We start from the raw sequence: 68,644 nt of genomic DNA, 5'->3' as shown, positions 1-68,644 counted from the left end.
ATGAAGAAAAACAAACAATATTTTTTCAATTACTTTTGTTTTAATCTCTAATATGACGTAATCAGTGTATTTTGTCTTAGGGTACAGTACAGCAAAGCGAGAATCATTTTACATTATATCTCTACACATTAGTACAGAAGCTTACTGCTTCAAGATTGATTTTTTTCATTTTTGTGGTGTTTTTTGTAACTATGTACTTACTGTGACTATCTTTATCTAAACATGAAACATTAACTGCAATAACATGTTTACTTACTATAGCAAGATGTTTCAAGTTAAATCATAAGAAGCTATGCAATTTTTTCAGCAATAATCAGAGAATGACTAAAAATATGACTCAAGTCTTAAAGCCTGCATTAGTTGAGTTTCACATAAAAAATGTTGTGTTCCTTTTTGGCCCCATGATTACAACAATGTCAATGTAATGTCTAGAAAAGCAATGAGGGAAGTATAGTTATGGCATGTACTTTATTCCCTTCATTCTGGGAATGATAACTATATCCCTGATGTCATCATGCTGAAGCAGCCAACACAAGTAGCGTTCTGTTCCCATGCCCCATCCGCTGGTCTGGAGGGGTTTTACTTTTCGCATATCAATGTACCACCTGTAGGAATCCACTGGCACTTCATGCTGCTGAAGAGCCTCGACTACCATTTCAGGAGTGGAATGTCGTTCGCCTAGACCCACAGTCTCACCCAACCCAAAAAGAAGATCAGCCGCTTTCGCTTTTCTCCGCTCAGTACCCTCCACATAGGCCTGGTAGAATGGAACTCCTAAGTGATCCATCTCAGTCAGCCACACCAAACCACCACATTTCTCAATCAAGAACCGTTCTCCTTTGCGTGTTAACTTTCTACCAAACTGGGGTCGACCAGCCTCAACCCATTCAAAGCAATCATCAGATGGCATCATCAGAATCGCCTGGTCGAGGGGGATTCTTGGGATTGCTTTCTTTCCATTTAACAGACTAAGCATGCTTGTGACATGTGCAAGGGTTCCTGCAGTGCTCAGGATAATGGCAGAGTGTTTTTTCAACATTGCTGTTGTAAGCTGAGCCAAGTATCCCTCTGCTATTGACATAGCAACGTCCATGCCACCTAAGACCTCACACTCCACGTGATAGAACTGGTTTAAGTGTGTAGAATCAGGATCCTCCCCTCGAAAGCTGGGAGATATGTAGTACACCCCTGGGAGGTTGTCTTGGAAGCGAAGAAAATATTCAAGAACAAATTGCATGGAGTCTGCCAAGTAGACGTCCTGGCCCAGCAAGTTAACAGAAACTGGTTCTGAGTCTGATCCCAGACCCATTGGTGAGGATATAGTGTCTGTTGTGAGAGGGGTGAGGGCATATGAGTATTGACAGGAAGAGTGGAAATATTCCACTGTGTTGTGAAAAAGAGTGTTTTGAATCTGGAAGAGGTTCCTATACCACGTGTTTTTGATGGCAAGAGTGGCATGAGATTGAGGGTCTTCCCATGAACGAGGTGGCCTAGAATGGGTGATTTTTGAGTGGATTTCTTTGATATCCTCAGGGTTTGCAAGTGGGCCATCAACTGAAGACACATATCCAGGGTAGGTATGGAAGTATTCTGGTTGCAGCTGAGCAGGATCAATACCACTTGGTAAAGGTAAGAGTGGGATCAGCTTGGCATGGGCATAGTCAATCTCAAAGCCCTCAAAGATCAGTGCAACACCTTGAGCTCTCATTCCATTTTTCAGTAGCTGGGCAACTTCATAAGTTGCTTGTATTAGTGCTTTGTAGTCAGCTTCCTCTAGTTTAAAGATGTCACTGGAGAGCATTTTGCGTGGCACCACCACAGTGAGTCCGGGAGAGTTAGGGTAAGGTGTCAAGAATGCAACATGCCCACTGTCCTCCCATACTCTCCATTGCTCTACTTCTCCACGCACAATCCCACTGAACAGATTATCATCTGCAGAATCTCCAAAATAGTCAAAGCAAGATGGTGCATTTGGGATTGGGAGGCTGTCTCTAATTTTGGCTTGAATCTTAGCCATTGCCTCAGCATCCCACTGTGGTCCACTTTTTGAAGTACAGTAGCCAGGATTGTAAGTGTTGAATTCTTCCTCTTTGGAAAGCTGTTGCTGCCACTTGGATTTAAGACCACACAGGGGGAGCAGTTTGATTTGTGCTGACTCTTCAAGTGTTGGAAAGAAAACCAATGCGCAGCGCTGTACCTCCAACCGTTCACATAGTAGACCTGACACAGCTCTTGCACCTTCGAGCATGCTCAGAAAATCTGGCAAGTTGAGCTGAAAAATGTTGCTTGCCCCACTTAATGTCTTTTTTGTCAAAATAGTTGACCCAGGAGTCCAGGGTTTTGGGTCAAGGTATGCCACAAGCTCATCTGTTTCCCAGATCACATCATTGAAGCTCTTCATTGGTCTAAGAACCTCTGCTCGCGAAATGCCATTCACCACTGAGGCCACAAACACTGCATCATTGGCTTCAATAATGGCATCACCTTTTCGGTCCACAGCAATAATTCCTGCAGAAGTACCATTCAGACTGTCTGTCATTACTTCTCTGCATGCCTCTCGAAGACTAATGCCTTTGTGATGGTATAGACTTGCTATTTTCTGTGCAACTGTATGTCTAAGAAATACATCTCCATCTCCAGAGCATGTAATTGCTACTTTTTCGTCAGCATATATTCCTGCCCCTACTACTGCTGTATCGCCAACTCTGCCTTTCAGCTTTCCAACTACACCTCCAGTTGAAGATGCTGCAGCCAATTTGCCCCCACGATCCAAGGCCAGCGCTCCAACAGTCTGAGGATGATTGTTTTTTGACTTTGTTGGTTGGCTAAGCCTTGCCTTGAGCTCCTTGTACCTTATGTCAGTGAAGAAATACTCAGGCCCTACAGGCTCCTCTTTCTCCTCTAACCCTTGCAGAAATTCCTCAGCTCCATCTCCCACAATGAGTGAATGCTGGCTTTTCTCCATGACGCATCTGGCTGCTTTAATTGGGTTTTTAACACTCTGCAAACAAGCAACTGATCCCGTGGTATTTGCATAGCCATCTACAATGGTTGCTTCCATTTCATGTTTGCCCTCTTTGTTGAATACAGAACCTTTGCCTGCATTGAAAAGGAAACAATTCTCCATAGCTTCCACGGACCTTTGAACAGCATCAAGGCTGCTACCATCTTTTTCAAGCACCTGAGATCCAACAGACAAGGCCATCTGTAGAGCAAACTCTACAAGTCTAGTCTCTTCAGTATTCAGCTGCATATCCTCTCCAGCACCTCCATGGATGATGAGAGTGTAGTCTGTGCTGATTCCAGAGGTGGAGTCATTGTGTTGTTTTTCTGGGCAATGATCTGACATGCTGTTTACCTTGTTTGTTTGACTCTGTTTTAAAACACACTCGAGGGCTCCCATTTCGTAAGCAATGATATAGCGAACAGCTAGAAGCATAACCAACATCAAGTTTTTCTTTAGGCTCTGCTGAAGCTTTTCCAGTGTCAAAAGAAAGGTCCCATTTCCGTTGAGCATAATGCAGACCCTGTCTTTCTTCCAAAGGTAGCCTACAGCTAGCTGATTTGGGGCATAGACATTTCCTACTAAACACTCAACAGGCTCCATCACATCTGTACCTGTGATGTACACAGCAGGACATCTAAAATTGTCCAAATACTTCTTCAGCGGGTTGTCAGATGGCAATGACTGACGCAGAACAGCTATATGGGGACCAATCCCTTGGCCTCTTTTGGTGTTTTTGATGAGGCTCTTGTGTTCTAAAAATGCAAAATGAAATAGTTGTAGGAGGTCAGTCGTGTACTGAACCACGTTATCTGGGCCAACGCAAGATGTCAGTGCATCTACCAGCTTGCGAGAATGAGGGGAGACAGAGTATGTTGGGTCACATCGGCCCTGTTTGTAGTGGCGAGTATGGGTAGGTGTAACCAAAAGAAGGTGATTAGCAGCAGACTCCCCAAGGATCTCTCTGAGGGAAAGTTGCAAAGAGAAGTTAACCCAAGCATCAAATAGACCTCTCTGCCCTCTGAGAGCAGAAAACGCGTCGGGATATGTGGACACCTCCAAAGAAAGAACTCTCTGTGTTACATCCATCATTGTGTTTGGTTTAAGTAATTTTAGAGAGCCAGAAGGAAAAATAAGGGCCGATGGGTAAACAGAATGAACACTGTTCACTTCAGCATGCCCGTTTACAATTTCCGCCTCATTATTTACTGGTTTGAGGTCAGCAGTCTCTGAGAGACTGTGTACACAATGAGCCACGAGGCAAGCCACCATCCCATCCACAGCGCTGTGCTCAAATACCATCCCAGCTTTGCTGTCGTTGAACACGACCAGGTTCACCACCTGTTATAAAGGAAAGAAACACATACACAGAGGTTTTAAGTACCTGTAACATCACTAAAACGGACACATACACACATGTATTTCATCGAATCTATCCAATACCTTGTCATAGTATCTCAGACATTGGCTGCTCCGTCCTCCAGGCTTCAGTGCATCAAGGAAATCAGCCAGGTCTGTGGGTGCACTGCAGTCCTCAAGGCACAGAGTGAGCAGGGCACTCTCCATCAGCTCCAATGATGCTGCGGCCTCCCCTCCTCTTTTCAGTATATCCTCCCTGGTAGCAGCCCAGGCTTTGCGTTCCAATGCTGAAAGGCTGCAAATCCCTGAGGGATCATTCTGTTCTTCCGATCTCGGCTGTTGCATCACATGTGCCAGCTGGTTATAGATGTCATGAAATGATCGAGGAGAAATTTTCCCACTGGTGCTGGAATGATGCAATATGTCAATCGGGAATATTCCTCCAACAGAGATGATGATGGCATGGATACTCTTTGGGTAGACCTGTGGATAAGAAAAAGTTGGTTAATTTGTTGGTCTGGACACTTAAGGAGTAGAAAAATTCCACACAGTCAGTAGTTAGGTGATGTTAATACATTCAAATTCCGATGGATGTGCCAGGGATTCAGTTTGATACAGCTAAATTAATTAATATTTGGGGCAATACAAACTGCATACAACTGCATGATGTGGATGTAATCACCCCAGCAACAAATGTAAAGTGATTTACTTTATCTGGTATATGGTGTAACAGTTTGTTTTGTTGAATTTGGATGTAAGCATTAGTTAAGCCAATACAAACCGAAACAAACATACCATCAATTTTTTTTTTTACATTTTGGCACCAGAATAGTCCCGTCCTAATAATAATAAAGTTGCCATGGAAATTCTGAATGTTATATTCTACCTGTGGTCTTACCTTGATCTCATCATTGACTCTGCCAGGAATTCTGGATGCCGCAAATAGCTGGGACTGCTGTGTGTGCTCCTGTGATGTACTACCCTCTAGCAATGTGGGCTCACAGTGCAGTTTTGCCGCTGCCCAGAGCAGAGCAGCTGCCCTCCACAACTGGGTACATTGCTTCACTTGGGTGGGGAGTAAAATAAAAGGAAGGGCTGTCGAGGAGGGCAGAGGGTCACAGCAAGACAGCAGATTTCTCTTGAAGTTCTCTGTCACCCAATTCTCCTGTTTTCCCACAGAGGTTGCAAATTTTTTATGGGACTCTTGAAGCAGCTCTCTTTGCTCTTCAACTGTACTTCTGTAGTCAGAGTAAAGTTCCGGACTCAAAATGAGCTGCAGGACACGGTCCACCTCTTGCAAAGTAGCATCCAAGTCTGGAGTGGGGTAATTTAGAAGCGCCATCTTGAAAAAGGAGAAAAAGGGAAAAGTGCATGATCAACATTTTGGGTTGGTTCAGCAAAGATGCAACATAATGAAATACATATCAAGTAATAAAAATATATGTGTATGTAATATGGATTCAAAATTAACTAAAATATGGCCATTATTTATCATTTTGAGCCTAAACAGAGACATTAAACAAATCATTTACCTTGAAAAAGGGTTTTCATCAATATCAAAATTGCTGAGTCCCCCTTAGTCTAACCTTTAATTGAAGCCCCATTTCGTAATGTGCTATCCCATCATCACCCCCATATTGCTGGAGCCAATAAGTTAATTATAGTTGCTCAACAACCACTGAAACAGGCTTTTTTTTTTTTTAAGGAGGAGGAGGCGGACTGAGATAAGTGACAGCAATAAACAACAAAGCATTACTAGTGTTGCTGTTTACCCAATTTACAAACTCCAGGGTGCCCAAACTTCTAGATAGTTCAATACTTACTATAAGAAGTAAACAAACAAACTACTTTATAGAGGGATTTGTGGGCGTTTAGGTAGCACTTTAAAAAAAAATATTCCAACTATCATTTTGCACTCACAGGAAATGTAATGCTTTGGCATAGTTTTAATATTCCTCATTGCTTTTACATTAACATTAAATTGCCATGTGCTCTGCTATGTGTACTAATATGGCGTTCATGGAGAACTTCAATTGGTAATCACACTGGGTCCACACTCAAAGTTTGGACCATTTAATTGTCTTCGCTGCAAAAAGACAACAAAGACTATTCTTCCAGTTCCTTAAAGGGCGGCTGAGTATGACACAGGTCTCGTTGTGCATTAGGGTTTAATTGAATGTCCTCGCACAGCTTAAACGGCAGTGCTGTGAGATAATACCTCCTGCATTCAGTGGTTATGCAGACCCTAATAATGACTAATAACCCATAACACAACGTGAAAGCACTTACTACCGTCCTCTAAAACGCACTGCAAAACAACTGTCCTCAAATGTTTTTCTCACAATTGGGCAGAAAACACATTCCTCCCTATACTGCAGTTGGATAATTGGATTTCTCTTGATTTATGTCATCTGTTTAAATTACTCACACAATGCACGCTCTCTGAGGGTGGATTCAGGTAGTCCCGTGATTCCAGGAGCTCAATTACCAACAATCAGTACTGCCATTTGTGTCTAAAAATGTATGCATATTACATAATGCCTACATTTCTAGCATACTGCAGCACTTCATGAGATGCACATTTCAAAATGTGAAAAAAAGAGACAGAGCTGTAAAAAGTATAATGTAACAAAATTTGAAGGATTTTTTTTCATTTATTCTATGTGCCTTTTTAAAAAAAAAAGAAAAAAGAAAGAAACGTTATTTTATGAGGGATAAAAATAGTCATAAATAAATATTTCATTTATATTTAACATTTTTGAGGAAAGTTTTTCCCAGTTCCAAAACCTGTTTTCTCCATGTTAAAACCAATGCCAAGGACACAAATCTGCTTTATGTCCACCAAAAAAGCAACAAGTGCTTTTATTGATTTGCTGTCTTTCGTTGTGATCTTTACCTCCATATCGTGCGGCAAATATTAATACGACGCTAGGAATACTACCTTTCCTCCATGTAACCAGAGTATTATTATATTCCCTCACATTCACTCACCTAATTAGTGTGACCAACATTACTAAATGGTCCAAAACTTGGAATTGAACATCTTGGAAAGACACAAGTTCAAAATCATCTTACCTCCGTGTGGAGTTATCTCTTGAACGTTACTCACTGGCGGGACACCAAAACAGTCAGTCAGTAAGAAGAGCACTTGGCTGGGCTACACACGTGAGGGCTTCTCTGTAATATAGAAGCAGTGACTTCAATTAAGCAGCTCTTCCTTCCCCACACTGTCCTTACAGCACCTTCACAACACTAAAAACAAGGAACAAAATTTGTGAAAATTTTGTATTTTTTTCCGTTTGTTTAAAAAACTCCAAAAAACTTCAGCCTTCTACCAGCTATCTAAATATATTCCAAATCATGCCAAACAGGAATTAAAGTGATATCAATGTGTCTATCATTTGTTACCATTTGCTCTTAATTCAGAATTAAAAGAATTAAAAGTTTCAAACTTTCAGAAATGAAAACAGTTTAAGCATAGGAACCATTGGAGAGTCCTTCTTTACACGTTAGTAACAGCAAATGTAATATGTATATAAAAATCAGCTTACCTCGAGAACTGACCAGTTTCCAGGATGCCAGTCAGTGACTGCCAGGGTGGAAACCACACACTGAACAAAAGATAGTGGATCAGTGGAACATACTGACGAGGGTCTGTTCAGGAGTAGCTAAAAAATCCTCCCGTTCTATCCTGCAGAGAGGAGGAAAAGATAAATCATTGGAACAGACTGATAAGATTTTGACTGATTTAGGAAGGTGATTACCAACTGAGAACCAGGATGTGCTCTGTGTTTTGCCCTCTTCACAACTTTAAATTCTTCAGAAACTGAATAGCTAAAAAAAGAAAATCCTCCCTCTGTTTCTGAATCTAAGACCACCTACGCATTTTTCTCTCCTTGACTTTCTACTAAGTGCCTCTTAGAGAGTCTTTACAGAAATTGTGAAGCTACTTTGCGCCCCCTACGCCTGTCACTCTGACATACAACTTTGAAATAGAGCAGTGGCTTTTATTCCGCAAACCTAAATGCATTGTGTTTCAGGAGAAAAGGTGAGCTGTGACTTACCAAGGTTAGCAGCCATGTTCGGGATGTTCCAAGTTGATGTTGAGAGAGAGAGGGATCACGCAGACTGGAGCTCAAGTCAATACAAGGGTCCAAAGCCACTGATTTTTTTTTCTTCTTTTATGTGTTCTTGCAGCAAACCCTGCCCACTAGTGCAGACACAGACTCTTTTTTTTTTCTTTTTTTTTGTTTATCTCCATCACGATAAGATTTAGTGTCATAGTCTGCACATTAACAGGAATGTCATATGAATGTAAATGAATGTACATTGTCCTCTTCAAATAAAAAATAAAATAATACCAACATACTTGAACTTTACCAACAGATCAACCACTGTACGGTCAAACAGAAACTGCCTTGCTCAAACTGCTTTACCTCTCTTCATCTTTAACAGCAGCCTGTTGAACGCTCCCATTCCCTATAGAATTTATAGACTTTGTCCCCATTTACAAGAAACCACCTGAACATTACCAAACAGCAATAAATACTTGGTTCCTTCAGTCCTGTTTCATTCTGAGTGTCTGCAGGTCTCTTCCACACCTTATCACAGCCAGTCCTTACAACAGAATAGAAGAGTAGAATACTTTATTGTCTGTCTCAGATGGTGACAGAAATTCTTCGACAGGGCTCACAAACATTCACATATTCCCATCAATACACATTTACACAATAAAAATAGATACATTCATTTAAAAACAAAAATTGCATCCGTCAGTGCACCCCTCCAACATAACAGAAGTGACATTAAATTGAATTGAGTTGAATAAAAAAAAAATCAGGCAGGTTTGTTGTTTCGTTGTAGGCCTGGACACTCAAACAGAAACTGCCTCGCCCAAACTGCTTTACTTTCTCTTTCTTCATCTTTAACAGCAGTCTATTGAAAACTCCCCCCCCCCCCATGTGTTTATAGAACTTGTTCCCATTTACAGGAAACCGTCTGAACCTTACATAACAGTATTAAATACTTGACGCTTTCAGTATTGCTTTCATTATGAGTGTCTGCAGGTCTCTTCCACACCGCATCACATCCAAATGTGCTCATCTTGAATTAGCAGAAAACCACATATTTGCTCAGCCTGAAATTCTTTCTCAGCGGTAGAATGTAAAATCTGAACCTGCCTGAAAATCTGACAAAATGAAATACTATCGTATAGCGTTTATCTCCCCTCCCCCCCTGTCCTGCTTGGCCATAATGACAAGCTGAAATGGATAAGAAAGTCTTTATGATGGCTGACAGTTTTTTTTCTCAAAGGTAGAGCTTGTGACCTGAGAATGTGAATCACAGAAACTACCCGTTGAGTGATATTATATTAGTGTTCCCGGACGAAGGCAGTCAATAAAGGTTGTCTTCTTCAAAAACCAAGTTAGAAACCATGGTGTGCCGATAGACTCTGATCCGACCTTCAGCAGTCACATCAAATCAATCACCAAAAGAGAAGAAGCTCGTCCATGCTTTTATCTCCAGTAGATGAGACTACTGCAACGGTCTTCTGATTGGACAGCCCCAAAAGAGCATTAAACAGCTGCAGCTTCTGACCAGAATAAAGAGATCAGGGAATATTACTCCAGTTCTGAAGACTTTACACTGACCACCTGGATGTCCTATGCATTTTTCTCACTTCATCTTTCTTTTAAGGGAGTCAAAGGAAATAGAGCAGTGGCTTTGATTCCACATACTTGAATTCATTGTCTTTCTGAAACGGTGCGAGGTGTGAACCCAAATGCAGCACAAACAGCGTAGTAGAAATTGCAATGAGGGGGTAGGTGTTGGATCAGGAGCAGGCCCGAACCAACAAGGGCCAGGGAACAGGCAGCCAGACACCAGAGACGCAGAGGCTGTAGACGTGGTCGGGGGCAGAAGGCTGGTCGGGTTGCCGGGGAGCTGGCGGTCGAGGCAGGTCGGGGACTGAAGGCTGGTCGGGTTGCTGGGAGGCAGGACGTCAGGGAAAAACGGGGTTGGAACCGAGAAGGCAGGAGGCGGATTACCAAGAGTGGAAGCAGGCAGGTCAGAACACCAGGGAAATCCAAGCTGGATCGGGTCAGGGACAGGCTCGGTGGACAACGGGTGATCAGGCAGAGAACCGCTGGAAGGTCTTGCATGGGGACAAAGAACAATCTGGCAAAGAATGGGTGTGGAACAGGAGCATATACACTGAGCTGATTGCAGATGAAGAGCAGCTGTGAGCACAGGTGAGTGGAGTGGCTGATGAGGTGGGAGTGGCTGGCATGCTGAATGGAAAAGTACAGTGACACTTTCAGAACAAATGTGAGGGTGACTGGTGACTCACAGAAGTTATCAGCCGTGTTCGATGTGTTAGTCCTTTTCTTTTATGAAACAAACCCTGTTCACTACTGCTTGCACAGCATGGCACAGCATATTTTCCATAAGACAAGATAGCTGTACATTAACCACTGGACACTCAAACAGAAACTGCCTCACCCAAACTGCTTTACTTTCTCTTTCTTCATCTTTAACAGCAGTCTATTGAAAACTCCTCCCCTCCCCTATGTGTTTATAGAACTTGTTCCTATTTACAGGAAACCGTCTGAACCTTACATAACAGTATTAAATACTTGATGCTTTCAGTATTGCTTTCATTATGAGTGTCTGCAGGTCTCTTCCACAGCCAGTGCTATGGAAGTTAAAACAGTGCCATCTGAATTTATAACACTGAATTTTTCTAGCATCAAAAAAAGACTTTGAACCAACAAATTTGTAGCACTGAATTTTGTAATGCATATGAATTGCTTTCGATGTTGAAATGAATTCAGTGAAAAAAAAAATTGATGTCTCTAAAAATTCAGTTTTTCAAAATTCATTCACGTAAAAAAAAAATCAACATCTTAAAACATTTGTTTCCAGTGGTCAGAGGGCAAAGGCAGGGTGCACCCTGGACAAGTCTCATTTATTTCCTTTTTCCCAAAAAAAAACAAACTAAAAAAGAATAGGCAGTTTTACTCTCAATCTAGGGCTACTAGTTTGCAGCCCCCCACTAATAAATGAAACAAACCCAAACTTTGGCCGAAAACAATCAAGGAGACCTCTAGGTCTTGTTAAAGGGAACTTTTTATTTCAAATAAAGTTGACACACACTGGATAAAATGCCTTTGTTTGAGCATAACAAAGACAAAACAATAAACAGAGGAAGTGAAGATCACAGCAAGACTCCTTGGAACAGGTGATTTCTCAAAGGAGAATAATATTAAATAGAGTTTCAGTTTATTTTTGAGCAGCAGTCACATACACAACATTTTAATGTCGCTGTGCTATATACTGGGAGGATCAGTGGTGTTTAAACTGGCCAGCTTAACAATTACTTAGGTTTAAACAAACCTCTGATTGCGTTTCCCAGTGATTTTATCCCCTCGAGTATTTGTTCTCCAGTTTTTACAATCAAAAATAACGGATTAAACTCTTCAGCCTCCTTTCGGGCCTTTTGCTCTTGCTTGGTGTTGAACCTGCTCCTTTCGTCGTTCAGCTCTCTCTCAAGTTTTTCTTTCATTTTATTCATTGTTCCTTCCATTTCTCTCTCTTTCTCCTCTTTCTCCCTCCTTCGCTCTTCATGTCTTTCCACCATCTCTCTCTTTCTCTGCTCATTCATCTCCTGTCTCTCCCTCTTCCGCTCCTCCTCTCTCTCTTCCCTCTCCCTCTCTCTCTCAGCTTGAAATTTCTCCTGCATTTTCTCCATGTCTTCCTGGTATTTTCTCTGAATCTCCCTCTCCATTTTCTCTCTTGTCATTCGTATTTTGTCCTCCTTCTCCTTCAGAATCAGAATTAGAATTAGAACAAAAAAGATTTTTTTTTTTATGGATTATTGACATCGTTGTTGCGTAACATTTTTTTTTTTTTTACTTTACGAGGTTTGTCAACCGGACCGGCGGTCCCAGCTTCACATTACTTGTATACCTCGTTGTGTAGCAAAGGAGGACTTCTTCCTTTTTCGCCGTCTTTTTGTTTTTCTCCTTCTTCTTCGTCCTTGTCATCTTCTTGACAGACTGGACGTAGCTTTGGCGTGAGGCCGCCCCCCACAGTCTGAAGACATAACCTTACACTTATTTTTGAGGGAGAAAGATTGAGGGTTAAGGGCGAGGGTTGAGATTGAGGAGTTAAGGAAGGAATTGGAATTGGCCCTTGGTCTGGACCTCCTGAAGTCAATAACCAGCTCCTTTGTCTTAGAGGTTTTGAGCTGTAGGTGGTTTGTGTGGCACCATGTGGCAAAGTCCCCAACCAGTCCTTGATACTCCTCCTCTCTGTCTTCCCTGATGCACCCAACGATGGCTGTGTCGTCGGCGTACTTCTGAATATGACACAGCTCTGGTGAGGTAGTGAACGCCATCAGGTCAATGGGAGAAAATGAGCCTACCACCATAGGCACGAAAGCTGGGTTAGGTCTCAAAGTCATCCTCATGCCCCCGGGAGAGAGCTGAGTGCATGACGGGTGCACCGCAAGTGCATGGATGTCACTGACACGCTTAGCCGAGGCCAGGGCCAGCAACAACACTGTCTTAAGGGCCATGTGTTTCAGATCCACCCCATCCAGTGGTTCAAAGGGAGGACCCTTATGTCCCTCCAAGACCACACCCAGATCCCACGGTGGCACCAGTGGTCTGGACACAGGGAGGAATATGCAAGCTCCCTTCATAAACCGGCAAACCAGCGGGTGCTGGCTTGCGGTCTGACTCCCAAACCCCACATGGTAGGCGGCGACAGCGGCCAAATACACCTTAACTGTGGAGAAAGCCTTCTGTTTGTCAATCAGTTCCTGTAAGAATGACAAAATCACTCCCACCGGACACTGAAAAGGAATGTGACCATTCCTGTGACACCAGCGCTAGAACACTTTCCACTTACAGCCATATAGAGACCTCGTAGAAGAGGTTTGAGCGTTCTGGATGGTGGAAATCACCCGCTGCGGGAGTCCCACAGCTGACAGGCTGAGCCACTCAGGGGCCAAGCCCACAGCGCCAGACGCTCCGGGTGAGGGTGGAACACCGCCCCCGCCCCCTGTGACAGCAGATCCCGGCGCAGCGGGAGCTGCCACGGATGAGCGCACATGAACTGGTAAATCTCCCCCAGCCAGTGCATTGCTGGCCAGTGCGGAGCCACCCGGATCACATCGTGGCCGTGCTCCCTCACTCTGGCGAGTCGAGGGTATCAGGGCCAGGGGAGGGAAAGCATACAGAAGGACTCGCGGCCAGGCGTGCGCCAGCGCGTCCACGCCGAGGGGAGCGTCCGCGCTGCGCAGCGAGTAAAACAGCGCGCATCGCGCGTTTTCACTCTCACAGACTGGCCCTCGTGAATTCCACCCCAGCCCGAAAGACTGGCATCCGTGGTGATCACCCTCCTGGACAGGACCGAGCCCATCGGGACCCCCTGGCTCAGGAAACCCGGGGCATGCCAGGGCCATCACTCGCCGTGCGCCATGACACACGGGATTCAGTCCACATGAGGCCACCCACAATTGGAATTCCCTCATGTGGAGGCGGCCGAGAAGGACTACCAGGATGGCAGATGCCATCAGTCCGAGCAACCGAAGAACTGTACAGATTTGCCTGGGTGGAAAAGCGCGAGGCATCACCTGAGCGCGTCCACTCGTTCTGCCGAGAGGCGCGCTGAGAAGTTCACCAAATCCCAGAAAGATTATTTTCTGTGACGGGAAGAGTACGCTCTTTTCCGTGTTTATCACAAAACCCAGCCTTAGCAGGTGCAGTGTGAGAATACGCGTGTGTGCTCTGGCTTCCCTTTCCGATTGTGCCAGCAACAGCCAATCGTCCAGGTAAGTGGCCAAGCGGATGCCCTGACGCCTGAGCGGGGCAATGGCCGCTTCCGTGCAACGCACGAACACCCTCGGGCTGAGGGACAGCCCGAAAGGAAGAACGCTGTATTCGTAACAGATCCCCCGGAAAGCGAATCTGAGATACTTTCTGTGAGGGGGATATATTGGAATGTGGAAATACGCGTCTTTCAGATCGACAGAGGTGAACCAGTCGCCTCTGCGAACCAGACGCAAGAGAGATGCATGTGTGAGCATCCTGAACTTATATTATATATTATATTTGTTCAGAGCCCTTAGATCCAGGATAGGGCGAATTCTGGTCCCTCCCCGTTTGGGCACCAGGAAATACCTGGAGTAAAAACCGCTCTGACTCTGTGCGGGAGGTACAACACATATCGCTCCTTTGTTCAACAGCGAGAGGATTTCCTCCTGTAAAATGCGAGCTGACTCTCCCTGTGCCTGGGAATGAATTGTGCCGACAAATCTTGGGGGAACAGCTGCAAACTGGAGCCTGTATCCCTTTGAGATCGTTCTGAGCACCCAGGGCGATGCTGGAAGGGCTCTCCGCTCCTCTCTGCGGAGGGACAGAGACACACCGTCCAGCATCTCTGCCATCACGGGTGAAGCCAGCCGTGATGCGGCGGTGACCTCGTCCGGCGGAGCTAAAGCAGGACGCTTGAGCGGCACCGACCGTCGAGCGACGGTGCTTCCTCGTAGCGAAACTGCCGCTGCTCGCACGGGCGGTGCCAACTGCTTCGCAGCTGCAGCGCACCGTGGCAGAGCCAAGGCACGACAGTGTAGTGGTGACGCTACCGCCGTCCCGGGGAGGGCTATGACAGCCCGGTGCCGGGAGTCGACAGCAGGCGTCGCCGCCAGACTGCTTATATTTTTGGCTTTTTTGCGCTGCGCCCTCGGCACTTGGCCTGGATGCGACAGCGGAACACACTTTAATCTTTTTTTCAAAAAACATGTGTGGTTGTGCGCTTGTGGACACTGTGAGGGGGCAACGGCCGAACCCTCTGGAACTGGGCGTCCACCTCCCCCGGCCGGCTTCGGCGGAGGGGAGAACGGGGTGTGGGCGACCCCTCGAAGCGCTTCCAACAGCCAAACTGGTGGAGCTGAGGAACGGGGAACATTCAGCTGCGACACCTGTGGGAGAAGGGGGGTCACTACCCTGCCTTCTTCTTCTTCCTGGCCTGAGGGTGGGCAGCTTGTGTGGGCTGAGCCGGCGAAGCTGCGACCGGGGCCGGGGGACGCCGAGGCCAGATGGGCCGGGCTACCTGACCGTGCAGGGAAGCCGGGCTGGACTGGGGTTTCGGCGGTCTGGGCAACCTGAATTGCGCGGGTCTGGAAGCCGCGGCGGCGGCGCCTCCTCAGCGCACAGCAGGTTGAGGAGATGGGGTCGAGGGCCTGCGAGGAAGGCAGAGCTGGAGAGCCTCATCTTCCCTCTTCTTAGCCTCGCAGCGCTTCTGCATCGAAGCCAGTGCGGAGCCGAAGAGCCCTTCAGGGACGATCGGAGCGTCCAGAATCTCATCCCTCTCTCTGTCCCTCTCTCTGTCCGACAGTCCCCATTGCTCTGCCCGTGGCCTGGACCGCACAGCGCTGGACACGGAGACACAAGTCTGAGATGACTGGTATCTCCTCCCAGGCAGCTGGGTCCTGAGTTCGCCCAAAATCCTCGCACAACTCCGCTTGGTACGTGGTGAGAAGGGAGAGGACGTTGAGCGCTCTGGCCGAGAGTGCCGCTGCCTTGTACGCCTTTTCAGTCAAGGCTGACTGAAAACGGTCGGACTTCGACGGCAGGCTGGGGCTCCTGGAAAGCACTGTCGGTCTGGGCTGCAGATGTGCCGCGACGAGTGGTTCCACAGGAGGCATTCGGATTTTGTTTGTTAATGTGGACTGAGCTCGCATTCTGTTCGCACGTCCGTGACGAATGCGTTTTTATGCGATGCGACTACCAAAACCACCTCAGGGAGGTGGTTACTTTGTGTGTTTTTTGCCGATCGGAATACGAAAAACGCATGAAATGACCAAGTGCAAACAGGGCCTTAGGCTGCGTTCAGACTGCAGGCGAATCTGATTCAAATCCGATTCCTGCTCAAATCCGATTTTTAGGGCTGACTGGCCACACTGTTTTTTTAGCAAGTGTCCAAATGGGATCTGGCTCTGTTCAGACTGGGCCACATTATCGACCCATGTGACAGGTTGCTGTAGCAACGACGTCAGAGCGGAGGCGTCGTCCAGCCTAGCGTGTGGTGCGTGACGTCATGTAATTGGGACAGCGATACATTCCCTGGAGCTTGGCTTGAATGGAGCTATCTCCCAACAGGCTGATGAGGCAATGAGTTTCCTCCTCTGTGAAAGGGACTGCTGCTGTTTGCTACTTCTGTTGCCGATCCGATGCACAAGAAAATTCATGGAAATATGCCAAACTGCAGAACGTAATCATGATGAGGAAAGACGCTGAAAGCTGGTATGCTGTTAATTCTACCACCGCGCACGGCAGGAACATCTGGTTCAATTTTCACAGGAAATAAAGGTCTTTACACGCAAGGGGCATGGACAGTGTAACTGTTGGATAAGTGCAATAACTGAAGAATGTGTTGTGAGTGTTGTGTGACATGTGTCCTTTTTGCTATGGTTTTATCAGTCATTTTTCATGAGTATTTATTGCTTTTTAATTTAATTTACAGTGCACCAAAGGACGGCACTTTTCCATTTTGTTGTGCAACTGTATAATGACAATAAAGAATTGTCTTCTATTCTTTGCAGGTGCCAGTGTTGTCCTGTCTCCATGTGGGATTCCTGATGGGCGGCTGGTCTCGCAGTGCCGTGCTGGAGCTGTACCGGGCGCTGCTCCGCGCAGGGCGTCACCTTCAGTACACCGACCGCAACTACTACCGCAAGGCCGTGGCCCGCGAGTTTCGCCGCTGCCAGGCACTGACGGTACAGGAAGACAAGGAGGACGCACTGAAGAAGGGCCAGTTCTTCCTCAGCAGCCGTCTGGGTGGCCTTATGTAGGGGCCACAGGGGTCAGTAGGAGTCGTTCGGAGGCCTGTTAGGGCGTTTACCCACTCGCCCTGTGCGGCTAGTGCCAGCCCTTCACGGTACGGGACAGCTTGGTTGAAAAGTATTTCCATAAGCCCGACTAGTAACTGAGCGTGGGCGGAGTCACGGTTGCAAGGCAAACCGAAGGTTTTTTTGTGCCTCCCGTGTCCCGGAAACCATAGGATTCACTTTTTGTATTAACCGTGGTTTTGTTTTGTTTTGTGCGTGACATTTTCATAGGGCTTAGAATTATTTTGTTTCATACTGTTGACTTGTATCAAAACACTGTCCTAGAAGAGAAAATGTAGACGCTGAAACGATCACCTTGAGTCTCACAGTCGTTTATTATTAGACAAGAATATCCGCACAACTTAAGTCCACACAAAGCACAAAACAGCAACAACTCTATTCGACCGGCGTTAACAAGCGAGCAGCGTTTAATAAAAACGCTATAGGGAGTGAAACTTACGAAACTTGCGAGCCAAAATCGCCGCCTCTTAAGTTTCGCTGCCAGCAAACACAACACAAGCAGAGCACGGAGTTAGCGGTGGTGGCTAGCGGTTTATCGACACGATTTAACGGCTCTACTTTGCAAATAGCCTTCAAACTAAAGTTGCTTGATGTTACAAAACACATTTACAGTGCTCAAGCATGTTTTCAAATATCGTCGTGGCCGACTATTCTCTCGTCGTCCACCGGCCGAGTCGAGCCCGTCTCACTCCCGTTGGCCACCGCGTCAGTGTTCCATCGCATCCGAATTAGGCTGAACAAACTTCCAACATTGTCTCTATTCATTTCACTCTGACTGTTGTAGTCCTTGGTGCTTCGGTAGTCGCTCGGCATTTTTATTTTTTTATTTCTCCGGACACTGTTTCGCTGTGCAGCGACGGCCACCGGCTGCCAAACCAGGAAGGCTTTTCATTGCGTGTCGCTCCATCCGTCCAGCTCTCTATGAGCTTTTTCTTCGGCCACAGAGAACAGAAACGTCTGTAGTTCTACGTTCGCCCATGGCACAGTTTCATAATCTTTTCAGTTTTTAATACGTGAAACTGTAAAAATCCACACGCGGGGATTTTAAAAAATGGCGGTTTTGGTCTTTCGTGAGAGACTGCCTTTGGCTTTCGTCAAAACTTTTACCCAATCAGTGCCCTGGACGTTGCTACGTCACCCATACGGTGTCAGCTCCGCTCGCTTCGAACTCCAAGGAGGCAGGTACCAAAATCATAACCCCTGGGACCGTGCTGGGGCCCGTGGAAATGCGTCAATACCGACCCGTACCGTACCGAGATGTTACCGAGGGCGCCTGTGGGTAAACGCCCTGAGAAGGCACCTGGAGCTGGTGCCGCCTTCCAGGTGGGTGTTTTAGGAGGAAACGTGAGATGAATGATGACTGTTGAACTGAAATGGAACACTATGTATGGACAAGTCTAAAGTTTGTGGTCACTAACTAATTTCTGCATTGCACTCAATGATCTTGAATGCTTTGCAATAACTATGAGTACACAAACTAGTGTGGGAACATTTTAATGTTTGGTGTAGACCATTTCCAATGTCTAATTAAGTCATTGAGAATTGAAACATACACTGATATTTTGTTTAATATTTTGCTATACAGTTGTGCTCATAAGTTTACATACCCTAGCGGAATTTATGATTTCTTCGCCATTTTTCAGAGAATATGAATGATAACACAAAAACCTTTCTTTCACTCATGATTAGTGCTTAGGTGAAGCCATTTATTATCAGACATGTATAAAACAGAAAAGGGATATAAGAAGATATCCAAGGAACTCAGAATGCCAAATCAGCAGTGTTCAAACTCTAATGAAGAAGTGGACAGTGAGAGATTCTGTCACAACGGCCAGGAAAATTGTTCGAGATGCAAAACCCCCCCCACAGATTACTTCAGCTGAAATACAGGACTCTCTGAAAAAAGTTGTGTGGATGTTTCAAGATGCACAATAAGGTTTCTCCCTTTTTTCGTTTCAAAGTTGCCGATCCGATGCACAAGAAAATTCATGGAAATATGCCAAACTTCAGAACGTAATCATGATGAGGAAAGACGCTGAAAGCTGGTATGCTGTTAATTCTACCACCGCGCGCGGCAGGAACATCTGGTTCAATTTTCACAGGAAATAAAGGTCTTTACACGCAAGGGGCATGGACAGTGTAACTGTTGGATAAGTGCAATAACTGAAGAATGTGTTGTGAGTGTTGTGTGACATGTGTCCCTTGTGTTATGGTTTTATCAGTCATTTTTCATTAGTATTTATTGCTTTTTAATTTAATTTACAGTGCACCAAAGGACGGCACTTTTCCATTTTGTTGTGCAACTGTATAATGACAATAAAGAATTGTCTTCTATTCTTTGCAGGTGCCAGTGTTGTCCTGTCTCCATGTGGGATTCCTGATGGGCGGTTGGTCTCGCAGTGCCGTGCTGGAGCTGTACCGGGCGCTGCTCCGCGCAGGGCGTCACCTTCAGTACACCGACCGCAACTACTACCGCAAGGCCGTGGCCCGCGAGTTTCGCCGCTGCCAGGCACTGACGGTACAGGAAGACAAGGAGGACGCACTGAAGAGGGGCCAGTTCTTCCTCAGCAGCCGCCTGGGTTGCCTTATGTAGGGGCCACAGGGGTCAGTAGGAGTCGTTCGGAGGCCTGTTAGAAGGAACCTGAAGCTGGTGCCGCCTTCCAGGTGGGTGTTTTAGGAGGAAACGTGAGATGAATGATGACTGTTGAACTGAAATGGAACACTATGTATGGACAAGTCTAAAGTTTGTGGTCACTAACTCATTTCTGCATTGCACTCAATGATCTTGAATGCTTTGCAATAACTATGAGTACACAAACTTGTATGGGAACATTTTAATGTTTGGTGTAGACCATTCTCAATGTCTAATTAAGTCATTGAGAATTGAAACATACACTGATATTTTGTTTAATATTTTGCTATACAGTTGTGCTCATAAGTTTACAAACCCTAGCGGAATTTATGATTTCTTCGCCATTTTTCAGAGAATATGAATGATAACACAAAAACCTTTCTTTCACTCATGATTAGTGCTTAGGTGAAGCCATTTATTATCAGACATGTATAAAACAGAAAAGGGATATAAGAAGATATCCAAGGAACTCAGAATGCCAAATCAGCAGTGTTCAAACTCTAATGAAGAAGTGGAAAGTGAGAGATTATGTTGAAACCAAACCACGATCACGTCGACCAACAAAAGATTCTGTCACAACGGCCAGGAAAATTGTTCGAGATGCAAAAAAATACCCCACAGATTACTTCCGCTGAAATACAGGACTCTCTGAAAAAAGTTGTGTAGATGTTTCAAGATGCACAATAAGGAGGCACTTGAAGAAAAATGGGCTGCATGGTCGAGTCGCCAGAAGAAACGCCAATGCCACAAAAAAAAATCCTGCTTACAATATGCCAAACAGCACAGAGACAAGCCTCAAAACTTCTGGAACAAAATCATTTGGAGTGATGAGACCAAAATTGAGCTTTTTTTTTTTTGGCCACAACCATAAACGTTACATTTGGAGAGGAGTCAACAAGGCCTATGATGAAAGGTACACCGTTCCTACTGTAAAACATGGAGGTGGATGGCTGATGTTTTGGGGACGTGTGAGCTACAAAGGCACGGGAAACTTGGTCAAAATTGATTGCAAGATAAATGCAGCATGTTATAAAGAAATACTGGAGGAAAATTTGCACTCATCAGCCCGGAATGTGCGCATGGAGTGTACTTGGATATTCCAACATGATAATGATCCAAAACACAAAGCCAAGTCAACCTGTCATTGGCTAGAGCAGAATAAAGTGAAGGTTCTGGAGTGGCCATCTCAGTCTCCCGACCTCAACATCATCATTGAGGGGAGATCTCAAGCGTGCAGTTCATAGAAGACAGACCAAGAATTTACAGGAACTGGAGGCCTTTTGCCAAGAAAAATGAGCAGCTTTACCATCCGAGAAAATAAAGCGTCTCATCCACAACTACCACAAAAGACTCCAAGCTGTCATTGGTGTTAAAGGGGGCAATATGTTGTATTAAACACTGGGGTATGTAAACTTTTGATCAGGGTCATTTGTGTAAATTCTGTTGTCATTATGATTTAAAAAGAGTAAACACGGTTGTTTGATAATAAATGGCTTCACCTAAGCACTAACCATGAGTGAAAGAAAGGTTTTTGTGTTATCATTCATATTCTCTGAAAAATGGCAAAGAAATCATAAATTCTGCCAGGGGATGTAAACTTATGAGCACAACTGTATATAGCAAGAACATTGAACAGAACATTCTGGGTGTTCACGGAAAAAGGTTGCAGGTTCAACCCCCTGGACTGGGACCTTGTAATAGAAAATGGATGAATGGACAGATGGAATATTGTGAATATATCTATTGTGAAAACGGCACATCATCTACTACTGTTGCAAATTCCCAAGGGTTAGAGCTCCTGAGAACTGTGTCTTTTTGTTATGTTTTTCATCGGGCACCTTAGCAGGCAGCTAAGGGGTCCTTCAGTGATTTAAAAGGGCCCTTGCAGCTGCGCTGGCCCTCTCTCTGTTTGTGTCATGTCTGTTGGAATTGTGCTACCTCACTAACAGTAAAGACCTTGAAGCTGCGAAATTGTGTCCTGTCTCGCACTCTGACCGGAGTGGCTGTGTGGATGAAGTGCTCCAGCAGTTCATTGTTTAGTTCAGCCCTCATTCTTCACAATAACTACCACTACTTTGTTTCTACTTTGTGTGGATTTCATGATTTACAAAGGCTCCAAGTCGTCACATGACACATCCTCAGTGGTCACTGTGTGAATGCTTGCACCCTGTAAATCCTCCACAAAAGCAAAGACATTTGACTGAAAATGAAGAAAAACAAACAATATTTTTTCAATTACTTTCGTTTTAATCTCTAATATGACGTAATCAGTGTATTTTGTCTTAGGGTACAGTACAGCAAAACGAGAATCATTTTACATTATATCTCTACACATTAGTACAGAAGCTTACTGCTGCAACACCTGAGAAAATAAAATGGGATATAACAAGATAAGAGGAAGTTCAATATGATAACAGGAATAGGTAGGCAATTGTGGTAAAGTGGTGGTAATTAGTGGAGCTAAAGTTACAATCGACCAACTGAAACAAATCCAGTTTGTTTTATTTGGAACACGATTGACAGGTTATGTGTGAACTATTTCAACGACTCGTCCAAGATTGATTTTTTTCATTTTTGTGGTGTTTTTTGTAACTATGTACTTACTGTGACTATCTTTATCTAAACATGAAACATTAACTGCAATAACATGTTTACTTACTATAGCAAGATGTTTCAAGTTAAATCATAAGAAGCTATGCAATTTTTTCAGCAATAATCAGAGAATGACTAAAAATATGACTCAAGTCTTAAAGCCTGCATTAGTTGAGTTTCACATAAAAAATGTTGTGTTCCTTTTTGGCCCCATGATTACAACGATGTCAATGTAATGTCTAGAAAAGCAATGAGGGAAGTATAGTTATGGCATGTACTTTATTCCCTTCATTCTGGGAATGATAACTATATCCCTGACGTCATCATGCTGAAGCAGCCAACACAAGTAGCGTTCTGTTCCCATGCCCCATCCGCTGGTCTGGAGGGGTTTTACTTTTCGCATATCAATGTACCACCTGTAGGAATCCACTGGCACTTCATGCTGCTGAAGAGCCTCGACTACCATTTCAGGAGTGGAATGTCGTTCGCCTAGACCCACAGTCTCACCCAACCCAAAAAGAAGATCAGCCGCTTTCGCTTTTCTCCGCTCAGTACCCTCCACATGGGCCTGGTAGAATGGAACTCCTAAGTGATCCATCTCAGTCAGCCACACCAAACCACCACATTTCTCAATCAAGAACCGTTCTCCTTTGCGTGTTAACTTTCTACCAAACTGGGGTTGACCAGCCTCGACCCATTCAAAGCAATCATCAGATGGCATCATCAGAATCGCCTGGTCGAGGGGGATTCTTGGGATTGCTTTCTTTCCATTTAACAGACTAAGCATGTTTGTGTCATGTCTGTTGGAATTGTGCTACCTCACTAACAGTAAAGACCTTGAAGCTGCGAAATTGTGTCCTGTCTCGCACTCTGACCGGAGTGGCTGTGTGGATGAAGTGCTCCAGCAGTTCATTGTTTAGTTCAGCCCTCATTCTTCACAATAACTACCACTACTTTGTTTCTACTTTGTGTGGATTTCATGATTTACAAAGGCTCCAAGTCGTCACATGACACATCCTCAGTGGTCACTGTGTGAATGCTTGCACCCTGTAAATCCTCCACAAAAGCAAAGACATTTGACTGAAAATGAAGAAAAACAAACAATATTTTTTCAATTACTTTCGTTTTAATCTCTAATATGACGTAATCAGTGTATTTTGTCTTAGGGTACAGTACAGCAAAACGAGAATCATTTTACATTATATCTCTACACATTAGTACAGAAGCTTACTGCTGCAACACCTGAGAAAATAAAATGGGATATAACAAGATAAGAGGAAGTTCAATATGATAACAGGAATAGGTAGGCAATTGTGGTAAAGTGGTGGTAATTAGTGGAGCTAAAGTTACAATCGACCAACTGAAACAAATCCAGTTTGTTTTATTTGGAACACGATTGACAGGTTATGTGTGAACTATTTCAACGACTCGTCCAAGATTGATTTTTTTCATTTTTGTGGTGTTTTTTGTAACTATGTACTTACTGTGACTATCTTTATCTAAACATGAAACATTAACTGCAATAACATGTTTACTTACTATAGCAAGATGTTTCATAATATAACTTATTATATTAGTATATATATAAATTATGTTATAGTGAAATGCTTTATATATTTTGTGTGTAGCAGCGACACACTGCTACAAGTTAAATCATAAGAAGCTATGCAATTTTTTCAGCAATAATCAGAGAATGACTAAAAATATGACTCAAGTCTTAAAGCCTGCATTAGTTGAGTTTCACATAAAAAATGTTGTGTTCCTTTTTGGCCCCATGATTACAACGATGTCAATGTAATGTCTAGAAAAGCAATGAGGGAAGTATAGTTATGGCATGTACTTTATTCCCTTCATTCTGGGAATGATAACTATATCCCTGACGTCATCATGCTGAAGCAGCCAACACAAGTAGCGTTCTGTTCCCATGCCCCATCCGCTGGTCTGGAGGGGTTTTACTTTTCGCATATCAATGTACCACCTGTAGGAATCCACTGGCACTTCATGCTGCTGAAGAGCCTCGACTACCATTTCAGGAGTGGAATGTCGTTCGCCTAGACCCACAGTCTCACCCAACCCAAAAAGAAGATCAGCCGCTTTCGCTTTTCTCCGCTCAGTACCCTCCACATGGGCCTGGTAGAATGGAACTCCTAAGTGATCCATCTCAGTCAGCCACACCAAACCACCACATTTCTCAATCAAGAACCGTTCTCCTTTGCGTGTTAACTTTCTACCAAACTGGGGTTGACCAGCCTCGACCCATTCAAAGCAATCATCAGATGGCATCATCAGAATCGCCTGGTCGAGGGGGATTCTTGGGATTGCTTTCTTTCCATTTAACAGACTAAGCATGTTTGTGTCATGTCTGTTGGAATTGTGCTACCTCACTAACAGTAAAGACCTTGAAGCTGCGAAATTGTGTCCTGTCTCGCACTCTGACCGGAGTGGCTGTGTGGATGAAGTGCTCCAGCAGTTCATTGTTTAGTTCAGCCCTCATTCTTCACAATAACTACCACTACTTTGTTTCTACTTTGTGTGGATTTCATGATTTACAAAGGCTCCAAGTCGTCACATGACACATCCTCAGTGGTCACTGTGTGAATGCTTGCACCCTGTAAATCCTCCACAAAAGCAAAGACATTTGACTGAAAATGAAGAAAAACAAACAATATTTTTTCAATTACTTTCGTTTTAATCTCTAATATGACGTAATCAGTGTATTTTGTCTTAGGGTACAGTACAGCAAAACGAGAATCATTTTACATTATATCTCTACACATTAGTACAGAAGCTTACTGCTGCAACACCTGAGAAAATAAAATGGGATATAACAAGATAAGAGGAAGTTCAATATGATAACAGGAATAGGTAGGCAATTGTGGTAAAGTGGTGGTAATTAGTGGAGCTAAAGTTACAATCGACCAACTGAAACAAATCCAGTTTGTTTTATTTGGAACACGATTGACAGGTTATGTGTGAACTATTTCAACGACTCGTCCAAGATTGATTTTTTTCATTTTTGTGGTGTTTTTTGTAACTATGTACTTACTGTGACTATCTTTATCTAAACATGAAACATTAACTGCAATAACATGTTTACTTACTATAGCAAGATGTTTCATAATATAACTTATTATATTAGTATATATATAAATTATGTTATAGTGAAATGCTTTATATATTTTGTGTGTAGCAGCGACACACTGCTACAAGTTAAATCATAAGAAGCTATGCAATTTTTTCAGCAATAATCAGAGAATGACTAAAAATATGACTCAAGTCTTAAAGCCTGCATTAGTTGAGTTTCACATAAAAAATGTTGTGTTCCTTTTTGGCCCCATGATTACAACGATGTCAATGTAATGTCTAGAAAAGCAATGAGGGAAGTATAGTTATGGCATGTACTTTATTCCCTTCATTCTGGGAATGATAACTATATCCCTGACGTCATCATGCTGAAGCAGCCAACACAAGTAGCGTTCTGTTCCCATGCCCCATCCGCTGGTCTGGAGGGGTTTTACTTTTCGCATATCAATGTACCACCTGTAGGAATCCACTGGCACTTCATGCTGCTGAAGAGCCTCGACTACCATTTCAGGAGTGGAATGTCGTTCGCCTAGACCCACAGTCTCACCCAACCCAAAAAGAAGATCAGCCGCTTTCGCTTTTCTCCGCTCAGTACCCTCCACATGGGCCTGGTAGAATGGAACTCCTAAGTGATCCATCTCAGTCAGCCACACCAAACCACCACATTTCTCAATCAAGAACCGTTCTCCTTTGCGTGTTAACTTTCTACCAAACTGGGGTTGACCAGCCTCGACCCATTCAAAGCAATCATCAGATGGCATCATCAGAATCGCCTGGTCGAGGGGGATTCTTGGGATTGCTTTCTTTCCATTTAACAGACTAAGCATGCTTGTGACATGTGCAAGGGTTCCTGCAGTGCTCAGGATAATGGCAGAGTGTTTTTTCAACATTGCTGTTGTGAGCTGAGCCAAGTATCCCTCTGCTATTGACATAGCAGCGTCCATACCACCTAAGACCTCACACTCCACGTGATAGAACTGGTTTAAGTGTGTAGAATCAGGATCCTCCCCTCGAAAGCTGGGAGATATGTAGTACACCCCTGGGAGGTTGTCTTGGAAGCGAAGAAAATATTCAAGAACAAATTGCATGGAGTCTGCCAAGTAGATGTCCTGGCCCAGCAAGTTAACAGAAACTGGTTCTGAGTCTGATCCCAGACCCATTGGTGAGGATATAGTGTCTGTTGTGAGAGGGGTGAGGGCATATGAGTATTGACAGGAAGAGTGGAAATATTCCACTGTGTTGTGAAAAAGAGTGTTTTGAATCTGGAAGAGGTTCCTATACCACGTGTTTTTGATGGCAAGAGTGGCATGAGATTGAGGGTCTTCCCATGAACGAGGTGGCCTAGAATGGGTGATTTTTGAGTGGATTTCTTTGATATCCTCAGGGTTTGCAAGTGGGCCATCAACTGAAGACACATATCCAGGGTAGGTATGGAAGTATTCTGGTTGCAGCTGAGCAGGATCAATACCACTTGGTAAAGGTAAGAGTGGGATCAGCTTGGCATGGGCATAGTCAATCTCAAAGCCCTCAAAGATCAGTGCAACACCTTGAGCTCTCATTCCATTTTTCAGTAGCTGGGCAACTTCATAAGTTGCTTGTATTAGTGCTTTGTAGTCAGCTTCCTCTAGTTTAAAGATGTCACTGGAGAGCATTTTGCGTGGCACCACCACAGTGAGTCCAGGAGAGTTAGGGTAAGGTGTCAAGAATGCAACATGCCCACTGTCCTCCCATACTCTCCATTGCTCTACTTCTCCACGCACAATCCCACTGAACAGATTATCATCTGCAGAATCTCCAAAATAGTCAAAGCAAGATGGTGCATTTGGGATTGGGAGGCTGTCTCTAATTTTGGCTTGAATCTTAGCCATTGCCTCAGCATCCCACTGTGGTCCACTTTTTGAAGTACAGTAGCCAGGATTGTAAGTGTTGAATTCTTCCTCTTTGGAAAGCTGTTGCTGCCACTTGGATTTAAGACCACACAGGGGGAGCAGTTTGATTTGTGCTGACTCTTCAAGTGTTGGAAAGAAAACCAATGCGCAGCGCTGTACCTCCAACCGTTCACATAGTAGACCTGACACAGCTCTTGCACCTTCGAGCATGCTCAGAAAATCTGGCAAGTTGAGCTGAAAAATGCTGCTTGCCCCACTTAATGTCTTTTTTGTCAAAATAGTTGACCCAGGAGTCCAGGGTTTTGGGTCAAGGTATGCCACAAGCTCATCTGTTTCCCAGATCACATCATTGAAGCTCTTCATTGGTCTAAGAACCTCTGCTCGCGAAATGCCATTCACCACTGAGGCCACAAACAATGCACCATTGGCTTCAATAATGGCATCACCTTTTGGGTCCACAGCAATAATTCCTGCAGAAGTACCATTCAGACTGTCTGTCATTACTTCTCTGCATGCCTCTCGAAGACTAATGCCTTTGTGATGGTATAGACTTGCTATTTTCTGTGCAACTGTATGTCTAAGAAATACATCTCCATCTCCAGAGCATGTAATTGCTACTTTTTCGTCAGCATATATTCCTGCCCCTACTACTGCTGTATCGCCAACTCTGCCTTTCAGCTTTCCAACTACACCTCCAGTTGAAGATGCTGCAGCCAATTTGCCCCCATGATCCAAGGCCAGCGCTCCAACAGTCTGAGGATGATTGTTTTTTGACTTTGTTGGTTGGCTAAGCCTTGCCTTGAGCTCCTTGTACCTTATGTCAGTGAAGAAATACTCAGGCCCTACAGGCTCCTCTTTCTCCTCTAACCCTTGCAGAAATTCCTCAGCTCCATCTCCCACAATGAGTGAATGCTGGCTTTTCTCCATGACGCATCTGGCTGCTTTAATTGGGTTTTTAACACTCTGCAAACAAGCAACTGATCCCGTGGTATTTGCATAGCCATCTACAATGGTTGCTTCCATTTCATGTTTGCCCTCTTTGTTGAATACAGAACCTTTGCCTGCATTGAAAAGGAAACAATTCTCCATAGCTTCCACGGACCTTTGAACAGCATCAAGGCTGCTACCATCTTTTTCAAGCACCTGAGATCCAACAGACAAGGCCATCTGTAGAGCAAACTCTACAAGTCTAGTCTCTTCAGTATTCAGCTGCATATCCTCTCCAGCACCTCCATGGATGATGAGAGTGTAGTCTGTGCTGATTCCAGAGGTGGAGTCATTGTGTTGTTTTTCTGGGCAATGATCTGACATGCTATTTACCTCGTTTGTTTGACTCTGTTTTAAAATACACTCGAGGGCTCCCATTTCGTAAGCAATGATATAGCGAACAGCTAGAAGCATAACCAACATCAAGTTTTTCTTTAGGCTCTGCTGAAGCTTTTCCAGTGTCAAAAGAAAGGTCCCATTTCCGTTGAGCATAATGCAGACCCTGTCTTTCTTCCAAAGGTAGCCTACAGCTAGCTGATTTGGGGCATAGACATTTCCTACTAAACACTCAACAGGCTCCATCACATCTGTACCTGTGATGTACACAGGAGGACATCTAAAATTGTCCAAATACTTCTTCAGCGGGTTGTCAGATGGCAATGACTGACGCAGAGCAGCTATATGGGGACCAATCCCTTGGCCTCTTTTGGTGTTTTTGATGAGGCTCTTGTGTTCTAAAAATGCAAAATGAAATAGTTGTAGGAGGTCAGTCGTGTACTGAACCACGTTATCTGGGCCAACGCAAGATGTCAGTGCATCTACCAGCTTGCGAGAATGAGGGGAGACAGAGTATGTTGGGTCACATCGGCCCTGTTTGTAGTGGCGAGTATGGGTAGGTGTAACCAAAAGAAGGTGATTAGCAGCAGACTCCCCAAGGATCTCTCTGAGGGAAAGTTGCAAAGAGAAGTTAACCCAAGCATCAAATAGACCTCTCTGCCCTCTGAGAGCAGAAAACGCGTCGGGATATGTGGACACCTCCAAAGAAAGAACTCTCTGTGTTACATCCATCATTGTGTTTGGTTTAAGTAATTTTAGAGAGCCAGAAGGAAAAATAAGGGCCGATGGGTAAACAGAATGAACACTGTTCACTTCAGCATGCCCATTTACAATTTCCGCCTCATTATTTACTGGTTTGAGGTCAGCAGTCTCTGAGAGACTGTGTACACAATGAGCCACGAGGCAAGCCACCATCCCATCCACAGCGCTGTGCTCAAATACCATCCCAGCTTTGCTGTCGTTGAACACGACCAGGTTCACCACCTGTTATAAAGGAAAGAAACACATACACAGAGGTTTTAAGTACCTGTAACATCACTAAAACGGACACATACACACATGTATTTCATCGAATCTATCCAATACCTTGTCATAGTATCTCAGACATTGGCTGCTGCTCCCTCCTCCAAGCTTCAGTGCATCAAGGAAATCAGCCAGGTCTGTGGGTGCACTGCAGTCCTCAAGGCACAGAGTGAGCAGGGCACTCTCCATCAGCTCCAATGATGCCGCGGCCTCCCCTCCTCTTTTCAGTATATCCTCCCTGGTAGCAGCCCAGGCTTTGCGTTCCAATGCTGAAAGGCTGCAAATCCCTGAGGGATCATTCTGTTCTTCCGATCTCGGCTGTTGCATCACATGTGCCAGCTGGTTATAGATGTCATGAAATGATCGAGGAGAAATTTTCCCACTGGTGCTGGAATGATGCAATATGTCAATCGGGAATATTCCTCCAACAGAGATGATGATGGCATGGATACTCTTTGGGTAGACCTGTGGATAAGAAAAAGTTGGTTAATTTGTTGGTGTGGACACTTAAGGAGTAGAAAAATTCCACACAGTCAGTAGTTAGGTGATGTTAATACATTCAAATTCCGATGGATGTGCCAGGGATTCAGTTTGATACAGCTAAATTAATTAATATTTGGGGCAATACAAACTGCATACAACTGCATGATGTGGATGTAATCACCCCAGCAACAAATGTAAAGTGATTTACTTTATCTGGTATATGGTGTAACAGTTTGTTTTGTTGAATTTGGATGTAAGCATTAGTTAAGCCAATACAAACCGAAACAAACATACCATGAATTTTGTTTTTACATTTTGGCACCAGAATAGTCCCGTCCTAATAATAATAAAGTTGCCATGGAAATTCTGAATGTTATATTCTACCTGTGGTCTTACCTTGATCTCATCATTGACTCTGCCAGGAATTCTGGATGCCGCAAATAGCTGGGACTGCTGTGTGCGCTCCAGTGATGTACTACCCTCTAGCAATGTGGGCTCACAGTGCAGTTTTGCCGCTGCCCAGAGCAGAGCAGCTGCCCTCCACAACTGGGTACATTGCTTCACTTGGGTGGGGAGTAAAATAAAAGGAAGGGCTGTCGAGGAGGGCAGAGGGTCACAGCAAGACAGCAGATTTCTCTTGAAGTTCTCTGTCACCCAATTCTCCTGTTTTCCAACAGAGGTTGCAAATTTTTTATGGGACTCTTGAAGCAGCTCTCTTTGCTCTTCAACTGTACTTCTGTAGTCAGAGTAAAGATCCGGACTCAAAATGAGCTGCAGGACACGGTCCACCTCTTGCAAAGTAGCATCCAAGTCTGGAGTGGGGTAATTTAGAAGCGCCATCTTGAAAAAGGAGAAAAAGGGAAAAGTGCATGATCAACATTTTGGGTTGGTTCAGCAAAGATGCAACATAATGAAATACATATCAAGTAATAAAAATATATGTGTATGTAATATGGATTCAAAATTAACTAAAATATGGCCATAATTTAACATTTTGAGCCTAAACAGAGACATTTCATTTACCTTGAAAAAGGGTTTTCATCAATATCAAAATTGCTGAGTCCCCCTTAGTCTAACCTTTAATTGAAGCCCCATTTCGTAATGTGCTATCCCATCATCACCCCCATATTGCTGGAGCCAATAAGTTAATTATAGTTGCTCAACAACCACTGAAACAGGCTTTTTTTTTTTTTTTTAAGGAGGAGGAGGCGGACTGAGATAAGTGACAGCAATAAACAACAAAGCATTACTCGTGTTGCTGTTTACCCAATTTACAAACTCCAGGGTGCCCAAACTTCTATATAGTTCAATACTTACTATAAGAAGTAAACAAACAAACTACTGTATAGAGGGATTTGTGGGTGTTTAGGTAGCACTTTAAAAAAAAATATTCCAACTATCATTTTGCACTCACAGGAAATGTAATGCTTTGGCATAGTTTTAATATTCCTCATTGCTTTTACATTAACATTAAATTGCAAACAATTTTAAAGACCATATTTCAATACTCAACATACGAGGCCTATTACAACAATAATGGCTAACTGACTGACTGACTGAATGACTGACCGACTGTACCGCAGAACATGTTTGCTTGCTATCACTCTACTGCCATGTGCTCTGCTATGTGTACTAATATGGCGTTCATGGAGAACTTCAATTGGTAATCACACTGGGTCCACACTCAAAGTTTGGACCATTTAATTGTCTTCGCTGCAAAAAGACAACAAAGACTATTCTTCCAGTTCCTTAAAGGGCGGCTGAGTATGACACAGGTCTCGTTGTGCATTAGGGTTTAATTGAATGTCCTCGCACAGCTTAAACGGCAGTGCTGTGAGATAATACCTCCTGCATTCAGTGGTTATGCAGACCCTAATAATGACTAATAACCCATAACCCAACGTGAAAGCACTTACTACCGTCCTCTAAAACGCACTGCAAAACAACTGTCCTCAAATGTTTTTCTCACAATTGGGCAGAAAACACATTCCTCCCTATACTGCAGTTGGATAATTAGATTTCTCTTGATTTATGTCATCTGTTTAAATTACTCACACAATGCACGCTCTCTGAGGGTGGATTCAGGTAGTCCCGTGATTCCAGGAGCTCAATTACCAACAATCAGTACTGCCATTTGTGTCCAAAAATGTATGCATATTACATAATGCCTACATTTCTAGCATACTGCAGCACTTCATGAGATGCACATTTCAAAATGTGAAAAAAAGAGACAGAGCTGTAAAAAGTTTTTTTCATTTATTCTATGTGCCTTTTTTTTTTTTTTTTAAAGAAACGTTATTTTATGAGGGATAAAAATAGTCATAAATAAATATTTCATTTATATTTAACATTTTTGAGGAAAGTTTTTCCCAGTTCCAAAACCTGTTTTCTCCATGTTAAAACCAATGCCAAGGACACAAATCTGCTTTACGTCCACCAAAAAAGCAACAAGTGCTTTTATTGATTTGCTGTCTTTCGTTGTGATCTTTACCTCCATATCGTGCGGCAAATATTAATACGATGCTAGGAATACTACCTTTCCTCCATGTAACCAGAGTATTATTATATTCCCTCACATTCACTCACCTAATTAGTGTGACCAACATTACTAAATGGTCCAAAACTTGGAATTGAACATCTTGGAAAGACACAAGTTCAAAATCATCTTACCTCCGTGTGGAGTTATCTCTTGAACGTTACTCACTGGCGGGACACCAAAACAGTCAGTCAGTAAGAAGAGCACTTGGCTGGGCTACACACGTGAGGGCTTCTCTGTAATATAGAAGCAGTGACTTCAATTAAGCAGCTCTTCCTTCCCCACACTGTCCTTACAGCACCTTCACAACACTAAAAACAAAATGACACAATGATCAGTTTTAGTCTTTCCACAATTTGCTTACATTAATTTCTTACAAGACCTAGGCTCCGTGCAAGGAACATAATTTGTGATTTTTTTTTTTTTTTTTTCCCTTTGATTAAAAAACCCCCCCAAAAAACTTCAGCCTTCTACCAGCTATCTAAATATATTCCAAATCATGCCAAACAGGAATTAAAGTGATAGGAATGTGTCTAACATTTGTGACCATTTGCTGTTAATTCAGAATAGCATTCTCTGTCGACATTAAAAGTTTCAAACTTTTAGAAATGAAAACAGTTTAAGCATAGGAACCATTGGAGAGCCTTCTTTACACGTTAGTAACAGCAAATGTAATGTGTATATAAAAATCGGCTTACCTCGAGAACTGACCAGTTTCCAGGATGCCAGTCAGTGACTGCCAGGGTGGAAACCACACACTGAAACTTTGTCCGTAATGTCGGAGCAGTGACTCCAATTAAACAACTCCCTGTCCCCTCCCACATCCCTGTCTCTCCGCTACTCCCTCCATCTCTATCTTCCGTCAGTCTGTCGCTTCTCTGCATTGGACAGGATTGAAAAACTATAAAATGTTACCCGCCCTAACCACAGATGCTCCCCTTTCTTTTATTTTTGGAAGAACATTGCTATAGCATTTCTTCTAGCTCGGAAGTCCTGCAGCAGAAAGGCTTAAAACGTCGTGTTTCCAGTTATTGACTTGATCTGTGTCATAATCTGCACAGCAACAAACTCTTGGAATATAGCTCACCAAAACTGCCTCTTGTATTGCCAAACTTTGCCTCCCTTTACCTCAGACCTGGGCAAAGTACGGCCCGTGGGCCACATCCGGCCCGCTGCGTGTCCCTGTCCGCCCCGCGTGAAGCCAGTCATAAATCATCCCCCCCTGTAACAATAGGATTGTTATGTTTAATATGTTGTTCAACACGGACCGTTTGGGGCATGACTCGTGTGTGCAGTACAGCAGAGCTGACGGCGATTTGGTTCCAAAGGTCCAAGAACAAAGTAATAATAAAAACTCTATGCACCTAAGGACTGCGTCCATAGTCTATTCTTTGAGAGATAAAGACAAAGAAAGAAACACCCCCCCAACGAAACTATGCCGGCACGTTAGTGTAGCGCGATAGCAATAGCGTGCTCCGGGACGTTAGCGCTATTTCCAACCAGCGGCCCGCCGACACGATGCAGGCTTGTCATGTGGCCCGTTGCAAAAAATAATTGCCCACCCCTGCACATCATTGCAAAAAGACATTTCATTCTAGCTGATTATGTTCATGTTTTTTGACCGATCAAAAAACAAAAAGTCCAAAGTGTGTAAAATGACCAAAACTTTGAACTTACGCTTTAATTATTTCTTTTCCATCAACACATTTTTTTTTTCTTCTCCCAGCCACTCCAACACCACCAAGTGTGTTTCCTCTGACCTCATGTGATTCTGGCACCGGAGACATGGTCACTCTTGGCTGTCTTGCAACTGGCTTTTCACCTTTGCCTGTGATCTACACCTGGAGAAAAGATGGAGTAGACATTACTGACTTTATTCAGTATCCTGCTGTACTGAAAGACAACTTTTACACTGCAGTCAGTCTAATACGGGTGAGGAGACAGGATTGGACAGCCAACCCAAAGCCGTCTTACACATGTGTGGCAGGAAATACAGCTGGATATGGACAAGTCGCATCATGCCTAACAAGTAAGAAAAATAAATAAATTCCTTTCTTAAATATTTTACAATTATTTCCAATATGTAAACCAAGTCTGGTAACTTCCGCCTTCAATTAATAAACAATTGGACATTTTGATTTAAATATAAATTAAAAAAAAAAACAACTGATAAGGATTTTCCTTTACTTTATGACTTTATTTTCATTACAACTGCTGTATTATTACCACCAATCATCCAATGTGGAAAATGTAATGGGAAATATGTATTCTTGGGTTATTCTTTATTACGTTGTATTCTGTGTCATATGATCACGAGTAGCACGTGTAATCTGTTTGTTTCATAGTATAACCTTCTCGAGACATTCTCCTCGTGGTCCACCAGAGGAGGCTATAAATGTGTCAGCTTGTGCTGATTCTCTGTGCTTTGTTTTCCTCTTCTTCCCTTCCTTATCTCTTCCCCTCCCAGTCCAGTGTATAAGAGACCTTCTTCCTCCTTTCCTCCTCGCACTCGCACTCCCATTTTACTGTGTTTTGTGCCTCGGAGCTCCGATCCCCTTTTTATTGTTTGTTCATTAAATTACTTATTATCCCAGTATTCCTGCATCGGCATCTTCGCTCTTTTCCACAACAATTGTCTGATTTTTTTTTTTTTAATCTGAAACAAAACTTTCTTACACAAAACCTCGATACCTAACGAAAAAAAATCATATCTGTATCTACTTTGACTGGTGGGGAAAAATAAGGTGGAGTGAAAAAAACTAAAGCCTCTCTATATTTTTGTTCAGCCTACCCCGCTTTCTCGTACTTCACTTCTTTCTCTTTCTATAATTATGGTCGACGATCACGCTGTTGCAATGGCTTTTGCTTCTTTCCATCGATCTGCAGCTTGTGAACATTACGCATAAAAAAAAAATGTTTGCTTGCCTTTTAAGTCAATGTCAATGCAGAAGTGGCCAGTCCTGCTCTGTAGATCAGTATCAGTTGTGAATTTCATATTTTGGCTTGACTGTGGCCACACATCAGTAACAACCTCCACTAATATTATGAGGGACGTAAATCTAACATTATATGGGAATGCATTATTTTAAATTAAGAAAAATACCCTCTGAAAATTGAAGTTTGCATCAGTTATGTGGAGACTAATGCAGTGTTCTCTACTACTTCTGCATACACGTGTCTCTATATCTTTTTGCTTTTCTTCTTCTGCATACATTTTTGTGTGTTTGACTGTTTTCAAGGGAGTGTTTTGTCAAGCTGCAACTCTTAGAGTGTTGACTTCCTCTAGCGAGGAAGACGAGGTTTCCTTCTCCTGCTTTGCCCAAGATTTCTCGCCCAAGAAGCACGAGTTTAAGTGGCTGAAAAATAATGAGGAAGTCAGCAACAAAATATTTGAGTTCAGCGCGCCTCCCACAGAAGTGAGCAAGACTGTGAATGGGACACTGTATAGTGCTGCGAGTTTCCTCACAGTGACCAAAGCTGAGTGGAATGTCAACGATATGTTTACATGCCAGTTCAAGGGAATATCTGAAAATAATGTCCCAACATTTCAGACTTTAAATATCACGTACAATGAGTGTACTCCTGATCTTCCTGTTGGTGAGTAGCTCCTCCACACTTTCCATGTCAATTGATTTTTAGAACAATTACATTTTTGTTTATCCAGTACTTCATTTCTCACACAGGCTGCAAAAAAGCTGAGGCAGAAATAAAGATCATTCAGCCTTCAGACGAGCAAAAGGTTGTGTGCCAAGTTAAGCAAAACAAGCCGTCATTCGCCAGAGTCCGGTGGGAAGGTGAGGATGGAAATGAGTTGGCCAACTCCGACGACGCAGGTTCACTCAAAAGCCTTTCACTTGACATCACTTTTGGTGAGTGGACCCGAGGGCTGAAGCGCATCTGCAAAGTTGAACACTCGGAATTGTTGGACCCATTCGAGGATTTCTATGCGAGCAAAGCTGGTACGTGAACTATTGAGTGCCGTGAATGCCCCTTCATGTGCCACTGAACGTGCATTAAATGTCTTTGTGTGGTCACAAATACACTGTGGTGTATTTGATTTGCCCTGCTGCACATGGCCTAAAGTTTCTCTCACACTTGCAGGAAGATACCCTCAGCGTCCATCAGTGTTTATGCTGCCTCCAGTAGAGCATACTAGAAAAAATATGACGACCCTGACTTGCTATGTGAGAGACTTCTTCCCTAAGGAAGTTTTTTGTGTCTTAGACTCCAATAGACTCCAAACACACGTTCTACACCACAAACTCCGTAGAAGGTCCTGTTGGAAGTTATTCGGCTTATGGCCATCTGTTGCTCCCTCTTGAGGAGTGGGAGAGGAATGACGTGGTGTACAGTTGTGCAGTTCACCACGAGTCGGTGGCCAACTCGACTAGAGCTATTGTCCGGTCCATCGGGTACAGAACATCGCAAAACACCAACCTTGTCAACCTCAACTTGAACGTCCCAGAAACGTGCAAGGCCCAGTAGACGTCACTTTTGTGTTGCTCTGTCTTCTGCTTTGTGTTGTTTAACATTTGTTGCTTGTGACATTGACATTATGTGTGTCTTTTTAATGCAGATTTAAAATCAAAATAAAAAAAAACTTTCATACAACTCTGTTGATGTATGTCCTGTGTTCATGTTACTTGACCCCAGCTGTTTGTGTTTCGTGAACTGCCATGGTATTGCACCAGTGCAACAAAGATTAGATTTAGACACAGTTTAAAAACATTTTTATGTCCAACCTTTTGCAGTGTGGATTTATTGGTTTTAAAAAAACAGACGTTACACTAATTTTAGGCAAAAATAAATCAAAGCAATTTTTTTTTTAATTGTTATGTCTTTAAGTTTGTACGTTTTCTGTTTGTGTGACCTTTTTATGTGTGTGTTTGTTTTCCACTACTGGGTCTTTTACCATCAAAACAATGCAAAGGGTTTACCATATAAATGCGTGGTCTTTGGTTAGCGCTGCCGCCTCATAGCAAGAAGGTTGTGGGTTTGACTCTGGCCCTGGGACCTTTCTGTGTGGAGTTTGCAAGTTCTCCATGTGTCAATGTGGGTTCTCTCCAGGTTCTCCGGTTTCCTCCCACACTCCAAAAACATGCATGTGAGGTCAATTGAACACTCTAAAATTGTCCGTAGGTGTGCATGTGAGTGTGAATGGTTGTTTGTCTCTCTGTGGCCCTACGATGAACTGCCGACTTGTCCAGGGTGTCACCCTGCCTTCGCCCTATGACAGCTGGGATAGGCTCCAGCAGACCCCTGTAACCCTGAGCTCGAGAAGAAGCGGATATTGAAAATGAATGAGTTTCATGTTTTAGTAATAAGCTTTTTGTGCTGGTGGTATTTGACTGTTTTCACTTGTGTACGATTCCATACTTGGTATATACTTGGAACTTAAGATATATATAGTTCGACTAGTATGCTGTAATATTTTTGGCCTGCTTTTCGAAAGCTGGTTGTTGCAGATATCAGTCGGTGACTGGTAGGTTTTTTTTGTATGTTTCATGTCTCTGAGGCCGTTATCAAAGAGAATTGGCTCTTAGTTGAGTTTCCTGGTTAACTAAATAAATTTAAAAAAAAAAACAATCTATCACTATGTATCACCCCTCATACATAAGAACCTTAGTGCAGTAGGTCTCTTCACTTAGAAAAGGTTACCACCCCAACGCTCTATTTCTGTGAATACTATCTCTCCACCCAGTTACGTAATGCTTTTGTACTTGGAGAGATAGTCTCTTCACTCAGAGAAGCTAGGTCACCATGTGACTCGTCGTCCTCTGTGTTCAGATTTCCTGCCTGAAACTGACGTCCTGTGCAACAACGCTTTGGATGCAGAGGAAGACAACATGGGAAATACAGCCATCTCCTTCATTCTCCTCTTTCTCATCACTCTGCTGTTCACCATCGGGACAACTGTTATGACGGTATGACTACTTTATGTTGTCATGTGCACATTTTTTTCCCCATATCTTTGAAATTGTTTTAGATTGATTCCAACCAGACATTCCAGAAAAGAAAATATGAAATACTAATACATTCAAGTAAATTAAACCTCATGAGACCGGTTTTGAACACTACAAAATGAAATTGAAAGTTTTGTTCTAAAATAGGAAAGAAATATTGCCCAAAATTTCTTCTTCTTCTTCTTCTTCTTCTTCTTCTTCTTATTATTATTATTATTATTATTATTATTATTATTATTAGCATTATTATTATTATTATCATTATTATTATTATTATTATTATTATTATGTTTCAGAAAAATAGTCATTCTCTTCTAATTTTAATGATTTGTGCTATCTGTTTTTTTCTGTCATTTCAGATTAAATGAAAAACGGTTTCAGAGTTCAAAGCAGCTGTTAATTGTTTAAAACAAATGAAATATTTGAGCATTTCCATTTGTTTCAAAAAAGAAATCCTGTGAGTACAGAAATACCTTTAATTTCATTTATCATCCATCTATTATCTTTGTTTGCCTTAAAACATTTCAAATAATTTTTTTTTACAACTGTGATGACAATTTTTTTTTTTTTGCCATTCTCCATTATTATTTGATCCTTTTTATTGCAATTCCTCATAGAGTGCACTGTTTAAAGAGAAATTTTTTTTTTTTTAAGTACACAAGACTCCCACAGACCCTTAAAGAAGCCGCAAACGTCGCACCCGGAATCAACTGTCATGCAAAAGCCAAACATGCAAATTGAGAGACTTCACAAGTGGTTGGTTTGTCAGTGTAAGAAAAGTCAAAAATAAAAAGGATTTGACTGTGTCGTGAGAAGCGACTCATGATAAGGTATGTGAACTAATTTAAATGTGTACTCCATTTCTCCTGACTGGTAAAACCCACTCCTCACACCTGGCATCTGTCATGCACCGTTGCCCTTTGCACTGTTTCACTTCTGGTTTCTGGTCCATTTTTGGCGACCAGGATGCTCTCAATGCTGCCGCCTGCTCTGAACGCTCTACTGCTCTATGTGTCTCGCTGCAATGTCTGTATAAGAAAGCTGTCAGCGTCATCTCCACCTTACCCCACCAGAGAGAGTGTTTGAGTGGTAAAGCTCTCCAATATAGTCTGAGTACAATTTCCAGGCCAAAATCAATTAGAATTGAGACAAAAAAGTTGATGATTTGACCAAAGACTGAAGGTATGTATGACTGAAATTCCCAATATTGCCTCATTTAATTAAATCTTTTTTTTTTTTTAAATGAAAAACAATAAAAAGGAAACCAATGATAATAAAAAATGAAATCTTCTCCATTTAAGATCTGCGGATTGTCGCTCCAAACATCACGTTGTTACCTACCTGGGAAGGAGAATTCGAGACCTCCTCAATCACACTTGTATGCAGCCTCAGTGGCTACTTTCCAGAGAAACTAAGAGTGGAATGGCAAATGGATGACGTCAGTGCGAGCATTGGAGAGATCAATAGGAAGCTGCAGAGTGTGCATGAAAAAGAGAAAACGTTCAGTCTGACCAGTGAGATGAAGCCAAATGCCACAAAATGGAATTCCGGCACCAGATTTACTTGCAAGTCGACTCACAACAGCATTGACTACACCAAAACAATAAGCATTTGTGATGGTGAGTCCTATGTCTGACTTCAGACTTGTAGAATTGTTGATGCACAAAGATGATTTCAAAGTTTAAAAGTACCATGGGAAAAGATTTAATAATAATTTGAAAACAGATGTACAGTATGGTCATATATTCTATGTTGTGTTTTCTCCAGTCCATGTAAATGTCCCTCCTTCCATTCGTGTGGAGATGCCCAGCTTGGAGAAAGTTGTGAAAGAAGCATCACAGGCGCAGGCTACTTGTTTGGTCCGCACTGTCTTTGATGCCAAGGTGACCTGGGTAGTCAATGGACACATTTTTACAGAGGGCCAAGTGGATTTCAGTAGAAACGCTTCTGATTTGAGAAGCATCCTGACGTTGCCTTCCAGTCAGTGGAAACAACTGAAGCTCCTGACATGTAAAGCTGAACACAACTGCTTTTCTTCCAGTGAAAAGACCATCAATCTGGCAGGTTAGGTGACTATAGACTGTGTATCTTGAGCGTTTTGGATGCACTAATGGGTGGGAAACATATTCTCATTGATCAACTTTGCTGTCATTCAGAACCTTCAGCTACAGCACCCCTGGTGGAGATCAGGAGATATCTCCCAGATTTGCAAAAGGGAAACAGTTCTGTGCTGGAGTGTGATGTCACTCAGCTCTCCTCCAGTGATATCCTCATCACTTTTCTAGCCAACGGTCACAACATATCTGACAGCCAGCTTGTCAAGCTTCCCAAAGCACCAGGCCTCCATTCAATCAGTCGACGCTTCACTGTTCCTTCAAGTCACTGGAAAAAAGACACTCATTTCACCTGCAACGTGAATCAAGGCTTCTCCAGAACCTTCAAGTCTAAATCAACAGTAAAATTTATAGGTGACCTAAATCAAGTTTCCATTTCTCTAACTGAATAAGTCTGAAGTGCATAAATGTATAATCAACTGATTCATAATTCCATTGACTGCTTTATCCTCTAGCTGGCCCATCAGTGGAGCTCCTTCTGGTCCCCAGGAAGGAGACTGAAGATCATAAACTCTTGTGTATTGGACGTGGCTTCGATCCCCAAATTCTCTGGCTCTCTGAATCACAGAAAAGACCTTTATCATCTGATGACATCAGCATGGATGCACAGGGATATGTGACAGTGATCAGTGAACTTCTGATCTCTCAAACAGAGTGTGAAACGAGCAAGGTCTTCACCTGTCAAGTGGTTGATAGGTCTTTAAGCGAAAGTGTCAGGAAAAACATCAGCATCTGCTCAGGTATAATTACAATAATGGTGTCATCTGTATAATCCAGATTAAATTAAAAAAAAAAAAAAAAAAAAAAAGCAGAGGTAGTCCAAGCAATGTTTTATGTTTCAGTTTCCCAACGTGATGTATCATGTAATAATTAAAAAAAAAGAAAAAAAAAAGATGTCATGTTTCTGCACCTCTAAAGAGTTTAGTCCACCAACAGTCAGGATGATTGAACCTACTTCCAGTGACTTGTCCACATTTACCACAAGTGTTGACCTTTAATGTTATTCATTATCTGACATTATCTTGACTGTTTTTCAGAAATCACGGAAAGCTGCAATTTCTTTGATGAGCTCAGTTTTGATGACGTGGACCCAGATATGGAAATGGGAAGCTGGCACATGGCTTTTGCCTCCCTCCTCTTTTTCCTCATCGCTGTCATCTATTCTGTCATTGCAACTGTCATAAAGGTAAGACACAGCATTTTGCAAAAATTTTGCTTTGCCCTTTGTTAACATACCTATGCAGTACAAATCTATTCGCAACCTGACATATTCTGTTGTTTGTTTCCTTCAGACTAAAAAATGACAATCACAATATCCACATGTGGATATCTGAGGATTTGGACATAACATCTTAAATCAATGACGTGCTTCACTTCCCTGCTCCAGTATAATTGCTTGCATAAAGGTGTGACAAGAATATGCATATGTGTGAACCACTGAGTTTAAAATGCTTCTGGAATAAAAGAAAGATAAGAATCTCGGCTCACTGGTGTCATCACTGCACTCAGGAGACTCGAGATTTACATTTTTCAAATTGCTTCCTCAACATAGTGCCGTGAAAGATCTGGAAACATGCTTCTGCAAGAATTCAAGGATCTTGTGGAAAAATGTTAGAGGTCTGAAAGTAACAAATTGTCAGTTCACATTGGGTTTCACATCACCCTGGACCCTGTTAGTTTTAGCATATTAAGTGCAGATAGAAATAAGAATGTCAAAGTAAAACAAGAGTTGTCCCTAAAACACCGACTATAAAGACAAATAAATAAACTGGACTGCTCTGTTTACACTTTTACAATTACTCTGCTAAAAAAAAAAAAAAATGAGCCAAAACATACAGGACATCTTCAGAGATTATTGAATTTTTAAAGGTTTATTTGCTATTTTAGTCTAAACCAGACCTGGGCAAAGTACGGCCCGTGGGCCACATTCGGCCCGCTGCGTGTCCCTGTCCGGCCCGCGTGAAGCCAGTCATAAATCATCCCCCCCTGTAACAATAGGATTGTTATGTTTAATATGTTGTTCCACACGGACCGTTTGGGGCGTGACTCGTGTGTGCAGTACAGCAGAGCTGACGGCGATTTGGTTCCAAAGCTCCAAGAGCAAAGTAATAATAAAAACTAGATGCAGCTAAGGACTGCGTCCATAGTCTATTCTTTGAGAGATAAAGACAAAGAAAGAAACACCCCCCAACGAAACTATGCTGGCACGTTAGTGTAGCGCGATAGCAATAGCGTGCTCCGGGACGTTAGCGCTATTTCCAACCAGCGGCCCGCCGACACGATGCAGGCTTGTCATGTGGCCCGTTGCAAAAAATAATTGCCCACCCCTGCTTTACCTTATATTCAACTGTTGTGGAACCGATACAAATAAGGTGAAACTTTTGCATGACCAGTACTCTTCCTTTTCTTTGAAACATATAAGGGACCGCACTGAACTCATCTGTGTGCTCTTCTACAGACCACCTCATGATCTGTTGAACCTGTACCTAAAATGCGCAAAACCTCATTGATTGGTTTGACTTTAATTTTTCCACAACAGCATTTCCAGATGTTAATCCAAACTAAAAAAAAAAAAAATGTTTCTAAATATTTGCGATCACCACAGCCAATATCAAAAATCCTATTTACAATAACAGCATTGGTTATGATCGCACTAAAACTTAATATCAAGCTAAAAACCATAGCTTGATAAACGCACAAATAAAAAAGGCCTAATGTTAACGATAAGATCTTTGAATCTTTTGACACAATGTGGCTGTGGTGGAAGGTTCGAATTGGGTAACTTCCTGCCAGACATGATTCCAGCGGCCATTGATAAGTGAGGTATAGGATGACAATCAAAGCAACTTGTCTGCTGTTGTGTTTTCTTTTAATCGTTCCTATTTACCTGGACATGCAATGGGTTTGTCAACGGACACAGGCACACAACGGATACAATAGATTAAAAAAAAAAACCCAAAAAACAAGTCCATTTATCAAGCAGCTCCAAATCAGTCTCCCTCAGTCAATCATTGTCTTGTAGATTGTAGTCGCAGTGTATTAACTGTTAATATGTACAAGTTCATTAACTGTCTCACATCACAGCAAGGGGGTTGCTGGTTAGATTCCCAGACCCCCGGGCATTTCTGTGTGGAGCTCTGTGTGTTCCCGCTGCGTCTGCGTGGGTTCTCTCAGGGTACACTATTCTCTATACTCTGTTTAAAGCTCAATTACGAGCTCTTATGTGAGAAATACAGCACATTCAGAGCGACCTAACAAGCAAAAGCAAATGCAAGATGAATTTCAGTCGTTTCAATTTTGGTCAGAAATGTTCCGCCCTGGATTTATCCCCAGTAATGGTGGCCACAGCCTTGGTTTTAGCAGTAATGAATAAATCAGATTATGTCTGATTAGATTATCTTTTATTGATCCCACCTGGTGAAATTTGCGAGCTGTTGCAGCTCTTTACAGAGAGAATAGAGGATACCATTATTAAGATGCTGTGTGTGGGAGGGGAATCGAGGGGGAGGGGGGGCAAACAGTCATAAGGCCCTAAAATTCCAGCTGAGGAACGACGCTCTGCAACGCTTCCTTTTTTTTCATCAGCGTGCATGACTCCCTGTGACCCGAGACAGTGAGACAGAAAGCAAATTATGACTCAGAGACGAATGCATAATAGCGCTGGAAAACTGCTGTGTGCTCCATCTACTGTACAGCTTCATGCAATAAATGAAACTTGTTTTTTTTTGACACACTCACATTAAAAAAAAAAAAAAGAAGAAGCTTATTTGAGGAGTTATGCATCATCTGACAGAATACTTCTTTATAAATCTTGTTTGAAACTGGTTTGCTTTTCAACACAGCTTATGCGTTCACCCAACACTATTGCTCAGGAAGCTGAAAGTGCACCGATTGGAATTGTGCACAAAAAAAAGAGACCGACAAAGAAACAGTTAAATGCATTAGAGCAGCGGGCGGGTGAAGGACCGCGCCAGTGTTTGGATATTAAATATAAGTCCACTGTACACACGGGCCACCAGCGGGTGGACGTTGACAGGTTGAAAGGACACGGTGTGCGAAGTGAACATGACTGCACGGGCTGAAGACCTCGTCCCGGCGAAATGGCTCGCGGACATGGTGAGCCGCAACCAGGTGGGCCCTCGTCTGCGGATCCTGGACACCTCCTGGTACTTGCCGCAGATGAAGCGGGACGGCAAACGGGAGTTTGCGCGGTCTCACATTCCGGGCGCGTGCTTCTTCGACATCGACGAGTGCGTCGACGCCTCGTCGGAGTTCGACCACACGCTGCCCAGCGCCGAGTTCTTCTCCGAGTACGTGGGGGACCTCGGCATTGGCGACGACACCCATGTGGTCGTGTACGACGCGAGCGACTTCGGCGCGTTCACGTGCACCAGGGTCTGGTGGATGTTCCGCTACTTCGGCCACTCCCGAGTGTCCTTGCTCGACGGCGGGCTCGGCAAATGGCTCCGGGAGGGGCACGCGGTCACGTCGGCGTACGCCAAGCCCGAGGCAGCCCGCTTCACCGCCACCGTACACGACCCGCAGTGGGCGAAGTCATTCGAGGACATGACGTGCAACCTCGCCTCCAGAGAGCTTCAGGTGGTGGACATGAGGACTTATGGCAGGTTTAGCGGCAAGGAACCAGAATCAAGAGAGGGTATGTCCATTTCTTAGATGTCGGTAGCTTTAGGTAACTTTGAGATAGATAGATAGATAGATAGATAGATAGATAGATAGATAGATAGATAGATGGATGGATAGATAGATAGATAGATAGATAGATAGATAGATAGATAGATAGATAGAATATTTTCCACATCTCACAAAGTTGCATCTGGCAAGTCCAGCCACACTTCTCATGAGCCAGCGCCTATGCTCACAATCAATGTAACTATAAATAGCTATAGATACAAAACAGCTGTACTTATTCCTGGGCCCAAAGGCTACTTCCTGTGAATAGCGTCTCGCTATGTGACTAGCATGTATATTAAACACCATAAATTCCATCATTTATGTCCGCTACTCTGGACATTCCTTTCCTTATGGCCCTTGCCATTCCCATTATATGCACGTTTATGGGATCAAGTCTCAGATATTGCTCACCAATCACTTTGGAAGATACACCTGTTGATTTACAGTTTCATGCAAATTTCCAAAAAATAAATTCACTTTAAGCATATAGACGTGGTGAGGAAAACTTGCTGACGTTCAAAGTGAACCAGAATGGGGAAGTGACAAGTAGGGTCTTGTCTCAGAACCTGCTGATCTGCTGGGAGTTATTGGGACGTATTGTTCCCAAAACAGAAGAAATACAGCGAGCACCAGTTGTCAGGGGTAAAAAGTCTTTTAAATGTCAAGGCTGAAAGTAGAGGGACAGAAGAAAAGCCAGACCGGTGTGAAGCAGAAATGAAACAGTAGCTCAAATAATCAGTGTCAGAATCAGGTTTTGTTTTCGCCAAGATTTCACAGAATAAAAACAAGCAATTAGACATGGCAAAAGAAATGACGGCTAGCGTCACTCATGACAACCAACATCACGCCTTGAAGCAGCTGAGCTTCAAGCAACGCTCCTCATTGCCATCGTGTGAAGGGATATTTAACTTCCACGTTTACAATTCCCATTAACACCAACGGATGTTGCTTATCAGGCCTTTATGACCACTGTGGTTGCACAGCCTGCAAATCTGCAGCAACTCTTTTACATTAAAACCTTTGAGCGAAAGCCTGCTTGGACAAACAAGCAGCAGCTATTTAACTCTGCCATTAAGAATTACTGCAGTACTGAAGGCAAAAGGGAGTACATGATAAAGCTGGGAGTGCTTGTGCGCCCACAGAATTTTAAGGTCTCGAAAATAAGTCAATGGACTTTTCAATTTTTGAATGCCGAATACAAATCCATCTTCTTCACAATAGATCATTTGCAGTTTCCGTACTCTTACGACCAAAATATAAGTTTAAGGCTCAAAAACATGGACTTGCTTCATATCAAATAGCACATTGGAAGTGAAGGATTTGTGCTAGATCATTCATGTTGCAAAAGTAATAGAAAACACTTCTCTGAAACGATTGCCCTGCCAGTCCAGTACAAATATAATCAAAGGTTGCTGACTGTGCACAAATATTTGGTAACCTGGAAGATCAGGGGGTGAATGATTTCTGCACTTGTAGTTCATCTTTTGCTCAGCATGTTAACTTCGAATGCGGAGGAGGGCGGGGAGACTGTAGAGCCTTTAAACACTAAGCTAAACTGTGATACAGGCACAATGACTTTGCCCTTGTCTCGCAGGTGTCCAACCAGGTCACATCCCAGGTTCCAAATGCATGCCCTTCTTCAACTTCCTCAACAAGGACGGCATGTTTCTCCGCCCTGAGGAGCTAAAGAAGTTGTTTGAGGAGTCAGGGGTGGACTTGAAGAAGCCTCTCTGTGGATCCTGTGGCTCCGGTGTGACCGCCTGCCACATGGTGCTGGCTGCGCACCTGTGCGGTGCACCGTGGCCATCTGTATACGTTGGGTCCTGGTTCGAATGGTACATGAGGGCTCCGCCGGAGCACCTGGTGTTGTCGGAGGAGCACGCGTCAAAAGCAAACCTCGAGTAGGTTCCCAAGACGTGCCGTAAACCGGCATAGAAACCTGTGAATCATTCAAATTGATTTCTGAAATGAGCTTTGGTTGTAAAATGACTGCAAGCTTTGCCAAAAATAATTTCAACGCTACTTCCAAAGCAAGCTGTTAAAGTGTAGTTGTATGGTATACATAAACGTTCCAACCAAGAACCACAGTGAAATGGAAACAGTATAGTCTGAAGATGAATCTTTTTGACGATATTGGAAAGTATTATTTCTCAGATTTTTATTCAGTTCCACCTCTCAGTGTGCCTTTGGCAATTTTTTGTTGTGATTTTTCAATGAATTAATTCCAAATCGTATAGAAAATGCCAAAGAATCGTTGAAGTTGGGAGAGACATGATGCAAACTTCACAAAGTGTCAAAAGTCCAAGAGTAAAATAAGCTATGTGAGCAATTTTATTTAGTTTGGTACCAAGTACCAAACTACTTTTCAATTACTCTGTATATCTTGTACATATGGCTGAAATTGACAAATAAAAGTGACTTGACTTGAAGTATTTTGACTTTTAAAAAAAGAAGAAAAAGTCTTCGACATTCACTGTGGACTGCAATGGAATTTTCCATCTGGGGGTGCTGCCTGTTGCGTTTGTGCTTACTCTATCTGACGTTGAATAAAGGTGATTTGTCAAGCTCATTGTTTTTAAAGTCTGCGCAAATATTTGTTGGCTTCTGCTCAAGCAGTAGCTTTAAGTTCACCAAATGCCAGTTTTCAGTCTGACGCTTTTATTGTTCGGTGCATAGTGACATCAGGGTGAGGGTGGACTTGAAGTTCGTAGTTATGATGGTGAGATCCACCAACACGGCGATCACTTTGAACTCTGACCTTCGGGGGCGGACTCAGTTTCTCGGAAGAGAGCAGCGGGAGCCCATTTAAGAGAACATTGACCTCTAGCGCTCGAAGCCCGTACTTCCAATCTCAGTGCCTCGTCATGGCTGCTCAAACCCGAGCCCTGGTGTCTGGGCAGTGGCTGGCTGGTGCCATCAGAAAGAATCTGATCGGACCGAGTCTCCGCGTGGTCGACGCGTCCTGGTATCTCACCATCCCTAAGCGGGACGCCGCTGCGGAATTCGCACAAAAGCACATCTCGGGCTCGTTGTTCTTTGACTTGGACGAATGCTGTGACAAGACGTCCCGTCTGGAGCACATGCTGCCCAGTGCCCGTCACTTTTCAGAGTACGTGGGTGACCTGGGTATCGGGAACGACACGCACGTCGTCGTTTACGACACCAGCGACTTCGGCTCGTTCAGCGCCCCGCGAGTGTGGTGGATGTTCCGGCTGTTCGGTCACAACTTGGTCTCGGTGTTGGACGGTGGCTTGAAGAACTGGCTGGCAGACGGCTACCCGGTGACGGCTGATTACTCCAAGCCCGAGAGCAGAGAGTTCAAGGCGACGCTGAACACGTCGTGGGTGAAGTCGTACGAAGACGTGCTGGAGAACGTGAAGAGCGGAGCGATCCAGATCGTGGATGCCCGCTCCTACGGGAGGTACCGGGGGACAGAACCGGAGCCTAAAGAAGGCAAGCATGGGGAAATGCGACATCGCGAGAAAACTTTTTTTTTTTTTTTAAGTCAGCATATTGTGAAAGTGCCTCTCTGCCGCGCCACCCCACCCGTTCCTGACAGGGGCGGTGCTACGTGGTGGCCACCGCTGGCTGGGGAAGGGGGGCGGGGTCATTTGACAGAAGGACTACATACAGTAATATCTTTGTTGTGTGATGTACAGTGTCTTTAGGACAAACAAACATATATTTCTGACTTGATGATTGGCCTGGATTTTGTTCAAGACACATATGGAATGGACATAAATGTAATGTAGCCATAACCCTGTGGCTAATAGGACAGTACGAAACAGCCGACGTAGGTTTGATATTAATATTAACGTTGGTGAAGATGTCCTGTCCTCTAATTCATATGAATGGTGACAGGCTGAACAGTATAAGGTTGCATTGAAAAAAAATATATAAAAAATACAAACCACTATATCAGAATCAGAATCACGTTTATTGAAAAGTACAATAGCTTTTACACTTACAAGGAAGTTGCTTTGGTGTAGTTGGCACTTGAAAAACAACATCATCATTGACTTCCTGAATGGTTTTATCTGCTTCAAATTGACGTGGTTGCGAAGTTAATCTCCATGCTGACTTGCTACTCGTCCACAGGGAAGTGTCTCATGGCTAATGTTGCTCATTGCACTAGTTGCTATCTCCAAATCTTAGCAACCTGCCTAAAAACTGGCAAAATCCAAACTCATACCTGATTACCAAATGGTTTCTATGAGTCTTTTATTGGATACATGACATAGATGATAGATGTCCGTAGTCCTATAAATTAAAGGCTGGATGTGAATCATCTCAATTATTTTCTTTTGTTATTTGTTTCCACTTCATAATGATTTTTCATTTTAAATATAAGGTCCGGTTGCAAGTACATTTGGCATTCGTCACCAGACATAGTGTGTCTTTCTGTAATGATGATGATGAAATGATGTAATTATGACATGTTACAAAAACAATTGGATGTTCATTTTTCACCTCTTACAGGCATACTACCTGGCCATTTCCCTGGTACCATCAACATGCCGTTCTATACTTTCATGGATGCCTCTGGGAAGGAGCTGGACACTGAAGGTCTGTCCAAACTTTTCAAGGAGTCGGGGGTTGACCTAAAGAAGCCACTGTGGTCCACCTGCGCTGTTGGTGTGACAGCTTGCCATATCGCTTTAGCTGCTCACCTGCTTGGGCACCCAGGGGTGTGTGTTTACGACGGCTCCTGGACCGAGTGGTTTCAAAGGGCACCACAGAATCTCATCATCTCAGAGGCAAAGAAAATCTGAATGAGGCATCACGGGGGATGTTTAATACAAACTGCTAACATAGTCTTCTAGCAGAAGTGTTTTTTCTGTTTTGAATAATGAATGTGTAAAATTCTAGATGAAGACTTAAATTTGCCGTACTCGCAAATTTCACTACAGGCTGTGACAAAAAAAGAGTTCCCGCACACATTGCCAACATGCAGAATTTATTGCGACGCTTCAGTGCTAGACAAATTTTTCCTTCTGTGTTTACGCCTATTGCTTTTGGACTTAATTAATTCTGATGTTGAATAGAGCTGATTTGTTAATCTTATGTGAAAACTATTTTTTATTCATTAAGTCTTCACATGTCAATCATTCAATCAGGCCAGCCATGTTGAATTGATGTTGAAAAAGGCAAATATTTGTTTAACTTCTGCTGAAGCAATAACTAAAAAATTTTTACCGGTCATCAGTTTTCAGTAGGACGCTTTTCCGATTGAGTACATGGTGACCTCTTGTGGCCAAAATTGGTACTGTACTAGAGGCACTTTTGAAATTGTGTCGGGAAGATTTTATGTCTGCTCAATTTTAATTAGTCAAGAATCCAGTGATATATAATATAATATAATATAATAGCACATGTATGATATAAACACGCCTCACTCACACTTTTGTCTGCATGTTAAGGGTTAGATTTAAATGTAGGAGATAAAGCACTTAAATGTTGCTGTGTTCGAATATTATTTCACAAAACCCTCCCTAACACATACACACGCACAGGTTGTCAGCCAATAAAAACGGGGGGTGGGGAGTGTGTTCAGCTACTCGTATGACACTACCATGTGTTGGTTTTCAATGACAAACAGTCTCTCTATGCAGCCTGACTCAAAGCAAACTATGACAGTGATAACACTACAGCAGTAGGCTTTCAATAGTGTCATAGTCCATTGATGTACACAGTCGCCAGTGGTACGTCATACTGTGTTTAGCCTAAATGCTTTGCCTTTAACAATAACTGAGCCAACAAATGTAATTAACCGAATGCAATTCCATGATATAAATGACTTTAGTCTACCGTGTGTGTGTGTGTGTGTGTGTGTGTGTGTGTGTGTGTGTGTGTGTGTGTGTGTGTGTGTGTGTGTGTGTGTGTGTGTGTGTTTTGAGTACATTGTGTTGATGTACTCATGATACCTCTGACTTGGCGATGTGTTTTTGCTAAGCAGCATCACTAGCTAATTAATTAAAAAAAAAAAAAATAGAAAACAATTGGACACTTCAACTTTGTGGATTTGCACGTTATAAACGCACACAGCTTGGAAAAGCTATTCTGCGAGGCTTTAAATGGTTCGAAACCATCGTACACGAGCGTGACCTTGGGTTCACTGTCGCTCATTAACGGTTTTGGAGCGGACATGTGGAAATGTGTAACTGTCCCGTTTCTCAGAAGAGAGCAGCGGCACACTCGGGGAACATTCCCCTCTAGCGCTCGGAGCCTGTACTTCCCATCTCAGTGCCTCGTCATGGCGGCTCACACCCGAGCCCTGGTGTCTGGGCAGTGGCTGGCTGACACCCTCAGGAAGAACCTGACCGGACCGAGTCTCCGCGTCCTCGACGCGTCCTGGTATCTCGCCAAAACCAAGCGGGACCCGAGGGCGGAATTCGCGCAAAAGCACATCTCGGGCTCGTCGTTTTTTGACATAGACGAATGCAGTGACAAGGCGTCCTCTTTGGACCACATGCTGCCCAGTGCCCGTCACTTTTCAGAGTACGTGGGTGACCTGGGTATCGGGAACGACACGCACGTCGTCGTTTACGACACCAGCGACTTCGGCTCGTTCAGCGCCCCGCGAGTGTGGTGGATGTTCCGGCTGTTCGGTCACAACTTGGTCTCGGTGTTGGACGGTGGCTTGAAGAACTGGCTGGCAGACGGCTACCCGGTGACGGCTGATTACTCCAAGCCTGAGCGCAGAGAGTTCAAGGCGAGCCTGAACACGTCGTGGGTGAAGTCGTACGAAGACGTGCTGGAGAACGCGAGGAGCGGAGCGGTGCAGATGGTGGATGCCCGCTCGTCCGGGAGGTACCGGGGGATAGAGCCGGAGCCCAGAGACGGTGAGTATGGGGCAATGCAAAAAAAAAATAATAAAAAAAAATCCAAGTGAGTTCGACCCCACGGTTACTGTCCAATCCCACCTTAGCAACAGTAACTATGCAGAGAGGCCGGTTCAGGGGTTTTGCAGAGACGCAAATGTCATTTGTTTTCGGGACCTTGACCGACATCTCGATCCTGATTTGCTACTTGTCTATGGGAAAGTGCCACATGGCTAATGCTGCTTATTGCACCAGTTGGAATACCCCAAAATGTAGCAACCTGCCTAAAACTGGCAATATCCAAACCCAAAGTTCAACCTGCTTACCAATTAGATAATTACCCTATGGTTACTTAACCAACTCGATACATGCAATCCGTTTCAGTGTTGTTGTTTTTGTTTTTCTTGTTGTTGTTGTTGTTGTTGTTGTTTTGTTCCACTTCACTTTGATTTTTCTTTTCATTTTAAATATAAGGTCTTGTACTATTTTATAGTTCCATTTAGAACTCAATGCTTAATTCTGTTAGCAGGAAAAATATCAGCTAGCAGCTTTAAACATTACAGCGAGTCACCAGAAGGAGTGTGTTTCTTTCTGTAATGATACTTTAAAGCTCTTTTTGATCTGTTAAAATAACAATTAGATATTCATTTTTCACTGTCTCACCTCTCGGCCCCCCTCACAGACACATTGCCTGGCCATTTCCCTGGTACCATCAACATGCCGTTCCCTACTTTCATGGATGCCTCCGGGAAGGAGCTGGACACAGAAGTGCTGTCCAAACTGTTCAAGGAGGCGGGGGTGGACCTGGAGAAGCCACTGTGGGCCACCTGTGGTTCTGGCGTGACAGCTTGCCATGTCGTTTTGGCTGCTCACCTGCTTGGGCACCCTGGGGTGTGTGTTTATGATGGCTCCTGGTCTGAGTGGTTTAAAATGGCACCACAGAATCTCATCATCTCAGAGGCAGAGAAAATCTGAATGAGTCATCACGGGGGATGATTAATGCAAACTTCTAACACAGCGTTCTGTCATTTAATATTACTTCAGCAGTGTATGTTTCATCACGCTGTGAGCTGTTACAGAATCCACGGAAGCAAAACAATATGCAACTTGTCTAAATTTGTATAGATAAATTCTCTTATGTATGTTACAATAAATGAGCTGTAGAGCCTCGTTTACTTCTGATATCTTATGTACAGCGTCATACTTCTTTCAATTACTTAGTAAACAGAATTACTATTGCCAAAAGGGAAAAATCCAGATCTCTGCTCAAAAACATAGTTTGTAACCTCAGGAGCAATTGATTAAATTTTTCATGTTTATGCTGATTTTGATACCTGATGAATCAACCTTTCTTTTAAAAAATATTGCAGCTTTTGCTACGACACAACACACTGGGTGAGGTGGAGGGGCGGGGTTTAATTGATGCTGATGCAGACAAAATCAAAACCAGTTTTTGCCACTTCCTGTGCTTGATTTGAGGTGTCTCGAAAGATGCCCGATTTTCAAAGTTTAGAATTTAGGATCTGAGTTGATAACATTTATAATAATAAAAAAAAAACTTGGACAAAAATCCCATTTTAAGGTGGTCTGAGGCTATCCTGCGTAAGACCTTGCATAATCACTCTCGTCTTGTTGTCATCCATCTGGGAAGATTAATCACAACCACTGTTGATGATGTCAGCTGTTGCTACGTACTTATAGAGAAGAGAAAAGAAAGTAGGAACTCACATTGCAGGAAAATGTTTTATTCAAAACCACTCTCACCAACAATGGCTAGGTTAGAGTCAATATTGTAATTTGTTCCCACCCACTGACTCACAGATCAGCCCTAAATAATAATAATAATAATAATAATAATAATAATAATAATAATAATAATAATAATAATAATGATAAAGACTATCACTTGTATGGTCAATCCTGCATGAAAATTTGGCAGCAAAACTAAGCGGACACCAAACAAAACATTGTAGATGTATGAGTGGGTATATATGCCTGATTTGGAACATGTTGATCGAAGTTGAACCAGTTGATTCAGAATCCAGGCAGTTTCATTGCAAGACATTTGTTCTGAACGCAAAACAATTACGTTTTTACCTCAACTAAATTAAATACATGGAAAGACAGCTAACACTCTGTTTTCCAGTCACATTAATTAAAGGAAAATGAAGTGCCAATTGTTTAGAATGTAAAAGTAAACGCTGATACATTAACACATCTTATACCAAGTTAGAAATTACTTAAAACGAATATTAAACATAATATGAATACAAAAGCTGAAGGGGAGGGCGTGAAATGCGAGTGATGCAGGAAAGCTGGTCAGACGGTTGGCTGATTAAATAAAAAAAGAAGAAGAAGAAGAAAAAGAAAAAGAAAAAAAAAAGGCGCAAACTCTGCTTTACCGATGCCAAAGATGGCCGACAACCTCTGACGTAAGCCACCGGGCTGCCCCGACAACTGCCTGAAGGTCCTTACGAAATAAACAATTTGGGGTCCTTCTTTGCTAGCTCTGAAGGTATTGCGAGCCACATTGTTTTGGTCATTCTAGAATTTGTAAAAGATACCCATGTTATATGTTCATATGTGTGTTTGAGGAATGTTTACAACATCGAACTATCGTTCGGTTCAGACATTTACGCCCTAACTATCCCGTTAGTTGTGGTTCTGGCCGTGAAAGGGTGTGTTTTGTCCGTCGCCGTCAACAGTGAACACCGTTAGCGGGAACAGTCAAGCTAACAGAAGTCACTAAACCCACCTTACGCGGATATTTATTTTGAATACACAAATAGGTAAGTTCGGTAGTCACATTAATGTGTTTTTTTTTGCTTTGCGGGTGATTTTGTTTTTTGGCGGTCTGTAAAGTATTCCTATAACCTCCCTTTTCGAGGTCGCATTATTAACGCTGTCGAACCACATACGATATATCGCATTGAACAGACAATACGTGAAATTGGCAAATAATTAGTTTTAGCGACATTGTCCGTTTGTGTCTATCTGATAATCAATATTTCATGTGCGTTATTTTCCACAGGGGGGCGTTGATGAGCAGCAATGTCTGGCATCGCTCTTAGCAGACTGTCCCAGGAGCGTAAAGCCTGGAGAAAAGACCACCCTTTTGTAAGCGCCACTTTGACCATCTAAACTCATTAGCTCCTGCCACTGGTTTTCTACACGTCCATATTTATTTACTGTTTGTATTGCAGGGTTTTGTCGCAGTTCCCACAAAAAATCCCGATGGAACTATGAATTTGATGAACTGGGAGTGTGCCATCCCTGGGAAAAAAGGAGTAAGTCAGTTCTTGACCTGTTGAGGAACTACGTTAAAATAAGTATTGTTTAATTTCCTGATGACGATCCATCCGCATGATGACTTCATGGGATATGAATTTTTATTTTTATTTGACAGCTATGAACAAAGTCAGTTTTACCACGAAACAGCAATACAGTGTCTAAAAACACACTGTAGAATGTCATAAGCTTTACACATAGGTATGCAAATAAAGAAGTTGTTGCGCAGGGGGAAACACTGGTCACGTCTCAAGGAAAGACAAAAGACAGGAATTATATTTTTTATTTGCTATAATTAGATCACACGTCAACACAATGGCTCCACGTCTGTTCCTGTCTTTTGGTCTGTATTACGTTTTGTTGTTTAAGAGACATGTACGGCATAACGATGATGTTTTTATTGATTTAATTTGTAGACTTTATGGGAGGGAGGACTCTACAAACTCAGAATGCTGTTCAAGGATGACTACCCTTCCTCACCACCCAAATGTGAGTAACACTCATGGCGCATGTTTTTTTTTTTTTTTAGGCTAGACAAAATGGAACATGATCATTTGTCAAAGTTCTGTGCAGCTGTTATCATAGAAGTATGGCAGGCCAATCATCTCTTCATTTGTATCTTAATGTACAGATCTATTTATCTTTTATTTTAATTATATATAAACAAAATGTATTTATTCTTTTATTTATATTATTTTTCATGTATTATTATTTATTTACTTTTATCAGTTTATTTTAATCTTCACAAAAAAAAAATGAAAAAATAAAAAAGTAATTTTAATCTTACATGTTTTATCTTAAATTGCCACAACCCAGGCAAGTTTGAGCCACCAATATTCCACCCAAATGTCTACCCATCTGGCACCGTGTGTCTGTCAATCCTGGAGGAGGACAAAGACTGGAGGCCTGCCATCACCATCAAACAGGTTTGGCCACAGATTTATTTATTTTTCTTAATCTTGTGAATCCAGGAGGGGCCAAATGTGCTGTAACTTACCATCAGACAAGACCTTTCGGAAATAAAATAGTCTTTCAATATTTTTTTGCGCGCGATCCTGACAAGCACTTTAAATCATGGTTGTGTTTTGTGAAAAAGCGATCTTCGTGCCCTCTGACAAAGACAACTTTCGCCCTTGTTTTCAGATCCTCCTGGGCATCCAGGAGCTGCTGAACGAGCCAAACATCCAAGACCCAGCACAAGCAGAGGCTTACACAATCTACTGGTGGGTGTTCTCGGTCTGGGCTGCCGTCATGGTTTTTGGTTGTAGACCCTCCGCACGCACGCGCACCGCCGCCACCCCCTCTTTCCTTCTGCTTTGATGTACCACACACCTCAAATATTTCATCACTGATTCAGATTTATCATGAGCAGGTGAGCCGAGTGTGGCGTGAACGGCTGTTCACGAATGTCGACGTTTATCAAAGCAATCGGAAGCGGCGCCGTTTACATTCACATCCTGTTGCGATTAAGCTCAATATTCGGGGTTAAGTTAGCGTTCTGAGATACCGTACGCGCACTCCTGCACGAGTAGCCGCATCGCGAGTGAAAACCTCTCCCTGTCTTCTGCGTGTTTCAGTCAGAACAGGATGGACTATGAGAAGCGGGTCCGGACACAAGCCAAGAAGTTTGCACCCACATAAAGAGGAGCGCCGGCCTCCATCCCACCTGGTCTGCCTCTCGTGACAAGCAAACAGGGGGGGCGGGCAGCTTCAGAAGGACCACTCCAACAAGAATTGAGTTTTAAGTATTATTATCCTGCTTCACAGGCGACATAACAAGCCTGTCCTTTTTCTTTCCCTTTTCCTTTTTTTTTTCCTTCCATTGGTAAACAAGGAAACTTTAATTTTACCTGTCTTTCAGAAATATGGATGCATTCTTGATGCATATAGCTGTCAAACGCAACGTTTGCTATTTGTAACTCTTTGTATAGTCCACACCTTCGATTTTACCATGAGTGCTGCTTCGCTCACTCAAGCTTCCATTAATAATGTTAGTCATGTTAATGTATCATCGACAACGCTGTAGATACGAGGTTCGCACCCGACGCGGCGCTCGCTGTGTGATTGTCAGTGAGTCGTGGCGGAGGAGATTCTGTTTACTCTCGACCTTCCAGTTTTCTCCTAAAGCAGCAAAGATTGTAAAGTCTTCTTGTATCAATAAGGATCAGCGGAGGTAAAGAGGGAAGTGGCCGTTGATTATAGGCTTGCAACCAATTTTTGCGTGGGTCAAGATTGTGCAACTACGACAACGACTCATCTTTGAAATCATCCATTACTGCAGTGAGTTAAAAAAAAAAAAAAAAAAGCGACAAAAAAAAAAAATTGTGAGTGTTCAACTGAGAGTGGAAATGTTTGTCCGTGACGGTGATGAGCCTGATCTGTTTTTCACCGCCAGCGTGTCAGCTGCTGCTGCTCCAAATGAGACAGAATGAGACGGAAGAGAACTGTTATCAGAAAAAAAAACAAAAAAAAAACGACAACATACAAATCTGTAGTAACACACGTGTTCTGGCTTTCCACGGGTTCAAATCGACACCACCACCACCACCACCACCAACCATGAGTCATTTTTATTCCACAATTCTTCCACGGTAATGGCAAACCCGCATTGACTTTTAAAAAGAAACAAACGGAGAAAAAAAAAAGGCTGATCTTTTTAACAAACAAAGCTGATGGATCCTCATCACAATGGCCTCTCAACCAGCACGAAATATGGATAGAGAAATAAAAAAAAAAAGCACTTGAGAGAAAACAAAGACCTGACTGAATACACGAGTGCATGTAAATAATATAAATAATGAAATATTGTGGAAGTTATGTTTTATATTGTTTTAGCCAGTTGACATTTGTGTGTGGTGTTATAACGAAGAACACAATAAATGGCATACAATTGTGAAATAAAGTTGAGTGTCTGTTTTTTTTTTGTTTTTTTTTTTGTTTTTTTCAAGAAACTGGGTAGAAACTACGGGGCAACGTTATTGGATGCACTTGCAAGTCTGCCTAGAGACATTCCGAGTAAGGCGTCCTGAATTTGAAACGAGCCCTGTTTCTCAGGCGATGGGAGGGGCAAGTGTGTGCTTTCACTCAGCGCAACCAAACACCCCCCTTATATGGTCGTTTATTTGTGCAAAACAGACGGCCGGCGTGACGTGCGGTCACCGATCACGTTGACCTGGCTCACGAAATGGCAGAAAAATAAAATCAATTGTATTCGTGCCTGCCTAGACAAGAAACGAAAGCTGATGTAATGTCCCGAGGTTGCTTGCACAACATCCTAAAGAAGAAATGTGACACCTTCATTTGGGTCCGTCCCCAGTGAAGTGTTTATGATCTCAGTTTGACCACAAGTAAAAAAAAAAACGAGAGAAAATAGACACTTTCAAAAACACCATGTAAAAAAAAAAAGAGTTCTGAGTTCTGTTTGCAAGGCGCTAACAGAATTTGTTGCATTATGCATTGGTGAGAATTTTTTTATATATATATATATATATATATATATATATATATATATATATATATATATACATAAAAACAACAACCATCACCACCACCCGCAGTGCATCTTTGCCTTCGGCCCTTCAGTAAGTTTAACATGTTAAACCTATGTACTGTATTTCCACACTGAAAAACAAGAACACACCAAGCAGCCTGTAAAAATGGATCCAAGGAAAAGCACATATGTAACAGAAAATGTCAGTTACATTGTTCATAGTGAGCTGTATGAATGTTGACTGCAGGGGAGCGTTCATATGGACTCACACACACACACACACACACACACACACACACACACACACACACATTCTACATCAAAAAAATAAAAAATAAAAACACTCAAAAAAAAAAAAAACCTGCATGATGCAAACCATATCTGGTGCAGTCGCAGAGACTTCATAGGGGCTTTTTGGGATTTAAATTAGCGACTGAGTGGCTAATTTTGCTACCGAAGACTCAGCAACACAGTGGAGAGGACGCCAACTGGCCCTTGAACGAATCTGGCAACCACCCAGAAGGAAAACCCTTCAAACGGATGTTTGAGATTTCTGCCTTGAAGTCGTCCTTAATCCAGCTGCTTCGATTTCTATAGGAAACGCATACAGTGTATACTGTACATCTATATGGATGTGTTTCCTATTAGCGCGCCCAGTTTACTACCACTTGACAGCTTTCATGATCTCTTCTCGTACATTCAAACCTTCTTTGCTCCGTGTGAGGATGTCGTCCAGCTGCGACGTAGCGCTCGCAGGATCGAGGCTCATCTGTCTGACAGACGCCGACGCGTGGTGTATTTATTTGACTTTGATAGTTAGTTTAGTTTAGTTTGGAGAAGCTCACTCTCTCTCTCTCTCTCTCGCTCTCTCGCTCTCTCTCCCCCCCCCCCCCCCTCCCCCATTTGTTTCGGACAGTGAGATGAATCTCACCAGATCATTTTAGTGCACGGGCCACTTATAGAAAAAATTTGGTAATAATAACGTAAAAAAAAAAAAAAAAGAACAACTTCCAATTGTTTTCTTTGTTTTATTTTGTTCGCGTTTGAGCACTCTGCATCAGCGTTGCCAACTCCCCGGTAAGGAAAGTCGCTATTGGCTGTCCTAAAAGTCGCCAAATGACGTCATCGTCTAATTTGCATAACTGACCATTTGTACTTGATCGCAAACGATGCTGTAGGTGAGCTATAACGTCGTGGGGGAGACAAAAATAGAGACACCCTAAATATGGTTTAAATATTTTTATTTATTATATGAATATATATTTTTTAATTATATTAAATATATTTACTACAATATGCCCAATATTATTTTAATGAACATAGTATTGTTTTATTTAGATGGTTGGCGCAGTGATCAGTCAGGTCAAATTTAGGCTGCATAAAAAAAAAAAAAAGACATCAGACACAAGGCACTGCCAGTCGTTCACTTTTCCTCTCTTTTATGTTCTTATTTTGCGAAATCTGAGTGCCGGTGCACTTGTTTACATGTAGAAAAGGTCGCCGCTCCAAAATTTGCTCAAATCACAGAATGTCAGCCGCAGTCGTGAGGTTTTTCGTCTCTGCCAAGTGGGGTGTTAAAAAAAGAAAAGAGGCAACGGGAGGTTGATCTTGAGAAACCACTGAAAGTTGCATTTGCCACGACCAACTGCTTCCTCTCGCATCGTTGCCTATTCATAAATGGCAGATCTGATATGATTCCCCCGTAACGCGGGCACATACACACACACACACACACACACACACACAAGGGCTCAGGTGCGTGTTTGAAGTGACAGCCAACTGAAACGTGTAAGGCAGAATTTGTGGCCGACCTCTACCTCAACGCACAAGGTCATCGACGAAATCAGTGCAAAATGTCATTTGACTACATCGTCCGCGTGACCTCCGTCGCCTTGTGTCTGCGAAAATGTAAATCTCGGCTTTCCACAGTGAAGAAAAGCACAGTGAGAAGGTTGCAGGTTCAACCCCCCCCGACTGGAGTTTGCACGTTCTCGCAGCGTCTGTGTGGGTTCCCTCCCGGTACTCGTGGCACGACGTTGTATGGACAGAGATCCAAAATCTAGGTCACAGGTTTCCTTGCTCATCAGTAGCTATTGGCTGCACCTGTGACGTTCTCCCTCAGTCTGGCCTTCGGCGTATTTCCTGGTTGCGTCACCGCCGTTCCCTCCTGCTGGCCAACCCCGGAAGTGACGTTTTCATAGCATCAAGCTAACCTTTGGTTCGCCAACCAACGATGGCGTTGGATGTTCAAATAAGTAAAAACCCTACGTTAAAAAACGGAATATTTTATGTGAGATTTCAACACTTAAATTTATACATTGTGTCTTTGCCAGTACGTGCCGCTTATTTTACCAGGATCCCAGGATGCTTTGCAGCAGCAAACAGAAGGACGCGACGGATAGTAGCGGTGCAGCCTTGGAATCGGCTAAAAGTGGGGCGCATTTTCGAGGGCGCATTTGGAGCCTCCGTTGGACTTTTGGGAATTGGGACAAGCCTTCGCGCAGTGCTATGACGCAACGTCCTTTCAAATGCATGCTTCGAAGGACGCAGACCCTGAATTGAGACACAGCCCTGGGGTTGGCCAGCCGTAGGGAACGGCGGTGACGCAACCAGGAAATACGCCAAAGGCGAGACCGTCCCATATGGTTACCGGGGAGGAGGGTTTGGGTTCGTCCCCCGAAGGACCCACCGGCTGAGGGATGCAGACCCTGAATTGGGGCACCGCACATCAGTTGGCTTTCTGCATATTCTGAGATTTTTTTTTTTTGTTGTTGTTGTTGTTGTTGTTGTTGTTGTTGTTGTTGCCAGTTTTGGTTCCCATTTTTCGTCTACCAGTGACTCCCACTTCACTTTTGCTTTGGGTCTGATTTTCTGTTTGTTTGTTTGTTTGTTTGTTTGTTTGTTTGTTTATCATTTTGATAGAATCATTGGGTGGCTGGGGGGAGTTTTATTCCCACCGCCACCGTTTAGAAAACAAGGGGCCCCGTTACTTGCTTTGGCTTTTTCTTTTTTCGTTTTTTTTGTGATGTGCAGTGTCTTGCTAGTTTCCCAACCTGCGACCCCTGGCATCCAGGTTTAGCTTTTGGGGGAAACGTACCAGATGCGATCAAGACATTATTAAAAACTTGCCAGAATACGCTTTAGCTAGTTGCCGCTAGCGTCAGTCATGTTCAGCCCGAGGCGGGACTTTTTCACGGACCTTCAATCGCGCCGTGGCGGCTTGACGTTGAGGTTTCGCACACCACAGGATATCGAGCTCAGTCGAGTCTGGCCCCCTTTAATTCACAGGAAATGTACTCACTGTCGTATCTGACTCTTCTGGTGCATGAGTCAATAAACAACTTTGAGTGTTAAAACTGCGCTGAAGGAAACTGTCAAGAGTTTGCCATTGCTCTTTGCAAACGACCTCTTCTTCTTTCGCCCTTTGCTACCCCTCCCTTCTCTCCCCCCAAACCAGGGCCTCAGTGGTCTGCTGATGGGAGGGCGGGGGGGGGTTGTTCCCAGCACTCTACAGTGTGCTGTGGTCACCTCGGCAGCGAAACCTCTCTGTCCACAGTAAAGGAGGTTAGCAGCAGGTCCGGTCCACTCCTTCCTGTCCCCCGCTGCGCCTCCTCGTGCAAAAACGCGCCACTTTGAGTGTCGTGCCTTTGCATCGTCTTGCACGTGTTAATCGCAGAGGTGGCAACAATGTTCACTTTCTCTACACTTAAAAGTGTAAATGCTAAAGTGAAAGTACTGATTGGACTCCTGTACTCAGGTAGAAGTAGGAAAGTACAGGTTCTGAAGTGCACTCGGTAAAAAGTAAAACATTTTTTTTTGCCATGAGCCAAATTGAATTGTTGATAATTTTGCAAAAGTTTAAAAGCTTCGGTGCGTTCAATTCTATTCTTTTTTCTTTTCTTCTTCTTCTTTTTTTTTTGTTACTGCAGTACAACAAACTGTCTTCAGTAATAGTCATGACCGTTGAGCCATTCTTGGATGTTGACACTTCCACGTCCAATTATTTTCTACATGCTTATATTTCTCTATAATAAAAAAAAAACAGTTAACAGTGAACCCTAAAATAAATAACCCCCCTCTAAAATATGATCCAGTCTAATATTCAGCCACACAAGCAATAAACAAAGTCAAACAGCCCCACTTCAAGCAACAGCAACCATAATGTACATACTAAGCAAATTACTCTAAACAGAAATTTTATCTTTTGAACACTTTTAAATGCAAAAGTAATGCCGTGAGCGGAAAGCGCAGACATCTGTGTGTGCAAACTCAGGGAGCAAAAGTAAAACAGCTGCCTTTAAAAGCTACCCGAGTACAGTAACCTGCACATGTACTTACTCTACCCTGCGGTTTGCACAGGTCCCCGCGCGTCGAAGGCCGCGTTGCACAATGTCTGCTGTCCACCCCCCACGCCCTCCCACGCCAGCAACCAATGCCTTTTGTGTCGACTGCAGTCCCGCGCGTGTGCTCGCGCTGACATTTGGCCTCGGGGCCCAGTGCTCCACTCGTCACCTCGACGTGTGTCTCTCATCTCCGCTTTGTTGTTTGACTTGGTTCCACAGCAGCAGCAGCGGCGGCGGCGGCAGCGGCGGCGGTGGCACTTCACTCGAGCCCCACCGTACAGCTCACGCTGCGGCCGCGGCTGCCGCCGCTCTGCCACTGTATATAATACATAAATGAAACCCCACGTTTCTAAATGTAGCGTCTTTGGCCTCCTTAATCCCCAGAATCTTCATTTTAAAGGCGGTTTTTCATTGACGCAAACCACTTCATACGTGCGGGCCTGCCTTTATAGAAGCCACCCAACATTGCGATTGAAACCGGATGTGGCCGCGCGCTGCGTTTCTTGTTTGTCGACGGGAGGAGAGAGGGAGAGAGAGAGAGAGAGGGAGGGAGGGAGAGAGAGAGAGAGAGAGAGAGAGAGAGAGAGAGAGAGAGAGAGAAAAAAAAACCCTGTTGTTTTGTCGAGTCCAGGTAGCTGGTGAGTGAGTGAGTGGAGGAGGAGGAGGGGCTTCGTTGAAAAACCTAGCTTCCCTCCACCGCCACCCCCCCCCCCCCCCTCCTCCAGCACCCAGGGGCCCCTGTAAACGGCGCTCTCGTTGTCACTCACAGCTCGGCGGAGGGCTTCCTGTCAAGACACAAAGGCAGGGGCTGCGGTCACAAGTGGAAAATGTCACTGGGCACTTTGGTGGGGGTGGGGGTGGGGGTGGGGGGGGCTGTGGAGGGGTTGAAAAGGTAGAGAGAGAAAAAAAAAGGGAGGAGGACAGATAGAGCGGCGAGACGAAGACGACAGCGCGCGGAGCCTTCAGTCCAGCGAGAGAGAGCGAGAGAGAGAGATGATGTGAGGCGACCACCTGACCCTGACCTCCTCCTCAGGTACACACACACACACACACACACACACACACACACACACACACACACCGCTTGCTTTTTGTCGGGCCGTCTCGTAATCCTGATTCTTACGTATTGATTGAACGCCCTGCCTCGCGCAACGCAATCATCCGATGACGTTCAGGCGTCAACGATGCCGACTCAACGGCGTTGATTCAACGACGCTGCACCGTCTTTCCCTACCTTTGAGGCTAAAAGAAAAAAAGAAAAAAAGAAAAAAAAAACAAAAACAGCGGGGCCAGCCATACGTAGACGTTACGCACACATACCCAGACTGATGACGCAAGACCCCCGAGCTCTCAAAGATGCCTTAAGTCAAACGTAATTACCGTCGTGCGACGTAATGACTCGCGCGCGCTGTGAAGCGGCGCCGCCGCCAGCCGCGGCCTCGGCTTTTGAGTCAGGCCTTACTGTCAGCGGCCGTCTCGGGATGACTTTTCTCCTCACTTTGCACGTCGCTTTTCTCGAGGTCGGTACTTTTTTTTTTTTTTCGGTGTGCTTTTATTTGTGCGCCTATTAGACGCCGCGCTGAACGCTGTTCGGCCTTTTGCGTCGTGACAGCCGATCCGCTGTGTTTCTCGCAGCCGCACCGCCAGCCGCCACCTCCACCTCCATGATGCGGAGCCTCTGTGTCCTGCTGGCTCTGTCCGTGCTGGATGCTGTCCACTCTCACACAGACCTGCAAGGTAAACCTGAATGTGCAATATCTGAAAAATGCACACTACTGTGTGTTGACTGTGTACATCCATTCTGTTCTATTCTGTTCGCAGTCACAGGGTTTAAACTTGTCTTGGGTCTCGTGTTTGCCTTTAAAGTTTAAAATCCACTGACTGTAAGGAAAGTCTGACGCTGCAAACCCGCAACATGGTTTTTAAGTCACAGCTGCGAAATGTCTTCGTCAAAACCTCTGTTCTTTTTGCTCCGACTTTACACTTCTCGGCTCCCGAAGGTCTGTCGTGCGTCAACGACTACGTGAAAAACGTGAGCTGCGAGTGGCTGGGCTCTCCGGTGGACCCCGGCGAGAACTGCCTGATCACCGGTGCGATGAAAGCCGGGACCGCGAGGAAACGGAGGCTGGCCACGTAAGATTTTCCGATCCGTACGAGTTCTTTAACAGAAAACGATTGGAATGAATTGAATTGAATTATTGAATTGATTGGTCTAATGAATCTAAGATGAATTGGTATTAATTCTTGTTTTCGTCTTATTTTCTACACAGTCAAACCTGCAAATTGGAGCATCGTGAAAACGTCCCTCCCGGCTGCAGTTTTGCTTTTGAAACGGTAACGTTAATTTCCATTATTCACGCCACCGAATCAAGAAAATGTGTGTTCTTATGACGTCACGTCTTCTATGATTTGAAAAAAAAAAAAATAAATAAAAAATGCACCAATCACAAAGCTTTGAAATTATGTAATGGGTCCCACCAGGAATTCAACCCATTTAAAGTCTTGAACATCAGCCTGGAGTGCGACGGCGTCCAGGTGGCGGCAGTCATCAGCTACTCGGTCCAGGAGCACGGTCAGTTCCACTGACTTTGCTCCCTTCAATAAAAACATTACAGGCAAAACACTTCCAGGAAGTATCCAGGGGGTGACTGACCGAGAGGACATTTCATTTAAAAACAAAAAACAAAAAAAATGCAGTCAGGTTAAGCTATGGAACAAATGCAACCCTGAATTGAAAGAAATTAAAAAATTATGGGTAGATTCAAAAAATTAAAAATCAAGGCTTTAGGAAGATATGAAAGACGTGAACAACACAAACTGTTCACTGTTTTCATTGTCATGATCAAACTATTTTTGTTAAGGTAACCAATGAAGTTGGATCAATGGTTACTGTTTGCGTTGGAGAAGTTTCCTCTTCTCTTTGTTTTGTTTAGTTTTTCCTTTTTGATCATCATTTTTTTGTAATAATATGAGAATTTTCGCAATCACATGCTGCAAATGAAAAAAAATAATTATATAAGTAAAACTAACCTAACCAAACCTGATCAAAGACACGCATTTATGGAGCGCATTATGTAACCTAATGTGTGGTTGGTTAAAAAAAAAAAAAGTCATTACATAAGAACCACAGAAACAGTGACAGAATAAGAACAATGCAAAAAGAATGAGAAGAATTAAAGGATAACTTAGGATTCTTTTTCAACTTTTACAATTATATAATATGTATTAAGTGACTTAAGATCTGAAATCAAAGCTCTTTCAGTCCGTTTCATCTTTTGGAAAGCCTGCGGGCTAAAACGCTGCTGCTGAGCGGTGATTCGGCTGTAATGTCCACAGTGGATTCTGAGTTCTGATGTGGACTGAAGGTCCAGCAAAATGCTTTTGGATCGGCCGCAGTGTTTTTGACCGCAGTCTTAGGCAGGCCTGGGGATGTACTGTTCAGGTCTTCACACGATGAGTGCTGACCAGGGAGTAAACAGCCTGTTCTGAACCTGTCTCTCTGTGTTCAGTCAAAATGCATCCCCCAGGTGCGTCTGAGGTCAACGCCACTGTCAATGATACCTTGATATGGTGGAGTAAAGGCAGTCCGTGGCCAGAGAGTATCCAGTTTGTGGACTTCAACGTTCAGATCAAACCGGAAGCGGAACCCTGGGAGGTGAGCGCTCCAGCCTGCGTCTTCACAAATGCACCGTCTCTTAGGCCCTGTTTGCACTTGGTCATTTCATCGGAATACGAAAAACGCATGAAATGACCAAGTGCAAACAGTCCAAATCCGTTTTTCGCATCGCATAAAAACGCATTTTTCACGGACGTGCGAACAGAAAGCGAGCTCAGTCCACATTAAGGACCGCCCACTCCACTCACCTCTCCCGTGTACGTACTTGGTCGGCGCACCCAACTTCCGCCGTCGTCATTACAAATTTACAAACAAGAAGCGAAAACAAATCATTTTTGTTAAGACTTGTTTATTAGCATGCTAATAAATTTCACTCCGCATTAGCGTATTTTGTCAGCGGAGCAGCGGTCGCAGTTTCCCCACATCTGTGATTAAATGTGCGACGTTGCATCCGAAAATTTGCCAACCACTGTTGATCCGAAAAATAAAGTCGTCACCACTCTGCCCCACCAGTCGTTGCTCCTTGTTCGGATCCATACGAGCTGCAGTAGAATTAAAACCTAGACCTAAACCTAAGACCTGTCACATGGGTCAATAATGTGGCCCAGTCTGAACAGAGCCAGATCCCATTTGGACACTTGCTAGAAACAGTGTGGACAGTCAGCCCTAAAAACGGATTTGAGAAGGAATCTGATTTGAATCAGATTCGCCTGCAGTCTGAACGCAGCCTTATAATACGTATTATGAATGCCACCCATTTCCCCAGCGTTTACATCAGCGGTGCAACATGGCATGGCCTTCGATACTGATAAGTGACAGATGGAGTCATAAATAACATCTGATGTAAAACATATGATCTGATCCAGTCCTTTTCTACTTAACATGTTAACTGTCACGCAAAAGGAAATATACAATGATTGGCTGAGTTAGTTTCTTTAGTTTATTATGCAGTTATAAGAAGTTAACTGTCAGGGCAGAGGAGCTCCACAGAAGGAGCATGTACACTATGTTTTATGGGACAGGCTACGTGACATGTGTGTGTTGTTTTGGAGTGTCTGTAGTGCTTGGCCTTATGAGAATTGTGTTATCATAGTTGAAGATTTTTCTGTCAGAGAGTTCAGTCCACCACAAGGGCGGTGACCTCACAGCTGGATATCATCGCATTGCTCTTCAACCAGCTCTGCAAACTGCTATCAAAGGGTCGGTAGACTGAAAAACACAGAAGGTGACTGGACAGATCCTGTTTCTGTGTCATGGAGGTAGACTGATGGGTTTACTACTGACATTTTAAGATAGTTAAAGCTTGAAGATTCCCAGGAGTACCAGGGGCAACGTTAGCCAACCCACGCCACTGCAGTGTTTACCCAAGACTGCTGATTGGTTCCTCCACATTAACGTTTTAACATTTATCTTTATTCATAGCAACACACCATTAGCATTGAGTTCCGCTGGTCTAACACGTCAAAGAAACACATG

General features: G+C 43.4%; 7 protein-coding genes, 1 long non-coding RNA gene and 2 gene segments (V, D, J or C); 7 read left to right on the top strand and 3 right to left on the bottom strand.

Moving 5' to 3' along the window:
* Nucleotides 1-365: 365 nt before the first annotated feature.
* Nucleotides 366-8,505, bottom strand: LOC142892278 (uncharacterized). Of its 2 annotated transcripts, none has more exons than XM_076032314.1 (6): nt 8,428-8,505; nt 7,915-8,054; nt 7,439-7,615; nt 5,262-5,705; nt 4,448-4,846; nt 366-4,345 (listed from the first exon to the last, which is right to left on the bottom strand). In XM_076032314.1, exons 4-6 carry the CDS (start codon nt 5,703-5,705, stop codon nt 455-457), a joined length of 4,734 nt encoding a protein of 1,577 aa, XP_075888429.1. In that variant the 5' UTR covers nt 7,439-7,615; nt 7,915-8,054; nt 8,428-8,505; the 3' UTR covers nt 366-454. The 2 variants fall into 2 exon arrangements, with proteins under 2 accessions (XP_075888429.1, XP_075888428.1); XM_076032313.1 differs by having other exon boundaries at nt 7,439-7,540.
* A 16,675-nt stretch (nt 8,506-25,180) lies between these two features.
* LOC142892277 (uncharacterized) lies at nt 25,181-33,723 on the bottom strand. 2 transcript variants are annotated; one of them, XM_076032310.1, is made up of 5 exons: nt 33,540-33,723; nt 32,976-33,152; nt 30,702-31,145; nt 29,886-30,287; nt 25,181-29,783 (listed from the first exon to the last, which is right to left on the bottom strand). In XM_076032310.1, the coding sequence occupies exons 3-5, from the start codon at nt 31,143-31,145 to the stop codon at nt 25,893-25,895; spliced, it is 4,737 nt and encodes a 1,578-aa protein (XP_075888425.1). In that variant the 5' UTR covers nt 32,976-33,152; nt 33,540-33,723; the 3' UTR covers nt 25,181-25,892. The 2 variants fall into 2 exon arrangements, with proteins under 2 accessions (XP_075888425.1, XP_075888426.1); XM_076032311.1 differs by having other exon boundaries at nt 32,976-33,077.
* A 553-nt stretch (nt 33,724-34,276) lies between these two features.
* Nucleotides 34,277-37,452, top strand: LOC142892527 (Ig gamma chain C region-like). The segment is given in 3 exon segments: nt 34,277-34,286; nt 36,444-36,800; nt 36,943-37,452. Coding segments are annotated over 3 exon segments (751 nt in total).
* Nucleotides 37,453-39,858: 2,406 nt separating this feature from the next.
* Nucleotides 39,859-42,399, top strand: LOC142892288 (immunoglobulin heavy constant alpha 2-like). The segment is given in 6 exon segments: nt 39,859-40,423; nt 40,572-40,868; nt 40,961-41,272; nt 41,374-41,658; nt 41,956-42,104; nt 42,211-42,399. Coding segments are annotated over 6 exon segments (1,245 nt in total).
* Nucleotides 42,400-44,496: 2,097 nt separating this feature from the next.
* On the top strand, nt 44,497-48,179 carry LOC142892292 (3-mercaptopyruvate sulfurtransferase-like). The gene is made up of 2 exons (XM_076032329.1): nt 44,497-45,575; nt 47,205-48,179. Exons 1-2 carry the CDS (start codon nt 44,984-44,986, stop codon nt 47,513-47,515), a joined length of 903 nt encoding a protein of 300 aa, XP_075888444.1. The 5' UTR covers nt 44,497-44,983; the 3' UTR covers nt 47,516-48,179.
* Nucleotides 47,752-48,291, bottom strand: LOC142892297 (uncharacterized). The gene is made up of 2 exons (XR_012927404.1): nt 48,050-48,291; nt 47,752-47,971 (listed from the first exon to the last, which is right to left on the bottom strand). It is a non-coding gene; the product is annotated as an uncharacterized LOC142892297 (long non-coding RNA).
* Nucleotides 48,292-48,423: 132 nt separating this feature from the next.
* Nucleotides 48,424-51,418, top strand: LOC142892293 (3-mercaptopyruvate sulfurtransferase-like). The gene is made up of 2 exons (XM_076032330.1): nt 48,424-49,063; nt 50,090-51,418. The coding sequence occupies exons 1-2, from the start codon at nt 48,475-48,477 to the stop codon at nt 50,380-50,382; spliced, it is 882 nt and encodes a 293-aa protein (XP_075888445.1). The 5' UTR covers nt 48,424-48,474; the 3' UTR covers nt 50,383-51,418.
* A 174-nt stretch (nt 51,419-51,592) lies between these two features.
* LOC142892291 (3-mercaptopyruvate sulfurtransferase-like) lies at nt 51,593-53,613 on the top strand. The gene is made up of 2 exons (XM_076032328.1): nt 51,593-52,452; nt 53,114-53,613. Exons 1-2 carry the CDS (start codon nt 51,756-51,758, stop codon nt 53,404-53,406), a joined length of 990 nt encoding a protein of 329 aa, XP_075888443.1. The 5' UTR covers nt 51,593-51,755; the 3' UTR covers nt 53,407-53,613.
* Nucleotides 53,614-54,917: 1,304 nt separating this feature from the next.
* LOC142892294 (SUMO-conjugating enzyme UBC9-like) lies at nt 54,918-58,621 on the top strand. 2 transcript variants are annotated; one of them, XM_076032331.1, is made up of 7 exons: nt 54,918-55,220; nt 55,463-55,548; nt 55,635-55,718; nt 56,136-56,208; nt 56,536-56,645; nt 56,863-56,942; nt 57,297-58,621. In XM_076032331.1, the coding sequence occupies exons 2-7, from the start codon at nt 55,483-55,485 to the stop codon at nt 57,358-57,360; spliced, it is 477 nt and encodes a 158-aa protein (XP_075888446.1). In that variant the 5' UTR covers nt 54,918-55,220; nt 55,463-55,482; the 3' UTR covers nt 57,361-58,621. The 2 variants fall into 2 exon arrangements, with proteins under 2 accessions (XP_075888446.1, XP_075888447.1); XM_076032332.1 differs by having other exon boundaries at nt 54,922-54,946.
* Nucleotides 58,622-64,451: 5,830 nt separating this feature from the next.
* The window catches only part of il2rb (interleukin 2 receptor, beta), an 8,318-nt gene continuing 4,125 nt past the window's right edge, over nt 64,452-68,644 (top strand). The window contains exons 1-6 of the mRNA XM_076032319.1: nt 64,452-64,585; nt 65,188-65,289; nt 65,553-65,685; nt 65,823-65,886; nt 66,034-66,124; nt 67,062-67,207. Of these exons, the coding sequence (XP_075888434.1) occupies nt 65,217-65,289; nt 65,553-65,685; nt 65,823-65,886; nt 66,034-66,124; nt 67,062-67,207 (507 nt within the window). The 5' untranslated portion in view covers nt 64,452-64,585; nt 65,188-65,216. The remainder of the gene's footprint in view (nt 64,586-65,187; nt 65,290-65,552; nt 65,686-65,822; nt 65,887-66,033; nt 66,125-67,061; nt 67,208-68,644) is intronic.

The sequence above is a fragment of the Nelusetta ayraudi genome, unplaced genomic scaffold (assembly GCF_046127955.1).
Source record: "Nelusetta ayraudi isolate G7.1 ecotype Tasmania unplaced genomic scaffold, CSIRO-AGI_Nayr_v1 ptg000034l, whole genome shotgun sequence".
Classification (NCBI taxonomy): domain Eukaryota; kingdom Metazoa; phylum Chordata; class Actinopteri; order Tetraodontiformes; family Monacanthidae; genus Nelusetta; species Nelusetta ayraudi.
Note: the sequence above shows the minus strand (reverse complement) of the source record. Positions and strands in the feature narration are given on the sequence as shown.

What these genes read in the sequence shown, in the direction of transcription:
- LOC142892278 (XM_076032314.1), bottom strand. Translation starts at nt 5,705, where the DNA reads ATGGCGCTTCTAAATTACCCCACTCCAGACTTGGATGCTACTTTGCAA. An exon ending in GAGTCAATGATGAGATCAAG is followed by an intron (nt 4,847 to 5,261) that starts GTAAGACCACAG and finishes TCTTATCCACAG; the next exon opens with GTCTACCCAAAGAGTATCCA. An exon ending in GTCTGAGATACTATGACAAG is followed by an intron (nt 4,346 to 4,447) that starts GTATTGGATAGA and finishes CCTTTATAACAG; the next exon opens with GTGGTGAACCTGGTCGTGTT.
- LOC142892277 (XM_076032310.1), bottom strand. Translation starts at nt 31,145, where the DNA reads ATGGCGCTTCTAAATTACCCCACTCCAGACTTGGATGCTACTTTGCAA. An exon ending in GAGTCAATGATGAGATCAAG is followed by an intron (nt 30,288 to 30,701) that starts GTAAGACCACAG and finishes TCTTATCCACAG; the next exon opens with GTCTACCCAAAGAGTATCCA. An exon ending in GTCTGAGATACTATGACAAG is followed by an intron (nt 29,784 to 29,885) that starts GTATTGGATAGA and finishes CCTTTATAACAG; the next exon opens with GTGGTGAACCTGGTCGTGTT.
- LOC142892292 (XM_076032329.1), top strand. Translation starts at nt 44,984, where the DNA reads ATGACTGCACGGGCTGAAGACCTCGTCCCGGCGAAATGGCTCGCGGAC. An exon ending in GGAACCAGAATCAAGAGAGG is followed by an intron (nt 45,576 to 47,204) that starts GTATGTCCATTT and finishes CTTGTCTCGCAG; the next exon opens with GTGTCCAACCAGGTCACATC.
- LOC142892293 (XM_076032330.1), top strand. Translation starts at nt 48,475, where the DNA reads ATGGCTGCTCAAACCCGAGCCCTGGTGTCTGGGCAGTGGCTGGCTGGT. An exon ending in AGAACCGGAGCCTAAAGAAG is followed by an intron (nt 49,064 to 50,089) that starts GCAAGCATGGGG and finishes CACCTCTTACAG; the next exon opens with GCATACTACCTGGCCATTTC.
- LOC142892291 (XM_076032328.1), top strand. Translation starts at nt 51,756, where the DNA reads ATGTGGAAATGTGTAACTGTCCCGTTTCTCAGAAGAGAGCAGCGGCAC. An exon ending in AGAGCCGGAGCCCAGAGACG is followed by an intron (nt 52,453 to 53,113) that starts GTGAGTATGGGG and finishes CCCCCCTCACAG; the next exon opens with ACACATTGCCTGGCCATTTC.
- LOC142892294 (XM_076032331.1), top strand. Translation starts at nt 55,483, where the DNA reads ATGTCTGGCATCGCTCTTAGCAGACTGTCCCAGGAGCGTAAAGCCTGG. An exon ending in CCCTTCCTCACCACCCAAAT is followed by an intron (nt 56,209 to 56,535) that starts GTGAGTAACACT and finishes GCCACAACCCAG; the next exon opens with GCAAGTTTGAGCCACCAATA. An exon ending in GAGGCTTACACAATCTACTG is followed by an intron (nt 56,943 to 57,296) that starts GTGGGTGTTCTC and finishes TGCGTGTTTCAG; the next exon opens with TCAGAACAGGATGGACTATG.